The sequence below is a fragment of the Phragmites australis genome, chromosome 24 (assembly GCF_958298935.1).
Source record: "Phragmites australis chromosome 24, lpPhrAust1.1, whole genome shotgun sequence".
Lineage (NCBI taxonomy): Eukaryota > Viridiplantae > Streptophyta > Magnoliopsida > Poales > Poaceae > Phragmites > Phragmites australis.
Genome location: NC_084944.1, coordinates 13,457,568 through 13,529,656, shown reverse-complemented (window position 1 = coordinate 13,529,656; position 72,089 = coordinate 13,457,568). Strand labels below are relative to the sequence as shown.

The 72,089-nt window shown below is 44.1% G+C and overlaps 2 long non-coding RNA genes across 2 annotated transcripts; one reads left to right on the top strand and one right to left on the bottom strand.

The window, feature by feature from the left end:
* The first annotated feature begins 49,280 nt into the window (after nt 1-49,280).
* LOC133906955 (uncharacterized) lies at nt 49,281-50,359 on the top strand. The gene is made up of 3 exons (XR_009907882.1): nt 49,281-49,907; nt 49,996-50,088; nt 50,179-50,359. It is a non-coding gene; the product is annotated as an uncharacterized LOC133906955 (long non-coding RNA).
* Nucleotides 50,360-62,287: 11,928 nt separating this feature from the next.
* Nucleotides 62,288-65,246, bottom strand: LOC133906921 (uncharacterized). The gene is made up of 6 exons (XR_009907873.1): nt 65,082-65,246; nt 64,778-64,945; nt 64,599-64,685; nt 63,847-63,954; nt 63,066-63,232; nt 62,288-62,954 (listed from the first exon to the last, which is right to left on the bottom strand). It is a non-coding gene; the product is annotated as an uncharacterized LOC133906921 (long non-coding RNA).
* Nucleotides 65,247-72,089: the final 6,843 nt, after the last annotated feature.

Below are 72,089 nucleotides of genomic sequence, written 5' to 3'. Positions count from 1 at the left end.
ATAACTTGGTAAATATTTAAGAATTTGTAATGTAATTTAATTACTTGCTTTTTCATAACTGTGTTGTGATGCTATATGTTGTAAAGGCATGTGTTCTGATCCTTAAAGTAAACACGTGCCGGGACTATCGGAATGGTATTCTAGTTAATCATCGAGGTTGTGATTGTAAATAATAATCCTCCTGGAGATTAACTAGAATACTGTTTGGACAATTCCCCCACATTTCAGATGATGACTACTAGGCCCACATCACTCGGCCCTTTGGGCCTCTGAGTGTTGGGATCTAGCCCAACACCTCCATATGAAACTTCCACTATTTTTGAATTTTTAACGGTACCCATTGAAGGCCATTGCGAGCATTCATCATAGACCCTATCGCCGGAGTTAGAAACTTTGGTCATCGATGAACATCATAGATCCTTAGACACAACAATGCCCCAAGGGATCTCAACAGCGACCCTACCATTTTCCACACTTTGGCTGCTTGTTCAGATGATCTTCGACTGCGTCAATGATTCGGCGAGGAAGTGACAATTGGTGAGAACTACCTGCATCATGAACAACTGAGCATACCTTAGCATCTAGAGTCTCCAACGAGTCCTTTGTAGTTCGTAGATCATGTAGAGAAAACCCTGTTGCCAGAGCCGCATTGATGAAAACCGGTGTTGATATCTCCGACGTGGCCTCTTCAGCTTCATCCTTTGAAGTAGCTCCCCAAAACTTACTATCACTTCTTCGATCAGATAGTGGATCTGATCCACCCTCATTTACCAATGAAGTGAATAACACCACTGGAGTTGAACTCTCTAGATCTGAATCCCCCCTCTAATTCCTTTATCATTCCCGTGATGCGAGCCTGCACACCCTGGAAAATCTCCTGCTCCCCATCCTCTACTTCCTTTGACTCTCTCTCTGAAGAGGACGTAGGCCTCATTTCCCACCGAAGGGAAGGTGCAAGGGTCACCTCATGCATCCTTGCCACGATCTTATTCCACCTCCTCACTATGCTTGGCTATCTTGTCCCACTGACCCTCGACGATCATATTCATGGTTGTTGGGCTGGAAGGAAACGGGATATAATGTGATGTCGGGCTGGCAATTGGACCGTGGGTTCAGGTACCCATGGGTTCTAGACCTGACGGGTTCAGGTTTCGGTCACAATTTTCACCCATGGGTCTGACGGGTCGGGTACCCGAATCGAGTCGGGTTCAGGTTTTGATAGATACAACCAAGCCTAATAGCTCACAGGTCACCCGATAGATACAACCAAGCCTAACACTACAGCCCAACTAAAAATCAAACCCTATCACTCATTCAGCCCAACAGCCCAACCGCTGGTTGGCCGCAGCACTCAAGCCCCTAGTCCTGACCCCTACCCAACGCTACCCCACCCCGACCTGCCCTCTCTTTGGCATCACCCAGCCACGCTGGACTGCCACTGCTGCTCTGCCGCTGCCCTAGCCCGACATCGGCAACGGTGCCGCCCCCTCCCTGACGCTACCCCGCCCTGACCTGCCCCCTCCCCGACACAGCCTCGCTACAGCCTGCCTGCTCCTTGGTGCCGCCTGGCATTGCCCCACCTGGGCCTACTCCCTCCCCAGCGCTGCTCGGCTATATCGGCTCACTGTCACTGCTCCACCCCTCCCCGATGCCAAAATGCCCTAGCCTGCCCCTGCCCCGGCACCACCCCGCCTCGCCCAATCACAATGGATTCTCGCCGCCCGACCATGCCGCCCTATGGATTCGAATTTGGGTTTCCATTTAGCCCATTTGGGCATTTGGGTTCAAGTTCAGGTCAAGTTATGGCTGGCGGGTTTCGGGTTGGGTATGGTTTTGCTCAACCTAGACACACCCGACCCATTGTCAGCCCTAATCTGATGCTGAGATATGATTCTAGTTATGTACAGCCTACTATCCACGTGGAATCTTACGTACGAAATATCTGATTCCTAGACGGCTTCTGGAGATGTGTGTAATGAATGTTTTTTGGCCTTGGTGGGGGTGGGGTGAAGTTTGATTTTGTAGATGTCCAAAATTAGGAGCTTCTAGCTTGGTTTTAATTCAAGGAAATTAGATACGGTAGTGTTGTCCAGCACGACCATAGCACTGGCCTTCGCAGGGCTGGTCGTGGGGCATGTACTCGTTTAAGACAGTCAAACCTCATTTAATGTCGCTACTCACATCATTTTCCTTCCCCAGGCAGTTCACCCCGACTGAGGCGACATGGCCAGCACAGGGCTACCGTGTCACATCCCGTAATATTAATTGTTGTGGGATGAGCTCGCACAGGGGGCGTGGTAGACGCGCATGGGAAATCGGCGATGGGACTGTGCATGCCAGATGACCCAGGCGCGACAAGTGAAGATGTGTCCGATGGATGGGACAGGCTTTGCAGTGCTCTAGGGCAGGCACGATGCATACGTATTCTGTAATGATAACCTACATTGGCCGTCTAGGTAGGCATGGGTCTATTTGATGGGCCCATGTGTAAGACTCATTTCACCTGGGCTATAAGGGGAAGGGAGCCCGCCTTGGGAGAGTGGGCCTAGAAAACACAAAGAATAAACCATACTCAATAAGAAGAATACACAGGATGTAGGACTATTACCTTAAGGGGGGCCTGAACCTGGATAAACTCTGGTGTTCTTATATTAGCACATGCACATCCCCCAGAACACAGATCATGCACCTGTCATCCGATACACCCCAGAATCACTATCAGGGATCCACCCCTGACATTTAGCATGCCAGGTAGGGGGCGCATTTTCGAGTTCTAGTTTAACCCGAGGACGAACAGAAGGGTCCACACTTTGCACTTCTGACATGGGTAACAACAACATCTCGTTGGATACCAAGATCTCAGAAAGGTAACCCTCTCCTCCCCCGGTACTGACCACCCATCGATAGGAAGAGGGAATCCTTGCCCTACCTTGTAGGATTTCAAGGCACCATGGGCGCGGTATTGGTCACTAAGTGAGGCACGTTTCCTCCAACCAAGAACGAATGAGCATAGGACCCCGCATCATCAGGTACACGGTTCAATTATGTTTTTCCAATTAATAATAGCATTGCAGAGTATGAGGGCCTCTTATCTGGAGTTCAAGCAGCACCCGTGTGAAGGGAGAAACGCCTACTAGCGATGAGGGTCTCTCTACTGGGTGTGACTCTAGTGCCAAAAGGATTTACCAGTGCTTGGACCAGATGATGGCGACATAACACTTCGAAGTCAGAAAGCTAGAGCAACGTGCAATCGACCAGGAAGTTAGGCACGTCCCTCACAAGGACTACCTCCTTGGCCAATGGGCTGGTCCATCTGGCCTCTTCTTGCATACCTGCCTCGGTCAGAGTCTTTGAAAAAAATTTCACACGACCACCCACTGCGGTCTCGGGCCACCATGAAAGGGATGATTCGTTTGGAAACGGAACACCAGAGACAACACTTTGGAGGCAACGCCTCCCTTGGTGCCATCAACCTCGAGTGGCCATCATGTTGTCGCCCTGTTCGATTCGAGTACGACCTGGATGGATCAGATCTCAGACTACCTTTAGAATGAAGCAACCCCTAGCGATGATGTGCTAGTAGAAAGGGTCATGCGAGCAAACCAAGAGAATCATCCTTGGTAGAGGGACGCCTCTACCATCAAGGGAGCAACGACTCGTTACTGAAATACATCGCTCAGTATGGGGGGAGCCCAGCATTCCCTAACATCCTCGAAGGCATGCGTGGAGGCCGAACCTAACACCACCCTCTAGGATGCTTGCAAGTAGGTGAAATTGTGTGAGTCGTGCCAGTACCACGGCCAAAATACCAACCTACCAGCCCAGGCACTGCAACCCATACTACTCTCCCGGCCTTTCACTGTCTGAGTTTTGACATCGTGAGACCATTCCCTAAAGCCACATGTGGTTTTAAATTCCTACACATGGCAATAGACAAATTCACGAAGTGATCAAAACCGAGCCCGTTAGGGAGATCACTGTCAGAACAGTGATTAAAGTCCATACGAGCGTTGGTAGTGCGGCTTGGTAGTCCAAGTCGCATAAATATGGACAACGAAACCCGATTCACCAGTCGGTGATCGCACGCTGGTCGTTTCGGACGGCCAACCAGTCGGGCCAGACTAGATGGCCTGGCGAAGACAACGATGAAAACTCGAGCGAAAAGTTTTGCAAGCGTGCTCTATGGCTTGAGCAGCCAGGTCTTAACAGGGCCTCAGGAGCAGCTGCAACCACCAAGCGCGAGACTGAGCGTGGGTTGTTGGCAACCTTTAGTTTCCCAGCCTCATGGGGTCAGATTTTGCTAGGGTGGTCGGCCGCAAATTACACAACTCATGAAGCTCCAGTTCTGTGTATAAGGTTTGAGGTCTGTTTAGCCCACTCGCTCATATTGATGGGACGTGATCCAAAATTGACGGTCGCACACTGCTAAGGGAAAGACGCTCGAGGGTTAACGATCACGATGCCATAGGCCCTAGCTCGGGTCGAACGTTGGTCGCCACCAAAAGGCTTGTCATGCTAAAGGTCATCCTTGCTAAGCGAACGAGTTGATGCGATCCTCCCTGGGCACTACGAGCACTCCGAGGCTACTCGCCGCCCGATCACAGAAAAAATTCACATAAAGACAAGCATCTTTCATTACAAAGTGACCACTCAGATAAAGATCGGGGGCTGTTTCCAAACGACCTCAAGACATTCCTCCTAGCAACAAAGACACCCCTAAGTGGGTCAAACTAGATGGCCCAAAGGCAAGAATGAACGGCATACAAAAATGAGTCAGCACAGGCTCCGAGCTCCTCCGTGGTCATCCGAGTGCCTTCAAAACTGACACCGACTACCGGCAAGAGGTCCAAGTCAGGAAAGTGGTCACGGACGCAGGCAACGGCAAGGCAGGCGCTAGAAACTCTGACCTCAAAAAGGTGGTCATCGACGGTCTCGTGAATCCTCTGCTCGAGGCCACGTGCCTCCTCTAAGGCCGCCAGAAACCACTCAATGTGACTGGTCATGATGTTCCCAGGTGTCATGCAAACCTAAACAATGACAGACCGAAGCAATGAGTCAAAGGGGGTAAAGGACCAGCTGAGTTGGTTATAGAATGTCACTCATCACTAGTCACTCTCCTTTGTCATCTGCTCTAGGTCTTTCAGGGGTGCGAACAGATCCTCTCAACAATGGCGAAGGCGGTCGTAGAATTCCTCTCTCTGCAGGACGCTTTCCCTGGTCACCCGCTCTAGATCCCTCTGCGCCGCGAGTAGCTCCTCCCAGTAGGCTGGTCAAGAAACAGGTCGTAAGCCACACAGGAGTTAGCTGGTCAAGTCTTGCATGGGTAACTTGGGACCAGCATGTGGCTGAGGTGGTCATAATAACACAACTTGAAGATCGCTCGGTGTACATGCTCACTCGATCGCAAACCCCAGCTCACATTTTGCCACAGCCTCTAAAATACGCTAGTCGACGAGATCATCGGTGGGGATGGTTAGGGGTCACCCAAGAGCTTGGGAGCTGGTCAGCATAAATGGAGTCTTAGTGCGGGCTGATGGTTCAAACACTCTAGGAACTCTATGACCGCAAACGACACAAACACATCAAAGAGCGAAAAGCAGGACGGGGGGCTTCATTCAAATATATTACAGAACAAAAGTCACAATAAGAGTTTTTACTCCTCGGTTCCTTCCACCCAGAAGACAAACGTCACGTAGTACATCTCTCCTTGACACTCCCGCTACAGTCTCTCCTCAGCTTCGGGTCCAGTGACCACGGCTCCCTCCCAGACAAGGTCCAGGTTGAAGTTTGGGTCACGGCTACGGAAGCACCAGAAAATGTACTTTGCAGTCGACCCCACTGCCTGCGCCATGTCCTCTGCATCCCTCAGCGCCAGGGTAGCGGGGAGCTCAAAAAAGTTTTTCGCCAAGATCTTGATAGTGTAGGCCCAGGCCCAGGCAGTTCGGTTGTCCTTCGGCTTGGTGGCTCCCAGCCCGAGGCTCCCCAGGGGATCTACCAGTGCCTTGAAGGCATCCTGGAGAATGCTGAGGGTTGTGCGTTCATCCTCCCTGAGCTGGGAGTGCACGACAGAAAGCGCAGAGTGATCAATGGAAAGCGTAGCCTTCTCCTGCTAGAGCTCGCCACACCTTTGCTACATCAAGCGCCCGGCCTCCCTTTCTTGGGCCAGCTGTTTTTCCAACTCGGCATACCTGCTGGCCACTGCTTCCTTCTCCTCGACCAGTCTACAAACATAAGAGGGGATACGACTGACCAGACCAAGCAAGTCAGGGGCTGGCATGGGCTCCTCGACCAGCGTCATGGGGACTGGAGCTGCCGCAGATGCTCCAAAGGACAAAACCAGAGTTGGCAGAGGGACTAGAACGTCCTGCGGTGGCACAATCTGAGGAATCATGACAGGAGCCGTATGAGCTACCACGGGCCTGTGGTAAATAACAGAGTTACTAAATCAGGAAGGAAAGGAAATTCAAGGTATCTATACCTGCCCAGAGAAATTTACCGCGGCAGCGGGGAGCTTTGTACAAGTCTATTCCTCAAGAAGTCGCTGGACCGACTGGTTGGGGAAGACAACCCCGCTATGGGGCCACTAGTGCTCAGGGTCCCACAAGCATGTTTGGACGCCTCCGCGTGGACGAGTCCTCCGTCGACCTCTTCCCACACTGCGCAGACGCTTGGTCCACAACGATCTGGTCGTAGCACATCTGGTCGACACGGGCATGGTCGTGAGGCCTCTGGTCAGACCTAACCTGGTTGGGGCACGCCTGGCCTGGTCGGGTTTGGATGCGGGGTGCCAGGTCGTGGTATATCTGGTTGGGGCATTGTAGTCGGCCTCCTGCTGGCTGGCACCGCTTGCAGAGCCGTTGCCCATGATTATCGCATGACCTTGAGTAGACTGGTAGCCTCCCTGACCTAACAGGTTGGTGTCACGACTAGGTAGGTGAGTGTTGGGGGCAGCAATAGGCGATGGTGATGGCTGGCGGCCCTCACGTTCAATCTCCCGGAAGACCTCCTCGACCTCATCAACTATCGGTCACAAGACATCCACTTCGGGAAGATGCTCAAAATCACTCGAACCATAAAACCCTGACCAAGGAAAAGGCTTGAGTAGGAAACTCTGGAAAAATGCTAAACATACTAGTCTAACCCGAGCTCTCTCTGACAGGGGGAACTTACACAAGGGGACACATGGAGGGCCACCCTTCCTGGTGGCCACCACCATTAGCGACCTGACCCGCAAGTTGATGATCTCATCGGGAAGATCTAATCAAAGGGAATAAGACACTGCTCGGCCAACACCTAGTGACAGGAGGGCGACTGTGATGTTACCTGCAGAGCTTTCCTGAGTGTCATCATCACTCCCGATGTACAAGCAGGCCGGGTGTGCCCTCTGCCGTAAGAGGTATAGCCGGCGCTTGATGAAGTCATAGACAACATCCGACCCTGATAGGCTGGCTTCCGTGAGCATCTTAACCAGGCCGGCAAGGGACAACAGTTCGGCGGTTAGCGTGGAAGAGCTTCCCCAACTCTCTGCAAGGCGTAGTGCATCTGGCACACGGAGGTTGTCCAAGGAGTCACCGATCGTGAGGTAGAACCACTCGTCCTTCCAGCCCGACCACAATGATTTGAGATTCATCTCCAGATAGGAGCTCATGAAACTATCATGGAGACAAAAGCCGTAGCTCCCAGTGGGCGGCCTGGGCTAAACCCTGGCCGTATAGAAAAATCGAAAGAGATCAAGGCACAGCTCGATCCAATGAAGTTTTCACACATATGAGCGAAGATGCACAACACGATGATGGAGTTGGGGTTGAGATGGAGGTGGCAGATATCGTAGAATAAGATGACAGTGGTGAAAAACTCAGAAAAGGAGGGGACGAGACCCGCTAGGACGAACGAGGCAAAGATTACGATCTCTCCCTGGCGAGGAGCAGGGACCTCCACCCAAGGCGATATCCCGAAGATAGGCAGCACAGCAGCAGGTGATTCTCATACATCTACTTCAGCTTGCGATGCACTTGGACTTGGCGAAGTTAGGCTCCTTTTTGGTGCGCGGCACCATGGGAGCACAACGGTGGTATTGACAAGAGAGATTGGAGGAGATTTGGGGCAATGGGCTTTGGCGCAAGGGCTTAGAATGCGAAGGGATTTTCAGGGAGTTTTGCCTTTTGATTTATAAGATCGACTCAGTCCTGCCACCTTGAATTCCGAGGGATGTTTGGGGAACCGAAATTCCCTTGAAGTTCAGTGGCCGTCAAGGTTTCTCTCTCCCGCGATCCTCTCAACCAGCTGATTCCACAAACCTGTACCATTCAACCCTTTGAATAACCATTTCCCTAGCAGACATAGATTCATTTTTTTCCAAATGTTTGACTCCAAGACCCCCTTGCCTTTTTGGCATATTGGAATACATACCAGAGTCCTTTGTGACTCTTAAAATTTATACCATTTTCATTATTCAGTCTTATACGCCCTTGCCCATTTCTGACTACTTTGTTGATCCAGCTGAGACAAGAGTATTATAGCATGACAACTCTCACCGCCGCTTGCATCTTCATGTACTATTTGATCAAGCAAGGTAACTACGATTTGGCATAGCCATTACATCTAACTTGTATTTTATAAAGCATTGTACTCTTGCAGGCAGTTCAGCAAAATATAAACCACTACCATATACACTTGAACATTGTACTCTTTTGTTCTTGAAAAGAGCTTTTTGAAACGTATCATTTCTGAATAAAAGAAAGAGAGAAAATAGGAGTAAGGAAAAGAATATTTAAACTTTAGTAATTATTCTGTAATATTATAGACTTATGTAGTATTATGAGTAATTGTACAAAAACTTATTCATTTTGTTCTATGTCTATTGGATTACCTTCAATTTGTAATTGCACTGAAGCATGTGGATAATCCTGGACTGTTTAATAATTAATTTACATCTATGCAGTTAGTAACAGCATAAAAAATCGACGGTAATTATAAGAATATGTTATCTTTGGTTAAAACTAATTTGGGATTTGAATGCTATTAGCTCCTCAGGAAGGGAAGTACTTGTGCATTGCAAAGTAGGTGATTGTCATGGTTCAACTTGATAGTGACGAAGTGACCAAACGACGGTGTTAGAAGAATTCCAGTGGAGGTGGTGTTCATTGCAGTGGTTGAGGTACTTGAATTTGAGCTACCAGTCGATATGATTTTGTGTGGAAAGGATTAGCTCTGGTACCAATTACAGTTGTAGAGAATTGAGAGAAAATCCCACACCCTAACCGTGGTGAGGAGTACTGTTTATATAGGCGTATTGCCAGATGCACTATAGTACAGATCATGGAGTTAAATTCAGGGAGAAGAAGAGAACATACAATATTGTAGCAGCTGAATAGGAAACAAACTAACAGCCTAAGCCAAACCGGCTAACATCCTAGACTTATTCCTTTGACAGGGAGAACAACTCTGGGAAGGATGAGAAAATGGTTATCTTGGTGGACAATTTATCGTTTCACTGTAAATACTGCTAATAACCAGTAGATCAGTAAATTCTGATTCTTCTTAGTTCAGCTACTCTGAAGAAAAATAGACTATCATACTTACCAAGGATAAAATTTACCTAGAAATTTCAGCACATTATGTAGGAACAATATTGGCGACTAGAGGGGGGTGAATATGCGCCTCAACAAATTTCTTGCAAAATCGATAGTCTTCTTCTATTTGGATCACCCAACACACCTCAAAACTTAAGCGGAAGCAAAAATAGAGAGAAATTTTAACAAGAGAAAATCGAGTCAACACGACTTCATGGATAGTATATGAACCATAGGATCTATTTAAGATCAATCTATGTGTTTTGGCACTCGAAAGATCACAACTTGCAAATAAACAAGAAAAGATGAATACCAAGCAACGAAACTCTCCAACTTGATTGTCTAGAAACAAGGGAATTCAAGACCTCATCACATAAGCGTGTGTATGTGAATTTTATACCTCTAGAAACAAGAAGAATGACCTCACAAGGTGCTAAAATTTCAGCCCAAAAACCAAAACGAAAATCAAAACCAAAAACTAAAAAACTTGCAAACTTGCAAGAGAATCAATAAAGGGAAATTAGAAGGAGGGGAATTCAAGCATATGTAAAAATATAAACTTCATTATTCAAAGAGGTCAGCCCTATTTTAGTTGGATTACAAAGATTTATCTCTCGAAACTCTCACCTATTATACAGGCTAAGCACTCATCATTATCTCCTCTAAAACCTTAGCTCTAAGCTCTCAAATGTGTGGCACAAAGGGGATCAAATGACTGGTTCAAACTCTCTCATAGCTCTACCCCTCTATTTATAGGCCTAGGAAACTCGACCCCTAAGTTTTCTAGCTTTTTTTCCAAAATACCCCTCTTTTGTAGTACACTCCTACCTACCATCGAGAGCATTTTGGTCTATTTTCTTCTCCATTCATCGGACGGCTGCGGCGCCTTCACGATTTAGCTTCGCCTCGACGCAAGCTTCGCAATGGTGCCACGTACTCCTCCAATCCTCTCACGGGTTTGAGGCCAAACCGCGAAACTGCATATACACTTCTCAAAGTGTGACTCGCCGCCTTGCTTACACCTTAAGCAAGCGCTCGATGTTGACTCATGTACTCCGTCATGCGATCCTGACCGCTAGCAAGTTTCTCGCGCTCCTGATCCCTCGGGCCGCCTTGTCAACTTGCACTGACATCCTCTTCGTTTGACTTTGTCAACACGTCGTCTCTATCCGCCTCCCATGCTTTGCTTGACCTCCACGTGTTCAGCTAGAATCACCCTTGACTCCTCCCAGCCTCCTTGATCGTCCGGCACCAAGTACTCTGCTTGGCCCTGATCATCCTGCCGTCGATCGCCAAGTTACATCCATCACCTGCACACCATGAGACAAGCAAACATATATCTCCAACTCTAATTCCAGTTAGTCCATAATCAATATGCTCAGATGAAATCCCAAATCAATTCAAATCACATCAAGGCTCATGCAAAACCGAAGATCATCAAGCCAAATAAATACCAATATCAGTCACTCATCACAAGTAAACCAAGGTACATTTCAACTTAGTTTCTCAATCTCCCCCTTGATGAGTGCATTGATAACCCTCAAAGCACAAAGATTCTGGTTTGAAGAAATTAAGATAAGCTCATCCAAGTGACCATAAACTCGAGAAAGAGTAAAATATGTCACGTGGTATAAGAAAAGTTGCAAAAGCCCTAAGAGAGGAAAAGACTAGCCAAAAACCTCAAAAGTGCAAGAAATCCTTAAAAACCCATGAACACATGCTCCTCCTTGATGATTGCACATATTCCATTTATTTCCTTTCATTTCTAGATAAATTCAATTTCTCCCCCTTCATTGAATATTTGTGCATAATATCTTCGGACATAGTTTTTTCTCCCTTTGGCAATGCAAACATTAAGGATACAAGACTATGCAAAAGATGTGCAAATAAAATGCAAGCCTACAAAGCTTCTATAGATTACAAAGCACTTGCAAGGACTAAAGATGTCAAAGCACTAGGAGGAGTAAACAATATAACTCAAAGGTGCACAGAGTCTCGAAGTGAGTTCATGTCACAAGCACCGGGAGTGAAGCAAGTTTTGATCATATTGTTCAATTATCCAAAAGATGTTACCACAAAAGCATCCATAATTTCATGATCAGTGCAAAGATTAGAGAAACTAGTGCTATATCAAGTTTAAACTAGGCAACCAAGTTCAACCCGACGGGCTATGAAAACACCCACATATCAATCCAAGCCTTAGTTTAACAACATGAAAAACAACATTCTTAGCACATTAAAAAGCACAAGTTAACTTTCTCATATGATCATTTAACTATCCTCAAGTGAGTTTTAAGCAACCATGGGTTTACTTCTTTGGCAAACCACATGAAGCCTTAAGCCACTATATTGGATTCAAATTTAGCTCAAAACTTGATCATTCATTTTATTGACTCAACATAGGATTCAAGATATGTAATTTTTCACAAAGCAAAAACAAGTTGTGCCTTTGCGATACAAAAGAGCACATGCTCTCCCAAGGGTTAATTATGGGCTAAATATTTACATAGACAAAGGTCAAAAACCCCCAATCTGCTGAATTGAACAAAGCGGTCTAACATAAGCTTTTCACAGAACTAACCTTAATTTAAGCACTAATCAAGCTAAATCAAACCCTCAAGGGTGACAAAAGATTATGTTCACATTTCAAGTTCATTCTTAGAAAAGACAAGCTTGCTCAACAGATTGTATGCCATGTTTCAATAAAAGCTTAAGTTTGCATAAATTGTTATACATTCACTATACTTAGCATAAATTCACAACTAGTACAAGAAAGTGCAACCAACATATAAGTGAAGCTTGCTAACATGATTATCTTACAAAAATGCTATGCAATGCAAATGCAACAAAAGTAAGATAGAGTATGTACAAAGGCAACTCCCTCTCACACAATGCCATAGGGATGATACACACCAAGCTCTCCCCTCATAAAGGCAAACCTTGTTGCATCTAGAGGCTTGGTAAAAATGTCAGCTACCTGGTGTTGGGTATCTATGTAGCTCAACTTAATATCTCCCTTCTCATTATGGTCTCTTAGGAAGTGGAATCTACATCTATGTGTTTGGTTCTGGAGTGTTGAACTGGGTTATTGGCTAAGTTTATGGCATTAGTGTTGTCACACAAAAGTGACACACTCTTGAAATATAACCCAAAATCCCTCAAGGTAGCAACCATCCACAAAATCTGTGAGCAACAGCTAGCAGCAGCTACATATTCAGTTTCAGCAGTAGACTATACAACGCTAGACTGCTTATGAGAAGACCAACACACAAGAGAAGTACCCAAGAAATGACAAGTACTAGAAGTACTCTTCCTGTCAATTCTACACCCAGCAAAATCCGCATCTGAAAAGCCACGAAGAGAAAGCGAAGAGGATGTAGAAAACCAAAAGTCATACTCGAGAGTGTGCTTGAGATACCTCAGAATGTGTTTCACCGCTTGGCGGTGAGACATCCTCGGTGAAGCCTGGAAGTGAGCACACAAGCAGACGGCCAAGTGGATATCGGGTCTTGTCACTGTCAGATACAGGAGGGAGCCAATCATGCTCATGTACTCTTGCTGGTCCACCTCCTTGTCATCTTCATTCGGATCAAGCACAGTCGAGGTAGCCATCAGTGTCACCAATGGATTTGTATCGCTTATGTCAAACTTCTGCAGCAAATCCTTGGTGTACTTTGTTTGGTGGACGAATATACCTTGCTTGCATTGTTTGATTTGCAGCCCAAGGAAGAAGTTGAGCTCACCCATCATCAACATCTCGAACTCCTTGCTCATAGTTTCTGCAAACTTGGCCACAAGTGCATGAGAAGAGCTACCAAAAATGATACCATCCACATAAATCTGAACAAGTAAGAAATCATTGCCATATTTGAGAGTGAACAAAGTTTTATCAGCTGACCCTATCACATACCCATGCCCCAGCAAGAATGACCTAAGCCTATCATATCAAGCCCTAGGTACCTTCTTAAGCCCATACAAAACTTTCTAAAGCTTATATACTCTATGAGGGTATATGGGATGCACAAAGCCTGGGGGTTGCTTGACATAGACCTCTTCCTCTATGAAAATATTTAGAAAAGTACTCTTGACATCCATTTCATACAACTTGAAATCTTAGGATGCTGCAAATGTAAGTAGGATCCTAATAGCTTCTAACTTAGCTACTGGTGCAAAGATCTCTCCAAAGTCTATCCCTCTACTTGAGTGAAACCATGAGCTACTAGTATAGCATTTTTTCTTACTAGAGACTCATCCTCCCCCAGTTTGTTTTTCAAAACCTATTTGGTGCCTATGGTGTGAACATTTGGGGGTGGCTCTACTAGGACCCAAACTTCATTTCTCTCAAAGTTTTCAAGCTCTTCATGCATGGCATTAACCCAACTCGAATCAGATAAAGCATGTCCAACATCATGGGGCTCAAAAGAAGCAACAAATGCAGAATTAGTGAAATGAGCATGAAAAACAGATTTGGACATTATTACCCTCTCACCAAGGTCGCCGATCATCAACTGTGGGGGATGTCGCCGCTGAATGTGTTGAGGGGCTTCGCGCTGCGAGATGAACTCCCCCTCAAACAGTGCTAGTGCAGGCTCAAAAGCAGCTAAAGTAGAAGTAGAGGCTACAGGACCCTCTGCCAGTGTCAAGGAGGCAGGAACCAGCTCGGGAACGAGTGTAGTAGTAGGAAGTAGTGGATCATCCTCATCATCCCTAAAAGCTGGAAGGACGTTGTCTACAAAAATGCTATCACTCATCTCCTGATCACTTGCATACTCAAAAACAGGGCTAGCACAAGGGGTTGATTCATGAACGGTCATATCACAGGACTCCATGATGGTGTTAGTGTCAAGATTAAAGACCCTGTAAGAATGACCATGAAGAGAATACCCTAAGAAAATACCATCGGAAGAACCCGTCTTGAACTTGTCAAGATTGCCACGCTTTAGGATGAAGCACCGACACCCAAAAACTCTCAAATGTGAAACCTTCGGTTTCCTCCCAAGATGCAACTCATAAGAAGTCAAATTCAAGATCAAACGCAAGAAAATTCTATTAGAGATGTAGCATGCCGTGCTAATGGCCTCAGCCAAAAATTTCGTAGGAGGCTCATCGAGCATCATTCTAGCCATCTATACCAAAGTACGATTCTTCCTCTCAACCACACTATTCTGCCCCAAACCACGAATCCGCCTGCACGCTTCTCAAAGCATGACTCACCGCCTTACTTACACCTTAAGAAAGTGCTTCAATGTTGACGCGTATACTCCGTCATGCGATCCTGACCGCCGGCAAGTATCTCCCGCTCCTGATCCCTCAAGCAGTCTTGTCACTTGCACCGGCATCACCTTCGCTTGATGTTGTCAACACGCCATCTCCGTCCGCCTTTCATGCTTTGCCTTACCTCCATGTGTTCAGCTAGAATCACCCTTGATTCCGTCCGGCCTCCTTGATCGTCTGACACCAAGCACTCCACTTGGCCTCGATCATCCCACCGTCAACCGCCAAATTAGATCCATCACCTCCACACCATGAGATAAGCAAACACATATCTCTAATTCTAATTCCAGTTAGTCCATAATCAATATTCTCAAATGAAATCCCAAATCAGTTCAAATCTCATCAAAGCTCATGCAAAACTGAAGATCATCAAGCTAAATAAATACCAATGTCAATCACTCATCACAAGTAAAACAAGGTACATTTCAACTTGATTTCTCACATCATAACAAAACAAGTGTTGATATTTCTGTAACAGCATTAAAGCATCCTAATCTATGCATAGTTTCCTAATTCTTGTTTCAATTGATGGCATGATCTTCTAATGGACTAGGCCAACCTTTCTTATATCACAACTACACTGATGTTAATCTATGGCAAATTGAGGAGCATTGGAACTATAATCTAGTATTAAAAAAATAACTCTGTTGCTTCTGGCAATAAGCACATGCTCCTTTGGACTCCCAATCTGATCTCGCGATATTTCTTATAGATGCATTGGAACATGGATTAGTTTGATTTGTGACTCACCGGCAACATTGATTTGTGACTACAACTGCTACTTGCACCACTCCACACTCTTGAGGGCTTACCTCTTTCTGATCATGGCCAAATTTGTGAGGCCTCACGGGTGCTCTAGCTGCTGCCCCATCTCATTAAATATAGGCACCAAACAACAATTTTAGATACTTATAGATATGTTTCAGTAGCAGTCAAATATCAAAGGTGTCCAAAAACATGAAAGGGGGTTTAATAGTTAAATATAGGCAACTATACTTAGGCGGAAGGTTTGCTATTGTTGGGGTCGTTGTTAAGGACTCCCGATGGCCTCTTGGCTCAACTAGCCCATGCCCATGGGTCCATGCCTCCCATAGGCCGCTTTCTGACTTCTAAGCTTCAAAGTATCCATCTCCCAGAGTCATGACTCCCTAAGCCTCCATCTCCCGGAGGCATGCCTCCCGAAGCCTCCATCTCTAGGAGCCATGCCTCCCGAAGCGTCCATCTCCCGGAGCCCCCATCTCCAGGGTTCGAGCAGGCTTTTCAAAGGCTACAGGGTAATCCATCGAGCCTCAAGAAAGATCTACCAGGAGATGAATGCCTTTGTAGTTGCTTCCGTTGCATGCCTAGAGTGTCTATATGATTAAGGAGTTAGTGTGGGGAAACGGGTAGGCTACGCTAGCCTAAAACAAAAATTTTCTACCGTATTCATCCAGAAAATCATGCTTGTAGGAGATCATAGATCATTACCACTCAAAGCGCAGTGTAGTGAAAGAAGAGTTGGAGTAGACCGATCCAACATCTTGCGTGTCAAACTCCTCGAGCAGCTTCTTGATCAGATCTGCGACCAGCCCCGCGCAGGTGGTCATGCTCCTCGACCAACTCTGAGTAGGTGGTCATGCTCCTCGACCAACTCTGAGCGGGTGGTCGTGCTCCTCGACCAACTCTGAGCACGTCGTGTTCAACTCGCCAAGAAGAACAGCACCACAATAGGAGCAGTGCATCTATGGTATTCACACATACTGGGTAGAAACGCACGGTTAGGGTTTTGGGAGATCATGTGGAAGGCTGCGGCTAGGATTTTGGAGTGGCTCAACCTCTGCACGCTCTACCCATGTCTCTCCTTATATAGAGCTCGCCAATGGGCTCCCACGTTAGAAGCCCTTTAAAACTCTAACTTCTCATGGATCATAATCCAATTAAAACCCATATATGAATCCAATTCACATGTTTTGTTCTAACCCATTAAGTGTGTGACCCGTTAGGTTCATGTACAAACGGCTACAACTCGGAAACCCTTTCCAAACCAAAATCAATAGCAGTCCCTAGCAGGACATGTTGACTCCCGAGTATACATAAAATATCATATAGGTTGAACCTTGATATACACATGCACTGATCCCTTCGCCTCACGAAACCAGTCAAGCTCAAGGCGAGATACGTGCCACCCTTATGATAGCTTAACCATTCACTTGATCAAGTAGTGAATTTATCATGATTAACTCTTTAATCATATTGGCATAGCCATGCACTTTCTCAATCCAACTACCTCGAGGGGCCTAGAGATATCTCTTCCGTTATCAAGGAGGGGCAAATTCCATCTTGATCGCTCATACCTCACGACATGTTTCATGACAAACCCGAAAATTACCTTTATGACTATCCAGTTACGAAATAGAGTTTGGTAGCCTCAAAGTATGCCACTACACATTCTAGGAATCAATGACGATCTCAGGTCTAAGGATTCTACAGGTACACCATTTGAGATAACAACTGATAGCACATCATAAATAACAATCCTAACAGTATCTCAAGGTGGGTCTATCCAACATCATATTCTCTAACATAAATGTCTACATTATTGACCTGGTATCTCTATACCTATGATCAATGAAACGTGATCATCAATCAATACATGTGCTGATCTTATGTATCATCACAATGATATACAACTAGGGATCGACTAAGAATAACATCATGATATAAATAAAGAGTTTATTAACAAGTCACATACTTTCCGATCAATGTAAACGATAGTCATTCTTGGAATAACACATTATTCATTAGTACATGAATATAGATGTATGATACAATCATCTCTATGATTGCCTCTACGGTATATCACCTTCAATTAAACCCTTGATTTCATGATCCAATCGCACGGACTGGACTACTAACTTTCACTCTCATGATAGCCGAAGCTCCCATGGCAGACGGTGGCAAGACACTCTCCCACTGATTGAGGTGGCATTGCTCACAGGTCTCGTCGACCGATGGCGTCCTAAAATGCACACGTTCCACTTTCCTTTTGGCGAGGTGGCCATAACATTGAGGGACGTGGCCATGCTGATAGGGCTGCCAATCAGGGGTGCCGTTAGTAGTTCCACAACCAGCAAATGAGCAGTGGAAGGGTTGAGGACTGGTAATTATTTGTTATGTAATGCACTTCAAATGTTCTAGTGCTATTCAAGTTTCATTTACCCTCTGCATCTTGTAGGTTTGGTGTGCAATATGATATGAAGGATGTTAGACTCTCCATGTTCTAAATTCATGGACTGCCACAGCTCGGTCCTTGCCCACTGGATGCGGACGATGCTATAGTTATGTAGCACTATAAGGTGTACATGTACATCCAACTGAGAGGCATCATATTCAGCAACACACTAGGCAATTATGTTCTCCTCCATAATGTATGGTTAGCGGGTCAGCTCGCGTCACGTCGTTATGAGCTGACATCTTACAGTTGGGGATCTGCTGTACTTGCTGCAACGTACAGAGGATTGTGTGCTGCAACCCAGCGGTCAAAGAAGAAGGAATCTATTATAGGCTTCCTACAACTCTTATAGCTATGGACTTGGAAGTACCTCCTAGTATATCGGCCTTGGGTGAGAAAGAGCTACTATCTAGTACCCATCTCTGATGGCGTTGCAGATGACATGAGGCCTATGATGGGGTATCGGTGGATTCATGCTAGGTTGAGATGGAATCAGCAGCAAGACCATGGTAGCTACTCCGGGGTGATTAGTGATCTGGACGTCCTCGGCATCGATCTCGTGGAGTGGGATCCATGGCGTATGGAATGAGTGGACAAAACTACGATTGGAGGGCTCATCGCATCCTCTTGTTTGCGTGACTCAGACATATGGATGATCAGATGCTTCTTGTTGTACATGAACAATGTCGAAGTATATGAACAATACTTCTGAGCATGTATAGAGGCAGTTCGGGTGCTGACAGGTGGTGTCAGTACCTCCTTCACGAGACGTCGGACGAGCGCACAAGTAAGTGTGTTATTGTACATAGCATTAGTACTTTAGGTGGTCCATGTTAAGAAATTATAACAATTTATATCACATATAGGAGGAGCGCACAGGGGAGCGGAGACATGCATGACTAGGCATCCGTGAATGTCAAGCACATATAGAGGTGGATGGAGTCAGCCGCGGTAGATGTCATTGTTCCTACTGGACAATACAACGACACCACATACTAGGGGTACCTTTCATGGTACCGTCCGCGCACACATGCCACCTTACTCAGCGGACTTGTAGGGCTGGCACCCAGACCCTTTCCTGGGGATCGTGCCCACCTTCTTTATGTTTTGGTAAGTGATACGGTACTTCTAACAATTTTCATTGGTTAAACCTCCATATTATTGACATAGCCCTCATCTTATATAGACCGAAGAGGCATACGAGATTCATACGCAAGCGGAGCAAACTTGTGAGGAAGCAAGCAGGTCAACAACGTGGAGAGATCAGAACCCTCACAGAGACTACATGAGGATGAGAGGGTCCCACTTGTTGTCCACTATACGTGGTCTAGATGGTTGTGCCATGCGTTCGAGGGCATACGACCAACCAGCCAGGGACTCGTCCCATGCCTCCCACAGCAGACGCTTGTCCAGTACCCGTGGAGAACACATTCGAGCACAGTCACGAGAGGCACCTTTAGCTGTGGAGCTTCGTGTGTCATATTTCGGTGCTGAGGCAGAGGAGTGCATGCAGGCTCCTGAGCCCGAGCAGTGTACACTAGGTTCACAGCCCCTGTAGTGGACACAGCCTCCTCAGACTATGATGACACCTCCGCCTGCAGCATCGACTCATCAAGAGGACGACATTGACTACACTCAGCAAATGCCTGAATGGAGCGGCACGCAAGATTTTGATTAGGCTACTGCAATGTAGGCCACCAGCTTCATCGAGCTCCTCAGCGGACAGTATCCCCACTATCCTGATGAACCTAGGGGTTCACAGTGGTACCGAACTCCATACTAGAGGCGTCCAGACTTCCGCATGAGGATCCTTCATCATGGTTCATGGAGGGCCGAGTTAGCGAGTCTGGATACATGTTCGGTGGAGGTCCCACATGGCAAGACGATGAAGATGACGAGAAAAGGCACATATGGCAGGGGCCAGCGCAGGCCGCTGGAATGAGGGCCACACACCCACCAGATGCTTACACTCCTAGGGATTGCGTGCGGTGTGGTCATCGTTGAGTAGCTAGTGTAGTTGTTCAAAGCACTTGTACATGTTCATGACACATATATTATTCTCTTTATTGTCGTAGTCATCTATATTATGTCTTATTCATTGTATTGTTAATGTAATTACTTTTAATTTATTTATTGTTTGTCAAATAATTATGGCACATAAATTTATTTATTAGTTATTTTTTAAGCATTGTTACATATTAATTATGATATTTAATACTTATTAATGTTTCTTAAATAATCAGGGAGTCGTGCTTTGGTGTAGAGCTACAATATTGCAGTCAAGGATCAATAAATATATAGCAGGATCTTCTAGTATAGTCTTTCCATGGACACCTATAATGATAGATTTAGCACTTAACGCCTTCATACAAGTTGTGCATGAAGGGAAGGATGATCCCTTCAAGGAAAATAACCTAATCAAGTCGTGTCCAAATTGCATGCAAGACCCTTCTATTCTGTGTTAACCGCTCCGCTTTAAAATGTAACCGCCGATGACCTTATGGCCCTCTTGTATGAGCAGCGTCAAAGGTATCTCAAGGTGTGAAACTAGCCAACCATTCTTCTATGCTAGGTTTCTCTAGGAAGAAAAAAGGGATAGTGATGTTACCCAACCAATATATATCCCATATTCAGGTTCATCATTTCTATTTGATCACCCTGCTTATCTTTTTTCCATTGATTTGAATCCTCCTCTTTTGTGTTAGGCATTCCCAGAAGATGCAGAGTTCAAGAAAAACATCCCAAACTTCTTTGTGATGTACATTCTCTTCAGCGGGATTGTAATGCCTTGTTCACGTAGAAGATGACGAAGATCAGCAAACCTAAGGGGTACAGGGTTGCCCTCTACTATTCAACCAGAAAATAACGAGGACAGTGAGGATGATGATTTCATGCTACCAATGCCTTGACGTTCCAGCAACACTACAGGAGAAGGTTCAATGAACACTACAAGAGGACGTGCTTGTACCGTGATAGCTCAAGATGGCGACAACGACGACAATGATTTCATGCCACAATGACCCCTCCCACTGAGGCCTCCATCTCCAGCGAACACTAATGACCCATCCTTACAACTTCTTATCATCACCTCAGAGACGACAACCATCTTACCTTGATAGCGTTGATTGGCACAACTAGCATTCTTCCGCTAATTTGCATCGTCACTTTCCACCACCATCTTGAGATGATCTAAGTATATAACAGGTATGCACTATGCATCTTGTGATCAATGATACAAGGGGGAATATTGTCACACTGTTCTATGCTTCAGCAACAGGGATAAGGTCACGGGCCTCAGCAACAATAATTGATTTGTACCTGTTCATCTGCCAATTTTGTTGCCTGCAGACGAAAAGTGTTAGTAAATGGTTGTCGAACGCGTCCCTACTTGAATCATTTGGTGGATGACCGTCAAATAGTTGCATGTCCCTTCTCCATCTACCACACACATGATTTTTAGGAAGACTACTACACTTCATGAGATATGTTCATACCTATGTCCTGACTCTAGCTTTAGGCACTAAGTGATCACAAACATAACTTTAAGCATAAAATAACAACACCTCTATCCTGAAATGACAACATGGCTCTTTCTCTCTCTATCAACGGATGAAACAGGATTCCATGAGACCCACCCTGACATCGCAATAACTCTCCCTCGAACGTGCATTGTCTTTTGAGCAACACAAACTCAACTCACATGCAACTCGCTAACTACACATGAATGTTGTCTATTATTGGATTTTTGCCACGAAAACAAAAGGCAGTAGCACACAGATGTAGTAGCACCGAACGAAAAAGGCACACGGACATCGGCTATTTTCAGCACACAAGGTGTCGAATATAGCACTGTGCATCATATTCGGCACCTCGTGTGCCAAAAACAGTGAGGCCGGCTCTTTTTCTATGTATGATGTACCGAAAATGGGATTTCAGTAAATGAGGATCCAAATAAACTTGCTATAATTGTAAATACAATAACATATTGTCTATTTTTACAAATACGGTGACGTATGTTCTCTACTTTTGGATTTTTGCCGACAATCAGATGGCACTTATTTGCAATTGTTGCTTGGATTGTCTGCTGATATATATTGATGGCACTATTATAGAAAGGTAGGTCACTGTCAGTTCCAAAACCCTATCACTACCGGTTTTGGAACCGGCATTCTTTACTTGACAGTGATAATCATAACTATCAGTATCGGGTCTATAACCGGTAGTGAGAGTTGTTCTCGAGAGCAAAAGAAAGAAATGAGCCCGAGCTGTGGCACAACAACGGCGGCCAACAACACAAGCAGTGGCGGTAGCCGACCCAGCTCGATTTCAAGCTAGCTCGGCTGCCGCCACCGCTAGCGCACTCCGACACCGCTAGCATGCCACAACTCGCCTTGCTCCTCCTTGCATAAGAAAACGCGATGGCATGAAGGTCGCTGCCACAACACACAACACATAGCAAGAAGACTGCCAGTACTACCGCCCGCGCTGCCACCGCTCATCACGCCTGATGGAGTGCCTCTGAGCTCCCTCTCCAGACGTTGTCCCTTCACTCAGAATCCTGCCACTGCCACCGCCGCTACCACCGTCGCCCGCGCCACCTCCACTCATCCGCCGCCGCTCATCACGCCTGATGAAGTGCCTCAAAGCTCCCTCCCCGGTCGTCGTCCCTTCACTCGGGATCCCACCACTGTCGTAGCCCGTGCTCCTGCGGATTCCGCCATGGCCCGCGCCCATGTGGATCCCTGCTAACGAAGGCGTGTAGAAGCTGATGGAGCGACGACGGCCTCCTCGGCTATGGGTGACGAAGTGTCCCGATGCGGTGAGGCGGGCCTGCTTCCTGGGGGGTCCTCGTCGAGGCGCCACCATGGATGGTAGCTGGGGAGGGAGCCCGGGGAAGGGATGGTGGCCAGGATTGGAGGGAGCTCGGGGATGAAGGGAAGTGCGACCGGGGTTGGGAGCCCAGGGAGGAGGGACAACGGCCGAGGAGGAAGCTCGAGAGGGGAGGGAGCTATGTGCCTGATGGAGTGAGGGGCGACAGAAGCAGAAGAGATAAAGGGAGAGAGGGGCTTGTGGTGAGGAAAGAGATAAGGGAGAGATAAGCTGGAGGCGGACGTGAGGACTGACGACGTGAGCCAAAATTGTGTTGGAGGAAAATTTCAGGTCCGGACACATCAATGCCGGTTGGTGGCTCGAACGGCACTGAAACAGGCTATCAGTGTCGGTTCGTGGCTGGAACCGGTACTCAGTACCGGTTCTAGCCACGAACCGAAGTACCGGTTCCAGCCACGAACCGACACTGATAGCCTGTTTCAGTGCTGGTTCTGGTGGCTCAATCATTATTCGCATGTGGGAGATTAAAAACCAGTACTGCTACATTTTTCACTTCCAAATTTTAGATAACTGGCACTAATGAGTCGCTATTTTTGACCTGTTCTGTAACATTGTGACTCAATCGTTGGGAACACAGCACCTATAGCGAGGAGGCGATAAAAAGCCCTCAAACAAGTCATTACTGATAGTAGAAATGTAGAATTTTATCAACCAGCCTTACTCACAATGGAAAAAAAAAGAAAATAAAAAGAAAGAGGAGTAGCGGAGCATGATATACTCGATAATTAATGCAAACCCACAAAACCTTGGATTATTAGTTACTCGCCCCCTTGTAACATGAGGCTAGTACATATTATACTCAGAGATTAATCACCATTCTTTGCAAAGCAGACAGTTACAAATGCCTTTCCATGAACCCTGGCACCAGCTATCTTTGTACTTGGTATGATCAAGTTTTGCGTCGATCAAGCAATCCAACTTGCATGCCCATTTCACACACCAAGTTTTCTCCCGATAAAAGGTGAAATAGCAGTACTCTTCTGCAAAAAGAAAATAAACGAAATTGTTAATCCCACTGTCAGTGCTGAGGTTAACATATATAGGGCCTGTGAGTGCCTTTGGCAAATCAACTGGCCTGCTCAACCGATGGATCGTCGTGAGAGAGAGAGGAAACCTGCAGAAGAAAGATTCCCTAGCAACAGAAGTACTAGGAAGAAGCAGATACTTGCGGCTCTTCTATCCATCGTTGGGTGAACTGGAATACTGGATACGATTTCTCCTACCTTGCTTGATCGAATTTTTTATACATGGAGGATGGAGATGAGGGTTATAAATACTGTTTGTTTGAGTCTTTCGAAAAAATAAATAAATACTGTTTGCATTATAATTTTTTGGCTAAAAAATGAAAGCATTAATTTCTGTCCACACCTCAGGAAAAAAGAAATTAAATTCTTTCCTGCAATAAATACAGTGCCAACTAGAAAAATAATACCAATGCCAGCTGTTAAGCTTTATTGAGAAATAAATTGGACGCCCAAAATGCATTTGCATTCATTATCCAAAATTTCAAACACTGAAATAAAATAATTCTGCTTGCACATGAGATAAAAGAACCTAAGTAGTTTCCCGTTTAATAATTAGACAATTAGGAAAATCCGAGGAATGCCAACGGTATAACCTAATTGTGAAAAAGATTGAATGACCAGAATACATGTACAGTATGCCATGGGAAAACAGCCATAAACACCTCAAAATATAATGGATCACTCAAGGGAGATATAATCTGATGCCGAGATATGATGCTAGTTTTGCACAGCCAACTGTAAGCTGTCCACGTGGAATCTAACGTACGGATTATCTTATTCCTAGACCGCTTCCGGAGACGTGTGGAATTAATTATTTTTGGTCTTGGTGGTGGTGGGGTGAAGTTTGATTGTATAGATGTCAAAAATTAAGAGTTTCCAGGTTGGTTTTAATTAATTAAGTTTTCCTACTTCTACAGAAAGGAAGCCACATTGAAGGAGAAGATAAAAGCCATGCCACGTTGTTTGTCATTTACTACTTTAATTAAGTATATCCTTTTTGTTTTATATAAACATACAAACATATGTTGATTTGAAACAAACGACCATTCGAGTCATACATTGTTGGTAAAGCAGTAATTGTTTTTGCATGCATCCACTATATGGATAGCTATCTGTTGGGGGTCGTCATCAGAGATTCTCAACGCTCCTTGGCTCTGCCAGTCTAAGCATGAAGGTCATCCTACTCAGAACCCCTTTGCAACCTCCAAACACCCGAGTGATCTTAGAGGCCCAAGCATTCAGGGCCCTTTGGACCCCCAGATGCTGCGGAGCCGAGGGTCTTGGGGAGGTGGACCCATCGGCCACGTGGTTTTGTCATGATGCAACCAACATTTAATACCGATCAAGTGATGACTGCTCAGACACGCTGATGCAAGTGATGATCACGTGACACGTTAGACAGTGTGGCACCGTGATGGACGACTAGTCGCTAGAGCCACTTGCCAGGATAACCGTTGCCACTAGCACTTTACGAGACTAGCCTTATGCTCTGGATGTTAAGTACCCACTTGTATCTCTACTAATCTCATATGGGTCTATTTGATTATTTACACTCTGAATATCAGTATAAATACTGACATTTGCCCCCAAGCCAAGGGGATAGCAGAATTTTCTGAGAACTCTAGGCACTCTTGTCCTCTCTACTCTCACTCCAAGCTTGAGCCGATCAGCTAATTCTCACATCATCTTGTTCGTAGAAGATATTTTCTTTCACCAACACTATCCACTCAAACACCATGCATTTAAGTGAAACTTAAGCTGTTGATTGCAGTAACACGAGGGATTATATCTTGAGTACATATCACATGTATATTCAGGCACTGGATTTCCAAGTCATGCAGTGGCAGGTTCCACCAGCACCCCCAGTACACCAGCCATCACAGACTTCGCCTGTATAGTGGTTTCCCCGCTTCACCTCTGCAAATGGTGATCCAGAGGCTCCTAAATAGACACACCTCTGCAAGTAACATAACCACCAAATAGTAATTTCGAGAACATGGCAAACACAGAAAATTGAAGTAATAAAACATTTGGATGTCAATTCAGTGACATCCAAATGTTTGAGACAAATTATCACAGATATGCGGTCATAAGTTAAGTCCAACCAAATTCTACATATCCATCTAAGCTTGTTGAGCGGCCACTTCAAACGCAGGAAATGGATATGAATCCTAAGGAACTAAATAGAAACATAGGAATTCCTAATGAAATTGCCTCTTATACCACACCGAGGGACCAGCACTGAACATTTTCCAATACTTTGCGTCTACCGTATAGGTATCTGAAAGCTTCGAGAAATCCCAAGGAACTGTATCATTAAAAAAAAATCAAAGATATCCTCTTTCCCCTGTCCTGTAGTTCCAATGACCTAGTTTATGAAAAAATTCAATATAGATAACACTAGAAATATGGCGTGACGTTGCCGTGCCATTTATCCTCCGTCATTGATAAAGGTTAAGCATTCATTGAACGAAGTAGAAAATAGCGCTGACTTGTGATCTAGAGCCCATTTCAATAAATCCAACAGTGGACGTGGTTTAGATGTGCATCCAAAACATCGATACAGAATACTCCATATGCATGGTGCAGCTGGATATTGGAAGAAACGGTGATTAATTGATTCTGGTTGATCCCATATTGAACATTTGTTGATCCCTTCTTGCTATATTATCCCTGGTCAAGATAAAATTCCATATCATGAGCCAAAAAAGGAACTTGGTCTTCATAGGAATCTTATTCTGCCACATTCTACATACTCTTGGAATTTTCAGTCTGGTGTGTATACCTTCTTATACATTGATTTAACAGTATACTTCTTCTTGGAATCCCCCTGCCAGAACATCACATCTGCTACAATGTCTTTGAAATGATAGAGGAACTGATCCTTCTATCACAGACTTAAACTTCAGTACACAATGTTGTATAATTCTTGATAAATCAAAGCTCTCATTGAGTCCTCCCAAAATCTCAACCTAGTTCCCTGACCCAACAGCCATCTACATCCTTCATGTAGTCAAGCTCTCAATGACAAGTCTGACCAGCATCCGGAATCAGTACTCTTATGTTTAATCTGAAAACAAGATTTACCTCTCAAGTATTTGGCTTCAATCAGCTGATTCCATAAATCTGTACCATTCACCCCTTTGAATAACCATTTCCCTAGCAGACATAGATTCATTTTTTCCAAATGTTTGACTCCAAGACCCCCTTGTCTTTTTGGCATATTGGCATACATACCAGAGTCCTTTGTGACTCTTAAAATTTATACCATTTTCATTATTCAGTCTTATATACCGTTGTCCATTTCTGACTACTTTGTTGATCCAGCTGAGACAAGAGTGTTATAGCACGACAACTCTCACCGCCGCTTACATCTCCATGTACTATTTGATCAAGCAAGGTAACTACGATTAGCATAACCATTACATCTAAACTTGTATTTTATCAAGCATTGTACTCTTGCAGGCAATTGAGAAAAATATAAACCACTACCATATAGACTTGAACATTGTACTCTTTTGTTCTTGAACAGAGTTTGAAGAAAGGTATCGTTTCTGATTAAAAAAAATGAGAAAACAGGAGTAAGGGAAAAAAATATTTAAACTTTAGTAATTATTCTGTAATATTATGGACTTATGTAGTATTATGAGTAATTGTACAAAAACTTATTCATTTTGTTCTATGTCCATTGGATCACCTTCAATTTGTAATTGCGCTAAAGCATGTGGATAATCCTGAATTGTTTAAAAATTAATTTACATCTATGCAGTTCGTAACAGCATAAAAAATCGACGGTAATTATAAGAATATGTTATCGTTGGTTAAAACTAACCTTATTTGGGATTTGAATGCTGTTGGCTCCTCAGGAAGGGAAGAATCCTTATTTCTGTAATAGCATTAAAACATCCTAATCTAGGCACAGTTTCCTAATTCTTGTTTCAATTGACGGCATGATCTTCTAATTACTGGACTCGGTCAACCTTTCTCATATCACAACTACACTGATGTTAAGTTTCTATGGCAAATTAAGGAGCATGGGAACTATAATCTAGTATTAAAAAAATAACTCTGTTGCTTCTTGCAATAAGCACATGCTCCTTTGGACTCCCAATCTGATCTCGTGGCATTTTTTATAGACGCATTGGAACATGGATTAGTTTGATAACTGCACTCACCAGCAACATTGATTTGTGCCTGCAACTGCTACTTGCACCACTCCACACTCTTGAGGGCTTACCCCTTTCTGATCATGGCCACATTTGTGGGGCCTCACGGGTGCTCCAGCCTCTGCCCCATCTCATTAAATATAGGCAGCAAACAACAACTTTAGATATTTATAGATATGTTTCAGTAGCAGTCAAATATCAAAGGTGTCCAAAATCATGAAAGGGGGTTTGATAGTTAAATATAGGCAACTATACTTAGAAGGAAGGTTTGTATAATTTTTTTTAAAAGTAGCGGGCTACAGAGAGACCCCACTGGTGCCACCGTGATAGCATGGGACGCGCCACAAAGGGGCCACACCTAGCGTGTGCACGCACGGGTTCGCTCCTCACCTGGACAGACGTAACCAACCGAGCTACGCTACTGCTATAATGGCAAGCAAATCAAGATATAGTTTGGTAGCAACTGTGCTACTAAAGTTACTTTTTCCATTTTGGAAAAGTATCGTGCAACTTCTCATGCTCTTTAACACGATTTTAAATTGTGAAAATGAAGGACAGCAAAAAAAACATCAGTCTTGTGATAACCATGAAAAGGTAACGTGTGTTGACTACTGTAGCTGCATGTACTATCAAGAAAATTAACTTACAGAAGACTTGGTAAAGCCATTTGATAATATACAAAGCACAGTCCATAACCTACAGTAAATTTGATATAGTATTCGTAGGGACGTACACCTGTACCGCTGAGACCATTCCATTTTGGAAAGCATATTTTGGAGTTTTCATTTCTGTTGCTATTACAAACATAATATTCACTACACCACTAACTGAAATTCTGTAATTTTAGGACTCTCTCTGATTTATATTTGATGGGTATCTGCACAGTTTCATTCATGTAGGCTTCAATTTCAATGTAGCTGTTCACAGTGCTTAACATATATGTAGTAATTTGGAATTGGTACAATATATCTACTATTAAGAACAAACAAACAAAAGATAAATGAAGAAACTAAAATATTTTCCAACTTTGTGTCAAAGAACGTTGACAGTACAAAGGCACACTGATTGCAGCAGGGATAGCAGCGCTGATTACTGTGGACCGAGGAAAAGACGCCTTTTTCACTTAACCTTTTCTCGGCGCCGTTGCCATCATTGCCGCCGCCATGCTCAAGACGCCCAGATCTACGTCTGTCTCCCCCCACCATCCTTCTCCTCTTCCTCCAACAGAGTCGTCTTCCCATGCCATTCTCCTCCTCCTAGAACCGGCAGGTCAGCCGTGGTCGCTGCCGCCAACACCCCGAGTGATGCTCCCATTGTGGAGCCCAGGATGGCCTCCCTCATACCTGGTTGGGGGCAAAGTCAGAGGAGGAGACTTGAGTTTCGTTGCGTTTTGCTCGCAGCCACGCCACTGCTCCAGCTGCGCGGATTGAGGCGTGCTGCCCTGCCGCTGGCCACGGTCTCACCAGTGATATGGCCAGCGCACGCTTGTCTCCTCCCTCACGCCCGTGGACCTGCCACCGCGTCGCTAGTCTGGCTGCACGCGTGCGGCGACGCGTCATGCACCGGTCATGCCCGATTCGGCCAGTGTAGCTGCCTCCCGGCTGCTCACCCGCTTTTGTCCGGCCTCCAGCGGCGCCCTCTTTCGACAACCCGACCGAGCGCCCTCCCGTACCACCATGCTGCCACCGCCTATTTCACGGACGTCCCGCGCCCTCCGCCGCCGTCAGCAATGCCGCCCTTCTGGTGGATCCAGCTTGGATCAATGCGACCCGGATGGGGAGAAACCAAGGGCGGGGGCACGCTCGAGGAGCGGAGGCAGGCGGCCCCGGTGGAATGGGAGAGCGGGGAGGCGGCGGCGCGAGGCAGACGCGCTCGGGGAGGAGGCAGAGGTGACGAGGGAGTCGGGGCAGCACTCCTGCAGACGAGATGTTTTTTAGGTAAATTAGATTGGTGCTATTATAAAAAATGAAGTTTTGAAAAATATTATCGGTAAGAATGATATCGGGCTAGTGTTGTTATAATCTTTGCGAATTTGAGTGACGTCATTTTAGACGGGTAAAACATATTCTTAGTATACCCTATTTAAGTATGGATGTTTTTTTCTCGTCCGTGGCTCATCTCTTTTCCTGGCGCCAAATGATTGAACTCAACCATTTGTGGCCGTTGAAGGTATACATTTATATCCCCAATAAAATAGTGCTCTCCCTCGCCTTCGTCATCGGTCTGCTCCTTATCCACCCTAGTGCTTCTCCTTGCCCACCCCAGTGCTCCTCTTGTCCTTGCCCTCATCCTCCGTCAAGGTATGCATATGTGGAAGAGGTATAATATCACAGTTCGTTAGGGTTTTGAGGAAGTCTAGTTCTGGTTCCAGCGGAAGCGTCATGAAGAGGAAGGAGGTACCGCTTGTTGATTGCCCAGCGTGTGGGATTCCAGTTGTTAAACTACGGTGCAAGCAACTAGGAAGTTATGATGATTTTTTTTAAGTGCGAGACAATATACCAGTAAGTTGTGTAAATCTGGTGTGTTTTATGTTGCTAACATTTTGATTCCATGCATTAGTGTGCGCTATCATCTTTGATTGTACCTTCTTCATTTTTTTTTACTGACATTCTGTTGCTGGCATTTTGGTTCCATGTATTAGTGTGTGACTATTGTGTTTGATTGAGGCATGTTTTAGATGCAGAATGATAGCACTTGTGGATTTTACAAGTAGGAGAAAGATTATGTGAAGTATTTAAGGGGTCTTGATGAAAGGGAAGTTCATAGGTGGAACTTCTCTATATGTAGAACATATGCATTTGTTGAATTTGGTGATATGAAGTTTCAGATTTCAGAGTTGAAGAAGCATGTACTGGATATGAAGTTCAGCATGAACTTGTAAAGCAAAATAGGGTGGTTTAAGTAGAAAGTGTGTGTATTGGCTGTATGTGTAGGTGTTATGTTTGGAACTCTTCTAGTATATGTATCCAAGTGATTTGTAGCATATGTGTGTACTGGCTGTATCTATATCCAAGTGATTTCAAGACTAAAATTGTATCTAGGTTGTATGAATGAAACAACTTGTAAGAAATTGTCAGCTTGCATGAATGAGCCAGTTTGTATCCAAGTGATGTCAGCTTGTATTTTTTTCTCTTAGTTTGATCCAAGTGATTTCAGATTGTATTTGAAATAAATTATCCCTGAGTGAACCAGTTCATCATGCTATTGCTCTAGCCTCTAGGTTTGCATACAAAATAGAAGCAGAACTGGTTCATACAACCAGATCTTGACACAAGTTTATCTTCACTGCATACAACCAAAATATGCCACAAGTTTGTCATAAAAAATACAAGCACAACTTGACACAAGTTTGTCATCACAAAATATATTCTAGAACTCTGAAGGGATCGGTGATATTCTAAGAGGTGAGTGAATTAAGATATTTAAAATCTATTCAGCCCCAGAAACTACACAAGATAAACATATAATCAATTTCCATCTAAATGTGCTCTAGATTTATCTATTATGTCTACTCTACTGATCAAAATGCTTGCAACCTATCTAAGAATGTAAATTGCAAGAATTAAATGAGGAAACATGAATAAGGCAGAGAGAGCAAACTCGGCATAAGGGATTTTTATTTCGTGGTATCGATGGCATGAATACCACCCCTAGTCTATGTTAGAACTCTATAAAAGATATGCTCCCGGTCGGCACCCGGTCATAGCTACCAAGGTAAGGTCTCACCACTAGCCTTTCTTCCGGTTCTTTGCCGTCGTGATCACTTCAGAGCTTAAACCACCAAGGCAAGAGTCTCCACGTCCCCGTACATGCTTCTTATCGCCACTTCACACCAAGTTAGAGGGTCAACAGTTTGCTGGCGAGTCACTAAGACTCTACGGTACCAACGTACCAAGAGGTACAAGCTTGGATCACTCCTTCCACTTTCTAGGCAGCAATCACCTAGCAACACACCCTCTAGGTCTATAAGCATTAATCACTCTCTAATGGTGTGCTTAATCGCCTTGGATGATCACTTTAAGTAGTTTGGTGGCTTGGATGTCTTCTCAGGTGTACATGAACTTCTCAGGACTCCAGCTGCATGTCACGCCTTCAGATGACTGAGTGGAGAGGTATTTATAGCTTTAAACCCATGCACTAGCTGTTAACCCAACGACTCAGAAAAGTTGTTAACACTGGATAATCCGGTGAGAACAATAGTACTAACATCGAATCATCCGGTGAGTGCACTCTCACAAACTAGCCGTTGGAACCTCACTCAAGCCTCTGTGAACAATAATATGCAGAGATATTTGGATGTGCTGTGAGCTGCCCCTGCACTATCTAGGTATCCCAATTCACTATCGTGAACTAAGGAATTCAGACTAGAAAGGACTCGAAAAAACCATTGAAAAGAGGTTGAGTAGTTGGAAGGCTAAGTATCTTACCACGGATGGTAGGCTAGTCCTTCTAAACTTAGTCCTTAGCTGCTTACCCGCATATATGATGTCCTTCCTCCATATTCCCATGGGGTATAAAAAACTCGACTACTTTTGCTCCAGATTCTACTGGCAAAGCGATAGCCAGAAAAAGAAGTACCACCTAGCAAAATAGACAGTCCTTTGCAAACCCAGAGACCAGGGAGGACTAGGGATCCATAACTTCGAGATCCACAACTTCACTCTCCTTTCCAAGTGGTTATATAAATTACTAATCGAAGACGAGCTTTGGCAAAATATGCTATGGAACAAATATATAGGGTCCAATCCCTTTCACAGATTGAAGGCAAACCAGGTGACTCCCACTTCTGGGCTGTTCTAATATAAGTAAAACACCTTGTGTTCTGCTATGGCACCTTCAATGTAAAGGACAACTCCGAAATCAGGTTATGAGAGGACATTTGGTTGGGGGAATTCGCGCCTAAGAGACTAATATTCCCTGCTTTACAATATAGCATGATACAGACATGAGACAGGGTCTTCAACCCTTCAAACTAATTCCCCAAATATAGCTTTCTAGTGAGATCTTGATGGTCCAAAATTGATAGTGTCTCGCCTTTCCAATATCGTTTTCATGCAGGATCACGATGAATTCCGATGGAATATTTTCTGTTAGCTCCCTTTATAAGGTTCTTGTGCAGGGTAACGAACCAATCATAAACAACCCAATTTGGAAGCTTAAAATACCTATAAAAATAAAAATATACCTTTGGTACCTTTATAAAGAAATTCTTTTAACAAAATATAATGTGGTTAAAAGACAATGGTAGGGAATCAACATTGCTCCCTTTATAAGACAATTAAGCACCTCTTTTATGATTGTCACTTTGTCCGCTCTACATGGTTCATAGTCCAGGTGGCCTCAAATCTTTACCCATTGCGAAGTGTACCGAGTATATTTGGAAATTAGCTTCGGGGTATTAGTAAAAATTTGAAAGCCAATATATTGGAAGCAGCAACAACCACCTTTTGTTGGTCCATATGGCTATGTAGAAACGATATTGTCTTTAATAAAAAGAAATTTATCTCTCATTTACAGGTTATTTTTACGTGTACTGGCTCTGCTCGCGGTTTGTGCTACACTAACATTACTACAAAAGCTATTTTTCAAGACAGTTAGGTTTTATTTCTACATGCGGTTCATAGGACCAACCGCCTGAGAAAGTGGCTGCGACCCCGTGTGGATGTGGACTGTCTGTGAAAACTAATTTCCACAGGCGGTTCCTTATGTGAACCGCCTGTGGAAGTATCTCCATTTTCCCAAGCGGTTCCTTTTAACGAAAATGGAGATACTTCCACAAGCGGTTCCGTATATGAATCGCCTGTGGAAATATCTCCATAAATAGTGTCGTCCCCATCATGGAGTTCAGTAAGACAGAGAGCTCTACTATTCGAACAGTAGAGCTCTAGGTGGCGGCGGATTTGGAAAATAGGGGGGAAGGTTTTTTTTTTAATTCCTTGGAGGAGCATCTAAGGTAAGGGTATCTCATTGCTAGCTACCATTTTTTTGATGTTTAGATTTAGATTTAAGGCTTAATTAAGGTTTAAATGTGATCTAGAGATGCTCATGGTTCTTGCCATTTAGATCTTCGAATTAGCTAAAATTTGTTGCCAATATTGATTCAATTGTATAGATTCACATGGTTCTAACATTATATAAAAAAAATCTAGCTAGAATTTGATGTTTTTTAGCATCTAGGAGGTTTTATCATGAATGAGGATTTTTTTTCTCTAGATCTAGATCTAGATCTCTAGGGAGTGGGAGAGAGAGTAATGAATTCATATTATTTTGAGCCATAAATTTGCTCCAATGTAGATTCAATTGCGTAGACATATTATAATCATAAAAAACCCATTTTTTCATTTTTTTACAACAATCTTTTTAATTTTGATTTTTAAATTAATTAATTGATGTATCTAATTTTGTGATTCCATTTTTTCATTTTTTTACAACAATCTTGTTAATTTTGATTTTTAAATTAATTAATTGATGTATCTAATTTTGTGATTGAAGTTAAAGATGGACAGAGCATGGATGTACGATGCGCTAAGACATGGAGAAATATACATCAAAGGTCTCTCTGCTTTTATTGAAGCCGTCGAGAAGGACGCTTTGACTAAGGAGACAAAGGAAATATATTGTCCATGTTCTGACTGCAAGAACCAGAAATTGTGGAACAAATCAAGCATAACCAAATCACACTTGATCTTGAGAGGTTTTGTTGAGGATTACAAAAGTTGGTCCAATCACGGTGAACAAAGTACAAGTGAACCAAACGAGGACATCACTGCTGATCAAGTGGATGGTGATGATGAGAGAGCAGTCGAATGCGACACTGATGTTATGATAGATGATGATACTGATTTTGATCTAGAGGAAATGCTACGCCACGCAGAACCACATGTTTTAAGGGACACGAGAGGATTAGATAATTTTGAGGCATTACAGAAGGCATCGAAGGAACTTTTGTACGAGAAATCGAAGGGCTGTGATAAGGATTTCACGGTGTTGCATTCGGTGCTTGAACTTCTAAGGTTGAAGGCTAGCAATAGATGGTCCAAAAAGATTTTCTCGGATCTGTTGAGTCTCTTGGCAAACATACTTCCGAAGACTAACTCTTTGCCTACCACCACTTATCAGGCGAAGAAGCTTATCTGCCCGTTGTCATTGGATGTGCAAAAAATACACGCGTGTCCGAACCATTGTATCCTCTACCGTAAAGAGTACGAAGCCTTGGATAGATGTCCAGTGTGCAATGCGAGTCAGTACAAGAGAAATGATGATTGTGAGGACGAAGATGCTTCCGCCGACACGAAGAAGAAGAAGAAGAAGAAGAAGAAGAAGAAGAAGAAGAGTAATGCTGGTCGTGACGAAGAAGACACTTCTTCCAACGCGGAGAAGAAGAGAAAAAGTCCTGCGATGGTAATGTGGTACCTACCAATGATCCCCCGCTTGCAGCGTTTGTACTCGAACCCTAGGGACTCTGAACTGATGTGTTGGCATTTCAATAAGCACAAGAAGGATGGAAGTAAGCTTCGACACCCCGCTGATGCTAGCCAATGGAGAAAGTTCGATGCCATGTATCTAGAGTTCGCTGAAGAACTAAGGAATGTAATATTCGCATTGAGTACCGACAGAATGAATCCTTTCGGTGACATGAGCACCTCACATAGCACTTGACCAGTGGTCCTGGCCATCTACAACCTTCCTCCATGCTATTCATGAAGCAGAAGTACCTTATGCTGTCCATTCTTATTCATGGACCGAAGCAACCTGGCAACGATATAGATGTGTTTTTGGAACCATTGATGGAAGATATGGTGAAACTGTGACACAAGGGGGTCCGAGTGTGGGATGAATTTCGACGACAGTATTTCACGCTGAAAGCCATGATTTTCATTATCATCAATGATTATCCCGCCCTTTTTTCCCTATCGGGATAGGTAAAAGGGAAGCAAGGATGTGCAGTGTGTTTGGATGAAATCGCGTCTATGTACCTTCGTACTCACAGAAGGTAGTGTACACGTGACACCGACAGTTCTTACTCAGAACTCACAGATACCGCAAGATGAAGAAATATTTTGATAACACGGTTGAGGAAGATACTGGCCCGAAACCTCGCAGCGGGGCACTAGTGTTTCAAATGGTCAGTAGCATCAAGGTTGTTTTTGGGAAGCCGCCGAAGGGTAAAAAGAGGAAGAAAAGTGAGACGCCGACCAGCATGCTGTGGAAGAAGATGCCAATTTTCTTTAAGTATTTGCCCTACTGGAAGGACTTGGACGTTCGTCACAGCATCGATGTCATGCACATCGAGAAGAATGTGTGTGATAGCATCCTTGGCATCTTACTGGACATACCGGGCAAGACAAAGGATGGAATCAAGTCACGTAAGGACTTGGTGCATTTTCCAATCAGGCCAGAGTTACATCCTGAAGACAGACCAAATGAGAAACATTATCTTCCCCCGGCTAGCTACTCTCTGGCACCTGAGGAGAAAAAGGCACTGTGCAAGTGCTTACGTGGGGTGAGAGTCCTGACTGGCTACTCATCCAACATTAAGAACCTAGTCAATGAAAGATTTGAAGCTAACCGGCATGAAGTCTCACGATTGTCATGTGATGATGACGTAGATGCTCCCTATTGCAATCAGGGGTATCAAGCCAATATACAAAAAGGTGGTCACGGTTGTGTCACTTCTTCAACGCAATTGCTCAGAAGGTGATCGATGCTGAAAAACTAGGTGCTCTACATAGTTACTTGGTAGAGACTCTATGCCAACTTGAGATGTGCTTCCCTCCATCTTTTTTTGATATGATGGTACACCTCTTGGTTCACATCGTGAATGAGATAATTGTGCTCGGCCCTGTATTCTTGCATCAGATGTATGCATTGAGCGGTACATGGGCATTCTCAAGGGCTATGTACGGGATCGTGCTCACCCAGAGGGTTTCATGATCGAGGGCTACAGTACTAAGGAAGTCGTTGAGTGTTGCATCGATTACATAAAAGATTCCAATCCAATTGGTGTACCTATCTCGATATGAGGGGAGGTTGTCTGGGAGAGGGACCAAAGGAAAGAAAAGATTCATCGATCATGAGGGACCAAAGGAAAGAAAAGATTCATCGATCATGATTACAAAGCAGTGGAAGAAGCACATTTCACCATCTTGCAGCAGCTCCAGTTAGTGGCGCCGTAAGTCGAGCAACACCTGGATGAGCTCCACACAAAAATCAAGGGTGCTCGTATGATTGGATCTTGAAAGAGCACAAGCGTCGCTTCACCACATGGTTCAAGAACCAAAACCTTCCGGATGGTGAATCTGTAGATATATTTTTTTTGAAAATGTTGGCTTGTGGCCCATCGAGTTTAATTACGTCATGGCAAGCGTATGACATTAATGGGTACACGTATTACACCAAAGCAAAGGACAAGAAGAGCACGACCCAAAACAGCGGCATTCGGACAGAAGCCTATGACACAACAGGGGAAAAGGTCACCTACTGTGGGGTCATAGATGAAATCTGGGAACTCGACTATGGAGTGAGTCTGCAGATCCTTGTCTTTCGGTGCAAATGGGTCAAACACCCACATGGCGTGGCGGTGGACAACTACGGTTTCACAACTGTCGACCTCAGCCTTATAGGGCAAAAAGATGACCCATGGGTACTCACTGATCACGTCGCACAGGTTTTCTATATAATCGACCCTGCGAATGAAAAGAAGCATATAGTTGTTGCCAGAAAACAAAGAATGTCGGAGTCAAGAATGTGGAGGATGAGGAAGAATACAATCAGTTCGATGATGTGCCACCTTTCGGAGATCCAGAAAAGATCAAACTTGTAGAAGCAACCCTAGATAGATCTGTGATGCCCTACATGCGCCTTGATGGTGTAGGGAACATAGTTCAAGGCAAATAATGCGATGTTATGTAACTTATGAAAACTTTACTGTTTCTGAAAATGTCATTGTGGGCCTCTTTTGACCAAACAAGTTGATGTTTTGCGTTATTCTAATCGAAATGTATCCACAGTCAAGGACTTTGTATGCAATATGTAAGATTATGCTTTAATTTATTTCAAGGGCATGTATGGATTAAATAATATGCTTTAAGGCATGTATGGAGTAAGTAATATGTTTTAGGGCATGTATGGAGTAAATAATATGCTTTAGAGCATATATTAACATGTTGTTGATTTGCCAAAAAAAAAATCAGTTTCACAGGTGGTTGAGGTAAGCAACTCCCTGAAACCCTATCTCTTTGACGAAGTTTGGCCGCGTGCCGTCATGCTACCCTCTTCCCTCGCCGCGCTCCTCCCCGACTCTGGCCACGTGCTCTCCTCATCTCCGACCGCCTTCGCCGTCTCCCCAACACTGTCGTCCCCCCGCCGCCGCTCTCCTCATCTGCGATGAAGAGGCGCCTCCCCGTGACGCCGCCGCCCCGGACGAGGAGGTTCCACCCGCGATGCTTCGCCACGCTCCTCCTGACTCCAGCCGCATCCCCCCCCCCCCCCGGGATGATGACCGCAATTGAAGTAGTAAGTGGTGAGTCCATCCCCCTCCTGGCCGCGCTGTCGTAGCCGATACTCCAGCCGGCCGTGTGATGCCTTCCTCTCCATCCCCCTCCCGGCCTCGCTGTCGTAGCCGGTGCTCCGGCCAGCCGTGTTGTGCCTTCCTCTCTTTGTGATGCTGGCCATCGTGCCGTTGAGATGCAGGTTGAATGGATTTCATTGAAATTATTGGCCATCGTGCCGTTGAGCTGCATGTTCTGTGGTAGTCGAAGAAACTTACAATATGCATGCAATTTGAATGGTGACAGAGCAGCTGACCTCTTTTTTCAACAAATTAAATGGAACAAGTACACAATGCATATTACAAACTTGGGATTACATAGAAGCCAGCCCCAATTTGGTATAAATAAACCAACATACGAGAGTGGCCAACTCTAGACATGTAAAAGAAGTTGTACAGCATTGGTACCTCATGTATAAAGCAAAAAATGGAAAGGAAAATAAATGAGTGCACAAGGATTCTTATTTCAGTCCTATTTCTTCTATGCATAACTCTGTAGGAATCAATAAAAAAAATACAACATTTACTCTTTGCTACATATACATTGATTATAAAAGGAGGCATATTGCATTTTGGGAAGAGATATTTAAGCAGTTGTATTCTAGTAGCCATATCTATAAGTGAGATTGTTCTCAAGTTCATGGGCAAATTAGAATAATGAAGCATTTCAATTCATGGGCAATAGCTAGCTAGCTATGTCAAAAATCCCTAGTAATGACTTGGTTAACCTATTTGCCATCGAACCAATAACCAACAGTACATTTTATTATACCAAACTTGTTGTGCGTACTACCTTGCTCAAACCATTTCATTTTGTAAGCATATTTTGAGTTTATCATCTTGCTTGTTTTCACAAATATAACAGTAGGAGACTTACCATTGAAATTCAGAAAAGAATAAATTGAAAGTTATTTGAGATATCAGATACATGCGATGAATTACCATTGTTGGAGGCAAATCATGTCAAGATATTGATCAAGACAAAGAACCAAGTGTTGTTGCATGGTCAACTTTCTTTGAATATGAAAGCAAAACATGTTCCCTACATGGCCTAGTGCCAATGAACATTGCACAGAGGCCGCTTCCAATGTTAGGTTAGGGTTAGATTGAAGGAAGAAATTTATGAAGTTGGAGAGGTGATTTAAGATCAACATTTTGATGATTTTTCAAAAAATGTAGATTAAGAAAAGCGAAATAGTTAGTTCAATTAAGTATGGCTCAATAATAATGCCACTTGATTCCTTTTGTTTCCTATACAAAAAGTTTAAAACACATACATTGATTCCTTTTCCTTCCTCTAAAGTAATATTATTACATCTTTCTATGTAACAATAATCCAGTTGTCGATTAAGTACCATGGAGCCTAAGAGGCTATCTATTCTCAAAATTATATAAAGAGTTGCTTAGGAACGAGCTCACCTCTAAATTTAATTGTCGTGCGCGAGCTCTTGTGATTGGACCTTGAAAGTTCAATGGAGGATCATTGTATGTATCCGAGGGAGTGATGTCCTCATCATCCTCCCCCTCTTGAATTGTAGTCGTCCTCGACTCAAGCTCATCATCGGCTCCCAAGTAAGGTTTCAAATCTGCAATGTTAAAAGAAGGACTAACCCCGAACTCGGGTGGCAACTCAAGTTTATATGCATTATCATTTATTTTCTCAATTATCTTATAAGGACCAGCAGCTCTTGGCATTAATTTAGACTTACGCAGCTCTGGAAACCTATCTTTTCTTAAATGTAACCACACTAAATCACCCGGTTCAAGTTTGACTTCTTTCCTACCTTCACTACCAGCAATTCTATACTTTTCATTCATCTTTTCGATATTTATTTTAGTTGTTTCATGCAACTTACAAATAAAATCAGCACGTGCACTAGCATCACTATGTGTTCTTTCAGTGGTAGGTAAAGGCAAAAGATCAATAGGAGCGCGAGGGGTAAAACCATACACTACCTGAAAAGGACTTACCTTGGTGGTAGAATGTGTTGCCCGATTATAAGCAAACTCCACGTGGGGCAAACATTCTTCCCACATCTTCAAATTTTTCTTCAAAATAGCTCTCAACATGGTACCCAAAGTGCGGTTCACTACCTCCGTTTGGCCATCAGTTTGTGGGTGGCAAGTAGTAGAAAACAATAGTTTTGTACCCAACTTATTCCATAGAGTGCGCCAAAAGTGACTCAAAAATTTAGCATCACGATCTGAAATAATAGTAGAAGGCATACCATGCAAGCGAACAATCTCTTTGAAAAAGAGGTCAGCAATATAAACGGCATCATCACTTTTATGACAAGGTATAAAATGTGCCATCTTTGAAAAATGATCCACAACAACAAAAATGCTATCCCTCCCCCTCTTAGTCCTAGGCAATCCCAAAACAAAGTCCATCGAAATATCTGCCCAAGGAATAGAAGGAACAGGAAGAGGCATATACAAACCATGTGGATTCAAGCGAGACTTAGCCTTTTGACATGTGGTACAGCGTGCCACGAACCGCTCAACATCTCTCCTCATCTTTGGCCAAAAGAAATGTGTGGCCAACATATCCTCCGTCTTCTTAGCACCAAAATGTCCCATCAATCCTCCTCCATGTGCTTCCTGCAACAACAAAAGACGAACGGAACCAACTGGAATGCATAGACGGTTAGCTCTAAACACAAATCCATCATTGATCACAAACTTGTTCCATGTACGTCCCTCTTTACAGTTCAGCAATACATCTTTAAAATCAGGATCAAGCACATATTGTTCTTTTATTGAGTCAAGTCCAAAAATTCTATAATCAAGTTGGGACAACAAAGCATATCGTCTAGACAAAGCATCAGCAATTATATTATCCTTCCCTTTCTTGTGTTTGATAACATAAGGAAAAGATTCAATAAATTCAACCCACTTAGCATGTCTACGATTCAGATTATTTTGAGAACTAAGATACTTAAGCGATTCATGATCTGAATGTATAACAAATTCTTTAGGCCACAAATAATGACACCACGTCTCTAAAGAACGTACAAGTGCATACAATTCCTTATCATACATAGAGTAATTAAGAACAGGGCCATGCAATTTTTCGCTAAAGTATGCAACGGGCTTACCTTCTTGCATCAAAACACCTCCAATGCCAACTCCACTAGCATCACATTCTAGCTCAAAGGTCTTACCAAAATTTGGAAGTTGCAGCAATGGCGCGTGCGTAAGCTTGTCCTTCAAAGTGTCAAAGGACTCCTCTTGTGCCTTACCCCAATGGAACACCACACCTTTCTTTGTCAACTCGTGTAAGGGGGCAGCAATGGCGCTGAAATCCTTCACGAAACGACGATAAAAACCTGCAAGTCCAAGAAAACTTCTCACTTGTTTGATGGTTTGGGGCACCGGCCAACTCTTTATGGCTTCAATTTTCATCTCATCCACCTCAATTCCCTGTGGAGTAATAACATAGCCAAGAAAAGAGACTCGATCCGTGCAAAAGATGCACTTCTCAAGGTTACCAAATAAACATGCATCACGTAAAGCATTAAAAACAGCACGTAAGTGATCCATATGTTCATCCAAAGACTTGCTATAAATCAATATGTCATCAAAGTAAACCACCACAAATCGTCCAATAAAAGCTCTTAAAACCTCATTCATCAAACGCATGAAAGTGCTAGGTGCATTAGTTAAACCAAAAGGCATTACTAACCACTCATATAATCCGAATTTAGTTTTGAAAGCTGTTTTCCATTCATCTCCAAGTTTCATTCTAATTTGGTGGTAACCACTACGCAAGTCGATCTTTGTAAAAATTACAGAGCCACACAACTCATCAAGCATATCATCAAGTCTAGGAATAGGATGGCGATATCGAATAGTAATGTTATTGATGGCTCTACAATCAACACACATACGCCAAGTACCATCTTTCTTAGGAACCAAAATCACAGGAACAGCACAAGGACTAAGGCTCTCACGTACATACCCGCGGTCCAAAAGCTCTTGGACTTGCCGCTGAATTTCCTTAGTCTCCTCGGGATTGGTTCGATACGCAGCACGATTTGGCAATGTTGCTCCCGGGATCAAATCGATTTGATGCTCTATCCCTCTCATAGGTGGCAGTCCCGGGGGTATCTCAGCTGGGAAAACATCCTCATACTCCTGCAAAAGGTTAGTGACAGCAGGAGGTATCGAACTAATAACATCATCAAGCGAATACAAAACTCGTTTGCAAACCAAGGTGTAGCAAATATCATTATTAGAAATTTCAGCAAGGTCACTTTTTAGTGCAAGCATAACACCACCCTTCAATTTTATGCCCTCTACCTTAGAACTAGGTGGAGACTTATCCTTTTTAGGTGGGTAAAGAGAATTAGCAACTTGCTGATTTTCAGATTTAGTATCACGCAAATTAGCAGCTCGTTCTTTATCAGCTTGTACAATTTCAGCAGGGGTCATAGGAACCAAAGTAATTTTCTTTCCTTTATGCATAAAAGTATATGTATTACTTCTACCATGGTGTATAGCATCATTATCAAATTCCCAAGGTCGACCCAATAAAAGTGAGCAAGCTTCCATAGGTACCACATCACAGTCAACATAATCAGCATAGGAACTAATGGAAAAAGAAACTCTGCAAGTTTGTGTTACCTTAGCTTTTCCAGCATCATTAAACCACTGAAGGTTATATGGATGGGGGTGTTGGCGTGTGGTCAAGCCAAGCTTCTTGACCAAATCTGAACTCACCAAATTATTACAACTACCTCCATCGATGATGACACGTGCTCGCCGATTTTGGCTGACGAAGAAAATCTGGAACAAGTTATGGCGTTGCAGCTTCTCTGGTTGTTGTACCTTTGTGCTGAGCGCCCACTGCACAATGATGCTCCTATAGGTCGCTGTGTCATCACTGCCCAAGATTTCGTTGCTCTCCTCAACAACTGGTTCTTCTTCTTCTTCCTCCTCAATGTCAGAGGCGCTGATGTACCCATCTTTCGTTGCAATGTATGCCCGCTGACTTGGGCAATCCTTCTGCACATGACCGAATCCATGGCAGTGACGGCACTGAATGCCAGAGGTGCGTCCTGTTGATGCAACAGAGGAAGCACTCTTGGAAGGTCCCTGCAAAACAGAATTTTTACCTGAGCCTGAAGGTCGTGTAGTGACCGGATTTGGTGCCGTAGCTGCTTGTTACTTGCTCGCTGGTGAGGGAGCCCTGTAAGTGGATGGTTTGGACAGCCCAAAGGATGGTCCTGTGTGCGGCGTGTATGTGGTGCTGGCCTTGTACTTGCCCTGCTGCTCACGCCCCTGCAACTCCTTCTCTGCAAGCATAGCAAACTGAAACAACTGGTTGACATTGTTAAATTCTTTATAATCAATAATATCCTGGATTTCACGTCTCAAACCCGAATAAAATCGACAAATAGAATCTTCGTTTCCCTCTACTATGCCATAACGCATCAAGCCCTTTTGAAGCTCACCATAATAATCCTGCACAGATTTATCTCCCTGTTCTAAGCGCATCAATTTCTTACGCAGGTCTCTATGATAAGATGGGGGAACAAATCTATCACGCATAGCAACCTTAAGCTCTTCCCATGTACGAGGTGTAGCACCATCTGCAGCTAAACCAGTCCACCAAATAATAGCAAAATCTTTAAACTCACTAGTGGCTTGTCTAACTCTATGTTGTTCAGGTACTTGGTGGGCACTAAATTTTTGCTCTACTGTCATCTCCCAATCAAGATATCCCTCAGCATCATAATGTCCCGAAAAAGAAGGTATAGTAAATTTAACCTTAGCATAAGGATCTTCAGGAGCTCGATTATACATACCTCGATGGTGGTGGTGATGTGGAACGCCACCCATACCTGTGGTGTTAGTGCGAAGACGACGCCGTAATCTGTTTTGCAATGTCGCCGCTGGATCAACATTAACATCGTCATCATACAACTCATCACCGGTGTTGCTTCCATTCACATCTTCGTTGTGCACAGGACGGTTTTCCAAAGCATTTACCCTGTCGGTGAGCTCGGATAACCGTTTGTCCACCCGCTCAACCGCGTTTGCGAGTTTCATCTCAATTATCGCTTCAGTGACAGCCTTGATGACTGTCTCCTTCATCTCCTTCTGAGCATTGTCTACAACAGCTTGTAGCTGCTCTTGGCTGACACACTCCTTGAAGTCCTTTGGCGTTTTATCTCCTTCAACTGACATTGTGGAAACAAACACAACAACAAACAGTGAAGGTTATCCCTAATAATCGTACTACAAAGGTGGAGTGGTGCCTCTCAATCAAGATCAGCAAAGGTAGACACCTTACCAAGCTCTTACCAGGGTTCTTACCAGCAAAGCAAAGGATACCTGGAAGGCGTGCGAGCGATTGCAGGGATGCAAACCAGTGCTGTCCAGAAGAATCTGTGGAGCTTGGAAGGCACACAAAGAGAACAAATATGTATATGTGGAACACAAATCAGAAACAGATAGTAATGCTGACTTATAGTCCCAAGTACTTGTTCTCGTTGCTGGCCTAAAGTGTTGCAAGTACCAAGTATGTGTGATAAACAAGGTGGAGAAACAAGTATGATGGATAGCAAGAGCAACAGAAACAAAGAACTAAACAGCACACGCTAACACAGCTCACTTTGCCCTTCTCTATGTGCTCCCTAGATATTGTTCCTCTTTTGCCCCTCTCTTTTTTCTATTTTTTGGGCTGTCGTTGTTTTTTTGGGAAAATTCGACTTTTTCTTTTTATTTTTTTGATATTTGTTTTTCACTTAGGAGCACACAAGAGGGAACCACAGAAAATTTGAGCTTAAACAAGTGAAAGACGTGGCCTGTAGAATTTTCTGAAGTTCAGCCGGAAAATGAGAAAAATATTTGGAAATTGAAAACTCAAACTTCGGAGACGAACGGATCCGAAATGCCGTTTCGATGCGAAAAACTCTGTGACTTTTCTGAAAACGGAGTTCGTACGCGAAAGTTATGCCCGATTTGAGAAACGACTCCGAATTAGAGGACAAAACGGGAAGAAAGTGGGGAAAATATGCGACGGAGGCTAGGGTTTGATGGAAACGGTGGGGGAAAACACACGAACTGGACTCTAACACGACCTAACCAGCAACAAGACCTTGACCAGGACACAAACTCAACACGACGAACTCTGAAACTGAAATATGCAAAAGCTAAAGGCGCGGAAGGGTTGTAGGACAGGAAAAAAAAAACGATATGGCAGTGGACTATGGAACGAAGGCGAAAACACTCGAAACTAAGGGTAGATATGAACCTGACAGTATACCTGAAGCTCTGAATACCACTTAATATGAACAGGGGTTCCCGATCTTCCGAAAGGTTCTGGTAACTCTCGATTTGGTGGAAACGAGACACAAGTCGATCCGGCTTCCGAACAACACGATCCGAAACCCCGCAATCGCAGCACCACGTCTCCTCTGGTTATCAACAGGCGTTGCACGGTTGACCTCACCAAGAAGGCTAAAATCCTTGCCTGCGAATCGAAGAACACAAGCAAGAACAAGGAAGAATGAAACCAAATTGCAGATGAATGATTAATCTCACGAGTTGGGGTCTCACAAACCGACGAAACGGCGAAACTGTTCTTGACAGAATAATCTAAGCAAAACCCGCCCTAACGAGAGCGGCGGCGGCTGATAATAAGGGTCTAGGGTCGTCACACCCCCTGGTCACGCCCCCCTAATGGGCTCAACGACGATACACGGCCCAACGGACCAAAAACGGTGACGCAGCACCGGGACAGATTCTGGACGCTAAGTTGTTTCGACGTTTCCCGTTGACTCAGAAGGAATTTGGACCTCAAACCAACGCCATTGGTTTCCTTATGAAATTATCTTTCCAACCATATGTGAATCGTCGAAAACGGAGTCCGGATGCGTCCTGGGCGTCCGTTTTACTGCTCGCTGGTCCTGGAGGTCGAGGCTGATTCGGACTCGAGTTGGACTGGACCTCCTGCTGTTGTTGGACGTCCTAGCTGCTCCTCCACGCCTCCAAGCCTTCCTCTATGTGTCTCCTTGTCCTCTCCATGATTCCTAAGCAATACATAATCATTAGGTAGTAATCTATTCTCAAAATTATATAAAGAGTTGCTTAGGAACGAGCTCACCTCTAAATTTAATTGTCGTGCGCGAGCTCTTGTGATTGGACCTTGAAAGTTCAATGGAGGATCATTGTATGTATCCGAGGGAGTGATGTCCTCATCAGAGGCCACTCCCAATAGAGGGCGCCCCGGTACAGAGGCCGCTCCCAATAGAGGACGCCTCGAAACAAGATGGAGCGGAAGAAAGCGGGAGGTGAGATAGGAGCCCAAGCCCGCATCAGCCGTCCTCCTCCAACAACAGTGAAAGCTCGGGCTCGTATCATAGCCCGAGCCCTGTTCCGTGTGATCGGGAGATCCGACGTCGGGAAAGTGACAACGACTACCATCCCGCCAAAGAGGTATTTAGTTAAGTCAATGCATTTTATACTTCTTAAATAGAGGAATATCTTCTGTTCATGTCAACTCTCCTTTTTTTTCTCTAGAGGGTGAGGGTGCAAAGATCTTCATGTCGATCATCTGCACCACAACATTCTGCGCCACAACCCATCGCTACCTCTGTGCCCAAAACTTCAGGTTGCTCTGGGCCTACACTGAAACAAAGAAGGGGCAAGCGTAGCAGAAACAAGTTGCCGTCCAGCATTTATACAATAACACAGGTCGGTGTTGAACGGGAGCCTGTTGCACCTCGTGAGGCCTGCACCAAATTCCGTAACAGTTGCAGATTTCTTGTTAAGGAGTACGTCCCAATCACTATAACTGATTGGCGGTTGCTACCGAATGAGATGAAGGAGTTCCTGTGGGCAACATTACAAAGAACCATCCGATTCCCCTTGGGAATAGAGGAAGCTGCCAAACAGAATGCATTGGAAACTATTGGAAAGAGCTTCCGGGGCTGGAAGAGTGTGCTGAATAAGGACTTCGTGAAGAAGAACCTGGTACCCTTTAATAAATACGGAAAGATTATGCCAGACCAATGGGCAGAGTTTGTTAGGCAGAAGACCACCTGAGGCCATCAAACTGGGTGAATCGTTCAAGCACCTTGCGAAGAAGAACAAGAACCACCATCAGCTGGGCTCATCTGGGTACACCCCTAAAATACCTGAGTGGAGGAGGCAAGAAAAAGAGGCTGCCAGGGCTGGGAAACCAAACCCTTTGGAAAATTGTGACGAGCGAAGCAGGAACTGGGTCTACGCTCGGTCACAACGAACCGAGTCTGGGGAATTAGCCTTCAATAGCCCCAAGACCATGGAGGTGACCCAGACCATTCAACGTATTGCTAAGGAAGGGTCTCTAGAGTCCGACAGGGAGAATGACCTACTTACCAAGGCCTGGAAGCATGGGTTCCCAGAAGCCGTGGGCCAGTACAAGACTCGTAATAGATATAAGAAGACCCTAGAGGAACAGATACAAGAATAGGTCAAGGTCCAATTCATGAAGATGTGGAATGAAAAAGAGAAGGAAAGGACGGCATTAATGCTGATAGAGCAACCAACGAGCCCAGGCTTTCGAAGCAGCGCCGGGTCCACTTAGGCCGATAATTAGAGATATCTTGTGGATGATATCACAGAGGCTACCCCCTGCATGCTACATGTTCCGGTCGGCAAGGGAGACTTCACTGTCGAGGCTGCCATAGGCCAGGCCATTCGAGGCCGTATGTTTCACAATCAAGACATTCCGGCCGGTTATGCCAGGGTACAAGTGGACTCAGTGCAGCCGCTTTTCATGAAGTACAAGCTAGACATTAGCACACCTGAGGGTATCGAGCTTCTCGATGAGGTTGTTGGCAACTTCATTCTGTGGTCCAGACGGGATATCATCTTCAGCCGTCAGAAGTCACAATCACCAGCGTCACGGCCGCCTCCGCGCCCAGCATCTCTGCCTCAGGCACCTTCGGCCCAGAGCTGAGCCTCTCCACCTTAGGCACCTCTGCCCCAGGGCCAAGCCTCTCCGTCTCAGGCACCTTCACCCTCGTGCCCAATATCTCCGCCTCAGGCATCTTCACATCATGCTTCACCTTCTGCGACTTAGGCACCTCCACCTCCACCACATTCACCTGAGCATCGGAGAGTTCCTGTCATGGTTACCCCCTACGAAAAGACTCTACCTGATCCAGTGAAGAGGTGGCTTCTGACCTCATCAAAAGGAAAGGCATCATCCGCTCAGGAATCAGTGAAGGGCGATCTCGCGAAAGAGATGTGCAAAACATTAAGTACCTCTCAGATGGATTTCTTGCCTACACTGGATGTTCCTGAGAAATATGAGCATGGCAAGCCATTTCTGCCATCATTTCAACTCAAAGAATGTTCATGGGAGATGAGGAAATTCCACGAATGGTACATGAGGGCATGTCGCGTGGGGTTCTCCATAATAACTGCTTCTGTCCCTGCTAACGTTTATCTAAGCAGAGACTTCTATCTCATGGTGGATTTTAATGCACGCTTTGTTCCGCCGCAACAAACTCGACGTCAATCTCATAAGCGCGTGGTGCCTGTAAGTGCCTACAATCTACCCTTACGTTCATATATCTACCAATGTATGCTACAGAAGCTAATGACTAGTGACTTGTTCTATAGGATGCAATTTAACGATGCGGAAAAGTTGAAGGCACCCGTTGGATTCATTAATCCACAACGAATTTTCCAGCCTAACATGGTTGTGAACTTGAGGACTGATGACCCCAAGATTAAGGGGAAGAGTAACAAGGAGAAATCAAGGGTCATAAGAGAAATGACCAAAACACGTAGGCTTGAAATGTCAACCTATATAAGAAGAGCTATTCTAGAAATGCAGGAGAAGGACTACATCTTGGCTCCCTACAACTTTAAGTAAGTGTGATACATCATGAACCTAACATAAGTATTCAACTTAATTGATCGATCAAGAATCTAACATAAGTATTCATGTAGCGACCACTATATCTGTATAATGCTGATGCCGAAGTCGAGCAAAATTGTGGTCCTTAACTCAGCCAATCTTCAACAAAAATCCTACCAAGATTTCATTAACGTTATACAGAGGTAAAGGAAATCTCCATACATAAAATTCATATAAATCATTTATGAATTGATAATTACTTATTGGCATTCGAATAGGGCATTCAAGTGGTACGTAATGAAAGGTGGAATACAGATACAGACAAGTTGGATGCGATGACGGTTCGTACACACTTTTCGGTAATAACACACTTTTAATGCTTGTATCTCACTATTTATGATGAAGAGTCTTATTGAACTAACGAATACGTTGCGTTTCTATTTGTAGTGCCACAAGCAAGGTTTCAATAGCGTTTTTTGTGGATACTATGTTTGCCAATTTCTTAGGGTAAACGGGAGGTACACAACGAACCCTAAGGACGTAAGTCATCATTGCACCTGCACATTCTTATTTGGTTATGTTTCCGTTGTCAGTAGTGTTTCAACTCTTTTACTTGTGTTTCCATTCCAGGCACGGATGATCAAATGTACCAACCAATCTCTCACATATGAAGATATCCAAAACATCCAATGTGACATGTGCCGATTTATTATGCATGAAGTCATCCACAAGAGTGGCAAATTCTTTGATCACGGAGGTGAATTAGCTAGCCATCCGAGGCTTTGTGAGTGGGAGAGAAAGACTCTTAACAATATAGGCTTGTGATGTCGTGAATATTATTGTACTTGTGTTAAATATTGAATTTGTGAAATCTTTGATGATGTTGAAATCTGTATTGAAACTGTATGAAATCTGGAGGGAATAAAATATATGCTTATTTTTTTAAAAGAAATACATACCACAGGTGGTTCTCTTACGGAACCGCCTGTGGAAATCTTTATATCTATAGGCGGTAGCTAAAGAGGGCCGCTTGTGGAAATCCATTTTCACAGGAGGTTCCTTAAGCCAACCGCCTGTGAAAATGGATTTCCACAGGCGGTCTGTTTTGCGCCTGTGGAAATCGTTCGTTTCCACAAGCATTCGGTCCCAGGCGGGTGCACTAAACGCCTGTGAAAAGGTGTTACCACCCGCCTGTGATGACGTTTTGTGTAGTAGTGTAATAGGAGCATTGCATGTTAGTTACTACTGCAACGGCATGTTTGCAGCGAGTGTGGAGCTCTTCAGCTTGCTTGGATGGCAATCTAGGATACACATTGAAACTGATCTTAATAATCGTGCCTAAGTGTTTTCTTTCTAGCTTGTTGGTTCCTTTCAAGGCTTTGCAATTTTGTTCTTTTATTTTGGCCATGTGCATCTTAGCTATGCAGATGCTAGGAGAAAACTCTTGAGTTGTATCACTTGGATGTAACATTAAGAGTTAATAAAGCTTTCCCTTTTCAATTTTTTTTACTTGATGTAATCATTTCACTGTTGTTTGTTAGCTAACAAAGCAAGCCACATACTAAAAACAAATACACGCGCCAGAGAGAGAGTTGGATGACAACCTTCATAAACTGAACATCTGGATAGCATGAGAAACATGAGGACATAAAGAGTAGATGTCCTTCTATCCATCTCTGTGGTATTTGATGTGAGGACACTAGGCCTGGATAGCATGAGAAAAATGAGGATATAAAGAGTAGATGTCCTTCTATCCATCTATGTGGTATTTGATGTGAGGACACTAGGCCTGGGCATTCAATTTTTTCGGTTATATCAGTTCCGTTTTTTTGGTGTTTGAATAATTCGATTTTTAAATCAGCAAACCAAAGATGCTAAAAAATAATGGAAAATCGTCTAGTTCGGTTTCGATTTTTACAGTTCGATTTTCACCAAAATTCATGTTGTACCTTCATGACTTCATGTTAGACCTGCTAGCGTTGCCGCTCCGATCCACAATATCACTGCCGTCAGTGCTCGAACCAAGGTGCCATCGTGCCACTTCCACCCGTGGAAGCCAAAACAGACCCAGGGAGAGCCACTGCCGCATGGATCCACGTGTCGCTGTTGCCAGATCCGCACTGACCCAAGACACCATCCCCGTCACCTCCTCACTGGTGCCACCGTGACCATCTTTGGGTGTGCTGTTGCTAACCAAGGTGAGCTTGATCCTGTTCTTCTTTTTCTTCCAACTAGCCACTCCATCGTTGCCTCCTTTTTCCCCTTTCCCACCTCAGCTGCCACCACCGCCTCTAACCCTAGCCGCCATTGTCTCAGTGTGGAGGGGGGGGGGTAGAGATATATATATATATATATTTATATATATAGAGAGAGAGAGATTGGCAAGAGAGTGTGAGAGAGGCCGGGTGAGAGAGAGATGAGACTGTCACATCCCCAAAACTCTAAGATAGTTATTAAACAAGAGCACATTATGACATCATACTTCATGTTGTTGGTTTTGATTTAAGTATTTTAAACATGTTTAAAAAATATTACGTTATTGATCAATACATTATTCCACTATATATATATTATGAGTGGAAATCATTTAGAGGTAGTTAGGAAGACCCCAAAATCATTTAGGAAGGAGAATATATAGAAAAGGAAGAAACATAATTTATGATCACTTACATCGCTTTCTATACATTTGGCCATAAGATACTTGTGTGATGATGACTTACATGATGATGATCTTGAGGAAGAGCTTCTCTTGGAGGAGTGGATGGTGAAGCTCTCATCACTTGAGGTTGAATCTTCATCTTCACTACCCATCTTTCTATGCTTACAAATACTTTGCCTCTTTCCCTTATCTCTCTCTTGTTCTTGGTCTACCTTTACTTCTTGATATGATCAATTATGTTGACAAGTTTTTCATGGAGATTGGATGATTAATCTTAGCGTTGATCCTCTTGAGGTCCTTCTCCAATCTTGAGATGACCTTGGTGATCTTGGAATCCATTTCTTCATCACTTGAGGTTCTTTTCTCATCTTCTTCATCACTCTCTTCCTCTTCATCACTCTCTTCATCTTCATCACCATCATCTTTGTTTGAGTTCGACTCTTGCTCTTGCATTCTCATCTTCTCTTTCATATGTGAGTGAAAAGCTTGCTTGTGAGTGCAAGATTCTTCGCACCAGATGAGGAGAAAGTTTCAACCTCTGTGTTCATGGTCATCTCATGGTTAGTGATCTTACCGAGAACTTGGCTTGGAGTCATCTTGCAAATATTGTTGTTGTCGTAGATAATGGAGACAATCAACTTGTACTTTAGAAGTAGAGCTTGAAGTATTCTTTTCACTACTTGATCATCTTCAGTTGGTGTCAAACTTAGCCTATTAATATCATTGATAAGAATATTCAAATGTGGGTACATGTTATTAGCACTTTCATGAGCAAGTTGTTCAATGCTATTGAGCTTAGTGACTAGCACATGATATTTTTTATTGTGCATGTCCTTTGTGCCTTCATGTATTTCAATGAGATTAGTCCAAATATCATATGCATTAGTGAGAGAATATACTCAATTGAATGTATCAATGCTTAGAGATGATAAAATAATACTCTTTGCTAAAACATCAAACTGCCTCTCCTTGTTTGTAGGACGTTCCTTCATCCCCTCTTTGGTGACTCTAAACCTTTGGCTTGCAAATGACAAGCCATTAGAATTTTTCAGCAGAGGAAGTGAGTGATGTCAAAACATGGAGCGCTACCAGTATCCATCCCTACCCTAAACGTCACAACTCACTAGGCGGTGAAGCCTAACCGATCCAAAATGGGACTACGGCTTAAATGCCACTTGGATTGGCGTATCTTTGTGAAAGGTGTGAGCCCCGGCTACGATACTAACTGAAAAAGATCGATGACATCCTAAGAGGGCGGAGGGGTGAATTAGGACACCTAAAACTTATTGGCTTCAAAAACTTCACAAGATAAACCTATATCAATGTTTATCTTAATGTGTAGGTTTATCTAATATGTCTACTCTACCACTCAAAAAGATTTACAACCTATATCCAACCGTAGCAAACTACTCTAAGAAGGTAAACATGCAAAGGTAAGTTGCAAATATGTAAATACAGAAATGTAAAGATGGTAGAGAGAGCAAGCTCGACACCAGGGATTGTTATCCCATGGTGTCGATGGCATAAACGTCACCCCTAGTCCAAGTTATAGCAGCACCTAGGCTATTGCTCTCGGACGGCATCCGGCCACCTAGGCCTCAAGTATGTTGAGCCACCAAGTGACCAAGATAAGGCATCACCATAACCCTCTCTTTTGGTCTCTTGCCACCGTCTTCACTTCGGAGTTTGAGCTACTAAGGTAAGGGTCTTCGCGCCCTTGTACAAGAGTCTTACCGCCATTACACACCAAGTCGAAGGGTCAACAAGCATGAGCTACCAAGGCTCACGGTGCTGGTGAGTAAACAAGACTCCAAGGTGTCAACGTACCACTTGGTACAATGTAAGATCACTCCTCGATCCTCTCTCTAGGTAGCAACACCTAGCAACTCTAGGCTTAATAGGCACTAATCACTCTCATAATCTTGAGCCAATTGGCCTTGAATGATCAGAATTAGCGCTTTGGTAGCTTGGATGTCTTCTCAAGTGTATATGAGCTTCTCTGAACTTCAGCACAATTAAATACCCGAGTGGGAGGTATTTATAGACTCAACCCTACAAACTAGCCATTGCTCCAATGACTCAAACAAATCTTGAAAACCGGATGATCTGGCGTCAACAGCAGTACAAAAACTGAACCATCTTTCATGTACAAAAATAGCAACTAGCCATTGGAACCCCACTAAAACTTATAGTGAACACCGGGTGTTCTGTTGTAACCTTGAACTCCATCACGAGGCCATCCAGTGTGTATACTTGAACCAACCGAGCCACTTCTCACTGTGCATTTTTTCTGGCATATATAATCCTTTGATCTCCAGACCATTCGGTGTGTACAATCACACCAGCCAAGCTGTTGCACCATCTCCAAGAAAATGCTTTGGTAAAGCTCCAACCTACACTTCTTTTGAGTACCAGACCATCCGATGAGGTAAAAACCTTTCCTTTGAAGTTCTGTAAAATGCTTTGGTGTGCACATCACTCTAGCACCGGACCATACGGTATGTTGACTTGATGCACCTCTTCTGAGTCAAATACTCCAATGTGAATTCTTGTTGAGCAGCGGAGCATATGATATATTATCCTTTTTGAGCACCAGACCATCAATTGTTAACAATTTTTCCTGAACTCGTACAATCCATACTTTTTTGAGTTCGGCTTCGGTGGCTTCTTCATGTATTGTATTCATGAGACCTACTAAAGTGTATAGTTAACAAACATATTAGTCTCATTGACTATGTTATCATTAATCACTGAAATCATATACATACCTTAAAAAAACCATGTTCACTATAACCTCCAATATGATGTAAACTTGATGTTTTCCATAAAGGTGGATGCTTTAGAATCTTTTGTCAAATCTGACATTAATAACCTTATTAATTACAAGATTTTCCTTCCAAAAAATATGGAAACTAATATTTGAATATGTCAGCTGAGCTCCCTACAAACTCACATGAAACACAATGGAAACATCACAGGAGTGAGTTGAACACGAGACAGTGTTTTGTGCTGCTCAACTACCGCAATGTTTTTAGGTTTTAATCTTAATTACTTAGACAAAAGAACACTACTGCAAATACCCTCATCAGTGTTAGTTCAAAATCGCCATCAGTGGCAGGTCTTGAACCGACACTAATTACTCGGCACTGATAGTCTGACTATCAGTGCCGGGTATGAAACCGGTACTGGAAATCACTATCAGTGTCGGTTTGTTTTTACCAACCGGCACTGAGATATTTCCCGCCCTTTCAAAATGTGGTGATTGCCGCCAATACCGTGGCATTTTCAAATTTTGGCGGTTGCCAACAATAGTGTACGGTATATTTATAGACACGCACATATAAATTTAATTTATGAGACATCAAGTTTTATCGCAGTATATATACAGAAGCATATATAAATTTCATTTCTAAAACATCAAGTCCCGTCACAGTATATATACACCGTATACATGCGAGGTTTCATTACAATAATGAAAAAGAGTTTAAGGTTTCTTGCTATTCAAAGGTTTTGAACTTTGTTTTTTCTTGTTGGATTAAGGTAACGAGAGAGAGGAGCCAAATTCATGGAACTCGCCGGTTGGACTGGTGACTTGGTCATTGATGAACCCAACAAGTTGTTCTGAAAGTGCGTTGATTTCAATGGCCATGAGTCGATCTTTGGACAGTGCGAGGAGCTGCAATTTCAACAATTGAAGAAATCAATCCTTATGAACACGTGTCGGACCTAAAAATTAGTCATCAAGATGTATGTCGCATACCTCAGCATCGACCACCTGGTACGACACGTCTCTGTTGAATCTGGACATGAAATCCATTACATAAAAACCATATAAATATTGCCCGGGCCCTGCTTCCTACAAGCAAAGTCATGCCGGATAATCCATTCTTTCGCGAATGGCCGATGTCTGACACTCTTCTTGATGTATCATAGGTACACTCTACATGTGTGTCATTATTACCGTAAGTAGACTTAGATTCAATCAAATCAAATATTACAAGAGCAATAACGAAATGGTCGGGTTTTACCTTTGTAGCATATCAATGACGGGTTGGTAGGTTTATTTTTGATTATTTTGTGAGTCAAAAACAACGATCTTACTGATGTTTAGCTGGATGATAAGGAGGATCCAATGATAACTGCACATAGGTCACCATAGGTTAGTTAGTCCTAATTTCTAACTATGTATTGCTCAAAAAGAGTAGAACATTCATGGAGGGAAATACATACCTAAGTGGTAGGGCAAAAGTATGTATTACTTCAATTGTAGCTCCAGAATACACTTCAATGCATAGTCCTCGGTTCCTTTTGGATCGGATTGCATCATTGTCAGGTTTACATGATGTGGGTCAATGAATCCCACATGGTCGATGCCCTCCGTCCAGCATCTTTGTACCTCCATTCTACATAAGGAATAAGTTAAGACATTCAATCCAATGGTACATGAATGTATACTGTGAAGTATATGTATACGACACTTACAGAGTCCAACAACTCAAGATAGACACATTGAGGGCATCTTGTTGGTACAGTTGATACATTACCTCAAATAATATATAAATAGAGCCATCTCCGTGGAGAAAATCTCGATCCTTGTATCTGGCCTCGAACATTTCTCTACCATCCCGTGACTCCTTCATGTACCACGAAAGGAATTTCCGAAGTTGATATGTCAGTTTGTCCCACACGTTTGGCGCGACCAAGAGTTTGCCCAACTTAAATTACCATCTCTCAGCTGCTTTTGGTGCCAAGGAGTCGTCTAGAAATTGCTCTTTTGTCATTTTAGCATCTTCAAGAAATCTTTCTAAATTCTGTTCTTGTCGTATCTGTTCGATGGAAGACTCTTTCAAGTATTTCTTGCTTTTGATGCGCGCATAGTCTGATTTACTCTTACGCTCAACAGGTTTGGCCATCTTTAAGAAAAACTTCTCTATTTCTGCATTAATTGGTTTTTCCTTCTCAGGCTCTGGCTTTTGAAAGAATTTCTTGACACTGGCATCCACTGCAGCTCTGGTTTCCTCTGGTGTTTGTTCTAAGTCATCTTCTCAGGTGCTACCACGTTCTTAGGTGCCCTTTGCTTCTTGGATGAAGCCGACTTTTGAGATGAACTCAAATTCTTAGACTGTGCAACTGTTGTCAACTTCGGAGGGGGAGGAGTTGTCTCTCTTGGTGGCACTGGTGCTAACTTCTGAGGGGGAGGAGTTGGCTCCCTTGGTGGCGACTTCGGAGTGGGAGGAGTTGCCTCTATTCTGGGTGATGATGGCGGTGGAGGCGACCGTGGAGGAGTCGGAGAAATTCTGTGTGGTGGGTTCGACTCCGCATCAGATGACTCGTCGGTCTCATCTTCAAACACTATGTAGCGCCACGTTTGATCCGAGCCTCTTGGAACCCATCTCTCCAGGGTAATCCATGTCAATCTTACAGTACGGCCTTCGCACGGAGTCCACATAGACCTTGGCGTATCACCATGGTATCGGAAGATCGTTGAAGAGAGCTCCTTCCATGCATTGGTCAACCTGCCCCATAGCCACCGTGGTGGTAATGTTCAAGGTGGGCACGGTAAGCTTGCACACTTTGCTTTATGTGATGTCATCCATAGGGTAACAGGCCGATTCTTCTTCTGCCTACCCCATGGATGCGCAGCTGCTCTGACGACCACCAGGGCTCACAACATTTTCTTCAACTTGCTGCTGCCTGTTTACTTGCTAAAGTGCTTCTTTGATTTTGGCATCTGTCATTTGATGCTCCTGTACAAGTTCTTATCGTACTATAGCCAACAGCTCTTCCAGTTCTTCTCTCCTTCTCTTCCGACTCCTGTAACTTTCGGTGACTTCTGGGAATCCCTCTTTCCAAGGCATTGATAATTTTTTTTTACCCTGGACATATTCTTCTATTGTTAAATTTGGCCGAAAACTTGAAAATTTCATAGAAAAATGATTAGAGTTGAGAAAAATGTGGAACCAAATTTGTTGAGTTTGTATTACTTTCTCCTACATGATAAAAATAATTGCATCATGAAATGTGCACTGAATTATCTTTATTTCACTAATAAGTTTGTAATTTGTTAATTCTATAATGAAATTATGAAATATCTATATATAAAAAACATGTGAAACCAATTATGTTAATCTTAATAATGACATTGTGGAATGAAAATATTGGTGACATGCAGTGGCAATGTACTGCTTTATCTACCAGTAGGCATACATTCCACTCCACAAAACATCGTTAGGCCACTTTTCTAGTCCCATTGCGCTGCCCCTTCTTTCTCTTGACTATTGCTAATGGAAGATTTCATATTTTTTTACGAGGAATCGGACTACCTCGAGGGATTCAAGTTCTACCAAGAGGAGAGCTACTACTTTCACGATTTCAGGTAAGTATTTGTGTGTAAGTATATGGTTGTACATACATTAGCTTTTTGTTTAGTACATTAGAAAGAAGATTTTATTGATCGAATCTGCCGCACTTAGTGCTGATTACCTCTTGGGAGAGGAAGCGTTCTTCTCAACTAAGCATTTCTATGCTAGTACTAGTTCATAGAGCAGCTTCTCTCAAGGTACTATAAATCTTTTGTAACAAGGATGCGTGCAAGCAAGCAAGCACTGTAATTTTTTAGAGTTCATGTTCTTTCTTCTTTGAATGCAGATGAGATTGATGGCCTATTTGAGGGTGACTTCTCGAGTTTCTAGGCTCAAATGGAGGAAGCTTATCGCAATAGCAAGGAAGGAGACTGTGAGAAGGCACTGATCAAGCTAGAGTCTGACAGTGTGGAGAAGGGCACTCATATCAGAACTTTCAAAAAGTTACTCATCACCATACATGTCCTCGATACAAATTAAAGCTTATCCCAAATTTATACAATTTTCACCAAATACATGAAAGCTACTTTCACTAAACAATTAATGCTTCGTTATGATCGCGGCGTATGTAGGTAACTTCCTTAGTGTCATCAATGAGAGGCAGTTCGACATTCTATCCAAAAGGAGGCAGGTCATCGAATTTTTCGCAGTCTTCTTCATCGACAACATTCGCAACACCGAGAATCTTTCTTTTCCCTTGAAGAACCACGTGACGCTCCTCTTTGTTAGCTGGGTCCGAGTAATTTAGATAGAAGACTTGTGCAACATCCTTGTCAAAATCGAACGGTTGTTCTCTGTATCTGATGAGTTTGAGGTCCACGGTAGTCATACCATAATTGTCGACCTTGACTCCCCCTGGGAGTCTGAACCATTGGCACCAAAATAGAGGGACCATCAACTCACCATATTCAAGCTCCCAAATCTCGTCTATGAACCCATAGTAAGTCTCCCTGTTGGTAGCGCGGTCATAGGCATCAATACGGACACCACTATTTTGGTTAGTGCTCTTGTTGTCTTGTTCTCTCGTATAAAATGTATAGCCATTAATCTCGTATGCTTGGAATGTGCGAATTGTAGTTGATGGGCCATTAGCCAGCAGTTCCAATAGAGCATCATCGATATCCTTACCCATCATGTGTTGACGTAACCAATTACCAAAATTATCTCTGTGCTCTCTTGCGATCCAATCATCTGACTTCATTGGATTTGTGGAGCATAGTATGCTCACGTGCATATTAACATACGGGCTTACTACAAGTGACTGTTGCAGAACCACAAAGTATGCTTGAGTGAATGAAACACAATCTTTGATATGGATTGAAGTATGACCACCTATCGTCCCTTTCCCCTTTAGCCTTCCCTCATAGCAAGATATAGCCATACCAATCACGTTCAATTTCATGTAGTCAATGCAAAACTCAATGTCCTCCTCTATACTCCACCCTTGGGAAATGCAACTTTCTGGGCGACCTCGGTTATGAACATATTTCTTCAGAACCCCCATGAACCTTTCGAAAGGATACATCTGATGCAGAATCACAAGGTTAAGGCTCTTAATCTCACCCAAAATGTGAACAATTAGATAGGGCATTATATCAAAAAATGTCAGATGGAAAATAGTCTCAAACTGACATATAGTATGGACCACGTCTTCCTGCAACTTTGCCAGTTTGTTCGGATCAATGACCTTCTGTGAAATTGCGTCGAAGAACGAACACAACTTTATGATTGGGTCTCGGACCTTATCCAGCAGAATACCTCTAATTGCAACTGGAAGCATCTGCGTCATCATTACGTGACAATCATGAGACTTCATGCCAACTAACTTCTTATCTTTCATGTTTTCTAAGCTCCTGATTTTGGAGGAGTAACCAGTCGAAACTTTGACGTCACGCAAGCAACCACACAGGTGGATCTTCTCTGCCTTGCTCATAGTGTAGCAAGCTGTGGGAAGTTTCTTTTTGTCGTTGTCTAATTGTATGTAATGTAGGTCCTTCCTGAGGTTCATTTCTTCTAGGTCCAGCCGTGCATTTAGTGTATCTTTTGTTTTACCGGATATGTCTAATAAGGTACCAATTAAGCTATCAAACACATTCTTCTCCACGTGCATGATGTCGATTGCGTCTCGAACCATAAGATACTTCCAATAAGGCAGCAACCAAAATGTTGATAACTTTTTCTAGATAGGAGCATGTTGCCCAGCCGGGATTTTTGTATTGTCTGGCCCTTTTCCAAGTATAACTCTAAGTGTCTTTATCGTCTTAAATACCTATTATCCAGTGAATCTTTGGAGCTTGACAATGTGCTCCACTGTCCCATTAAAAGCTCTTTTATTCTTGCAGTATGGGTGATTTGGATAAAGGAACCTACGGTGACCCATGAAGATCATTTTCTGACTGTTCATTAGCCACCGCCTCCTGTTTCCTCCAAGCACAGAACACATCCATTGTACCCTTTTACAGTCTGCCCTGATAGGTTACCAATGGCGAGCCAATCGTAGGTCGTTACGAACAGCATTGCATGCAGGGTGAAATTCTCACGTCTGTACTCATCCCATACTTGTACACCATCTTTCCACAATACAAGAAGATCTTCAACCAATATTTTGAGGTACACATCAATATCGTTGCCTGGCTGATTCGGCCCACTAATCATCAAAGGCATCATAAGGTACTTCCGCTTCATGCACATCCAAGGTGGAAGGTTGTAGATACAGAGAGTCACGGGCCAAGTGCTATGAGTACTTCTTGTGTTGCTGAAAGGATTCATCCCATTCGTACTCAACCCGAACCTTATATTCCTCACTTCATCTCTAAATTCCTTGTATTTTGAATCAAAACTCTTCTATTGCATGCCATCAGCAGGGTGTCTAAGCATTCTATCTTTCTTGCGCTATTCGGTGTGCCATCGCATCAACTCGGCATTCACTCTGTTAGCAATCAATCGCTTCAAACGAGGGATTATAGGAAAATACCAAACCACCTTAACAGGGGTCTTTTCTTCTTTCTCTTCACCCCCACGCATCGCTCTCGATGTTATCAACATTGCGCTTGTACCGTAGTGCATTGCAAATGCGACATGCTTCCAAGTTTGCATCCTCACCGCGAAACAACATGCAGTCATTTCCACATGCATGTATTTTCTCTACTTCCAATCCCAACGGGTAGATAACCTGCTTGGCATGGTACGTATTTTCGGGCAACACGTTCCCCCTTGGAAGCAATTCCCTCAAGAATTCTAACAATTCATCGAAGCCCTTATCGGCCCAACCATTGCTAGCCTTCATTTGCATCAGTGTCAGCACCACACGCAACTTGCTGTGCTCATCTTTACAGTTCGAGTAAACTGGTGTTTTATAGTCCTCTACCATGCGCTGAACTTTTGATGTTGTCTTTCACTGGTGAAGTCCCCTCCCCATCGTGCAACATTTGCTCTAAGCCGTTTTCATTGTTGCCAACAGAAGTTTCCCCTCCATCATTCTCGACAAAAGTATCTTCAAATGCCGACATATCAAAGTTTTCGTTAGCCATCATATCATTGCTTATGTCTTCTTCGATTGTTGGTTGCCCTTCACGCCCAACATCCTCAAGTTCATCGTGTTCAGTCCAATGGGTATAGTCAGCCTTGAAACCCCTGTGAATCAAGTGTGCACGGATCTGCTCTATGTTTGAAAACTAGTTGAATACCCGTGCGTTGCAACGGAAATAAAAATTGCACAAGATGACATCAAACATATGCAAAAGCTATAGCATACATCAATGGATCTAAAAGTGACAAAAAAGAATCTAGAATCGTAACCCAGCTAAATGCAATTACTCAAATGCATCAGGAGTTTGCAGGCAATCTGTTTGTGCTAGCCTGCAGTCCTCTTGTATCAGATGTCAAAGTTGTAACATGTAAGGAGGTAAACTTGTTAGGTTTGGAATCAAAATAAAATACTCGTAACGGATACTATTTCTTAGTATCAGTATTCACTACTAATTCAGGTCGTGGATAGCCCTTTCTAAGGTCCTAGATTGTCCCAGATTGTCAAATATACACCTATATCTGCATCCATCAAGTTGCTCATTTCGCTGTTGAAGTCCTTATCTTCTGCCAAGTCATATGAAGCATCAGCGGAGTTACAGTACACCATAAGATTTGCCAAAAGATGGCACACGCCATACAAAACATTTTCAGTGAGCACATTGGTGCCTTAAATAAGAAAATAAAGAGGGGCAAAAACGTGAACTACAAATGGTTGTGAATGCATTCTACTACTTGTAGCACCTCAAAGGTCATTGAATTGAAGGCAAGTATGCAGCAGCGAAGAAAAACTCCAAGTTGACTATTTGGAGCCAGAAATACGTCCTCCACACTTGCACCTTCTGGTGCAGTGAGCACACCTGGCAAAAATAATTTCAGAGCAAGCTGTGACTGTGAGCTGTCTATTTAAAAGCCTCTCTATGAAAGAAAATAAAGAACTCAAAAACATACACACGTGATGTGAACCTCACCTCGTAGCTCATCGAAAAAGTTGAACAAATCATCAGGTGAGTTCAGTGCTGACAGGGTACTTGTCAGCTGCTCACAGAGCCAACCATTAGCTAAATCGTCTACCGCCTTGTGCCTTCAGCTGCCTTAAAAGTTCTTCCAGTGGAGGCTCCAAAAAATCCTCACATGACTACAAGATTAATAAGTTAAGAAGACCTGTTTAACTTCTGAGAGAAATGGAGCGAAATGATGGATCCGATAAACAATGAAGCAGGTTATATTGACAAGGTTGCGGTTGCAAAGTTATAGTGATAATATGGTTGTTTTGATTGTTTTGCTCAACACTAAATGGTTCATTCACTCGCAGAAAGTATAAGCCGGATCTACATTTCAACAGCAGCTGGTAGATCATGCCTCTAATTCCCAATTCCTGATGTAAGCATTAACGGCTGATGATCTATCTACAGCTAGATACAAATCACTACTTTGTTTGTCATGTTGTGACACTAAATTCATTCCCCGCAGAAAGTAGTAGCTGGGTCTACATTTCAACACCATTGTTTTTTTTTTGGAAAAAATCCAACACCATTTTTTTGGGGAAAAAAATCAACACCATTTAGTAAGTGATACAGGGTTGAGAACAATTTGATGCTGCTAATTCCAAAATGGCTAACACCCAGGTGCCCCGGATCCGAAACACTAACTCCACATCACCAGATACAGGTGGTGAGCACACGACAGCGACAGGAACATGAGCGGCAGCATTCCAAGGGGAAGCAAGCAAGCAAGCGCGCGCGTGTGTACCCGGGTGAGCGTGAAGAGGAAGAGCCCAAGGCGGTTGTGGTGCCCAACGGACTCAAACGGGAAGGGCAGCCCCGCCCCGCCACCCACCTGCGCCGGCGGCGCGAAGACCTGCACCAGGTGCCATTTTCAGTGGAGCAGTAGCGAGACGAAGCGACAATGCACGAGTGGGAGTGTGTGTAGTGGTTGTGCTCCTAGTGTGATTGATACTTGTGTTCTTTTGGAAATAAATGAAGGTTTTAACTTATTGCCAAAAGGTACGATGGAGAATACTTGCAGTTTTTTATTTTTGGTAAGTCATTCAATACTATGTATAAAACATGTCCCGCAGATTGTTGATTGTAAGTGGAGTTATGTTATTACTAATTGTTAGTATTTCAAAGAATCAAACATGATAAAACGGGAAGAGCAACTTTTGCCTTTGAGGTTTAAGATCTTGTACCAGTAGACAGGTAGTTTTTTTAAAAAACAAATGTGGACAAAAACGCGCATGAACTGTCACCAATGATGACTCTATGGGGAAAAAAATCGCTGCTGATGATTCAAGGCAGCGAATCAGTAGGTGAGAGAGGAATATACACGAGCAGAAATTTATGCACAGAAGTAACTCTAACCTCTCAACCAGACGCATACACAACTGACACAAGCATTAAAACGGTGATGAAACAAGGCGTCTGAGGCAGGCATTTTATCGAACAGTTGAGGGTCAACAGGCGAGAGAAGCTAAAAAAATGCGACGCTTCACGAGATCGTACCTTGGCATCCCATCCCAGCCGATTCACATGCTCAAGTGATCCATTGCTGCTACGTCTGGTACCCAATCCGCCACTTATTTTAGGCAACTGAACAGAGTTCCCAACAGATTGATTGTGTCAGAGTTCGGCCAAAAAAGGGAAAGGGAAATAACGACGGTGAGTGGATGAGAAAAGCAGACCAGCGATCATCAGCGAAGGCCGGGTTGCAAGAACGGTCCACTGGCGGTGAACGGCGAGGACACCCCCGGAGGCCGTGGGACGGCGGCGCCGGGCTCGAAGGGGGTGACGGGCCGGCCGGGGTCTGCTGGCCTCTCGTTCTCCATCGGCTGCTGCATCGTGTCGAACACCTGCGGAATCGGGTGGTGGCGGAACCGAGGAAAGATCAGAACTTTTTACGCGCATGTGATCCGCGTGTTTTCCAATCGGATCCCGCTGGCACGGCCGGATCTGGCGGGAGCGGTGAGATTCGGGGGGAGGACGTACCGGGATCGGAGCGGCTAGGCGATGCTCTGGCATCGATCAGGGCGCCGAGGGGGCGCGGAGGCGAGGGGCGATCGGATGCGGAGGAGGCGATGCGAGCAAGCGAGTGGAATGGAGGGGCGTTTCTCACGGGGAGCGGATGACGCGAGACGCGGGCGGGCGGACGAGAAAGAGGGACCACACATGTCAGGAATGACAAGGTGGCTGCGGCACATCCATGGAAGGGCCGGCGGGTGGCTGTGGCCTGAGGGGCTCGTTGGAACATCCGCGGGTTGGGCCTGATGGCCCAGTTTCCAAAATTTTGGCCCGAGCGCGTGTGACTACGGGGGCGCGGGATGTAGGCCAGCGACGCACACGACGTATGACGAAAGTCGTGGTTTAAAGGAGTAGAGACTAATTCTCGTTCTTGCAGTCGACACACGGACAACATATATAGTGATCAGCATGCTTCCTTTTTGGCTTCTTGTACACTGCGACAGTCCTCAGAAAATCCTCAATGCCAACAAAGAAATCTGGCCCTCGATCCTTGTACATCCATGACCAGTCCATCTGCAAATCATTATAATTAAACACATTCAAATTATAATCATTAAACATTTGAAAATCTAGAACAAATTCATTGAATTACCTCGTATCTTGATTGGTCCCTATTTGAGGGCTCATCTCCTTCTGTTACTTGGGCCGGGTTAGGGGACCCGCCTTCCAAAGCTATCATTTCTTTACATCTAACAATGACAAAGTTGCAAACTTTTCCTAAATTAGATCTCAATTGCATCTCTAAATCCATAACCGTAGTACAAGCACCAAGCATCAACCCTAGAGCAATCTACCAAGTAAATCTATCTAAAAATGAAATGTAGATCATCTTATTAACCTTAGAGCACTTGAATCCTCCGACCGTAGAGATGGCAAAAACAGCAAATGACGCTATTCTGGTGGGCTTACGGTGGCTCTGGTCATGCTGGTCGCTCTTGGGGGAGAAGGCAGGCTTTATATTCTAGCGCCCCATTAGTGCCGGTTTGTATATGGAACCGGCACTGATAGACACTATCAGTGCCAATTCTTAACTCCTCAGTGGCTGTTCGCGCATGGGAGTTTAAGAACTGGCACTGATATGTCAACAGTACTAGTTATTGTTGAACTGGTACTAATGAACCAGCACATATGTGGTGTTCTGTAGTAGTGGAATGAGCTAACTGCCTAACAAACTAGATCGCTTCTCACACCACGGTCTAGAACATGCACCCCATCCCATGCTCTCCATGATCACGGACTGAGCAGAGAGCGCCCATGACTTAGACTCGACGTGAACGAGCACGCCTCAAGTCCCTACTGCTATGTGCACGGCACAAACACACAACGTGAGCACATGTGCTAGACTCAAACAGAAAAGAAAGAACATGGTGCACATGTTTTATCTAACATTTCACTCCCTAAAGCTTGTGCACTTATTTGACTTTAACCATGCCAATCCTAGAGTGGAGTTCTTGGGACTTGGCCTGGCCGAGTGCTTTCATCAGGATGTCAGCCAACTGGAGGTCGGTGCTGATGAACTCGGCCTTGATCCACCTGTTCTCCATGCACTCCTAAATTTAGTGATAGCGAGTATGGATATGTTTGCTCCGAACATGGAAATAGGGATTCTTACTGAGTGAGACGGTGGACGTTTTATCCACCCTTAGCTCAACTTCTTGCAGTTATGATTATGTGATTGCCAACTGACTGGACTTGTGCCAAGGAACAACAACACTCTCGTCATGCTCTTGCGGGTGTCCACATTGCTGGCCATGTTACTGTAGCTGATAAGTCATGGAATGTCCATCATTCTTGCAAATTGGCACCCAAAATCCAGAGTTCTGGCCAAGTACTTGAGCACCCTCTTCACAGCAGCAAGGTGTCTGATGGATGGTGACTCCATAAGCACAGTACATGGCAGCCATGAACTTGGCTAGATTTGGTCCTCCTAAGATGGCATTGCAGGCCATCTCGAATCGACCACATCGAACAAGATCTTTTTTGTTCAGAAATTTCTGGTTTCCCGAAGGTGATGGGAAGTGTGATCTGTCCAGTTGGTGTAGGGATCTGGGTACTATGCCGTGGAAAGCTTGAGTCATTAGGTTGATGGTAAATCGAGAGATCTGCATCGTATCGAGCGTGCTTGTAAAGAGAATGTTTAGGGAATTCCCTCTGTCCATGAGCACTCGGGTAACCTTGCAGTTGTTAATAGTTGGCTCGACCAATATTGGGAAGCAGTCGGGCCAGACGAAGTTCTCAGGACAATCATCTTGGTCGAAGGATATCTCAATGTTTGACAACTTGACTGTCTGATGATTCTTTGGCATGACAGCTAATACTTCACGTGCCACCGTCTCGTCATATCTCTTGGACTCATACGATGCCAATCCCCCAAACATGTGGTTGACAGTTGTTGTCTTGTTCAAAAAAGGTAGACGGTCTGAGTCATCACTGGAATTGGAGTCCCTACTCTAGCTCACGACCTATGAAGCTTTCCTTCACTCTTCTCAACCTCAGCCATGATCGCCCTCAAGAAGACGTGACATTGCTAGAGACTGCGGCCTTCACACTGGTGTACATCACACCAGGGCTTGCCATGACACTCACCAGTGGCCGATTGCTTGACATTGGTCCGGGATGACTCTGAATGCTTGTCGGGAAGGTTTGCCATGACTTCCTTAGTCTTAGGCTTCTTCCTATTACCTCCCTTGGAGGGTTTTTCTTGCACTTGTTCTTTGATGAATCACCATCAAGTTCGGGTTGAGGGCGTTGCATGCCTTGATTCCTTTCCTTGATGAACAGGACTTCCTGCTTGGCATTGGCTATCTTTTCAGCAATGTCCATCAGCTCTTTACCATCTAAGGGTCGGCCATGGTGATGTCTTCAATGCACCACTAGCTCATGACTCCTCAGGTAATTGACTGGATGACATCAGCATTAGTTACCTTGGGGATGGTGTTCCAGGTCTTGCTGAAGCATCGGATGAACTCGCGTAGGGTATCCTTTTCCATCTAGAAGAGTCGAAAAAGTTCATTCTTCTTGCCAGGATGAACATACGGTCCTTGGAAGTTTGCCTGGAACAGGTTGCAGAGCTTCTCCCATGAGTAGATCATCCCCAGCTATAGATTCATCATCCAAGTCATAGCCGGCCCCTCAAGGGAGGTGTACTTGTCTATGTACCTAGGTCTAAAATGAGCTAGCCACTTGACCCTCCTAAGCTCTGGCGAAAAATCCTGGCACCCGCTGATGGAACCCTAGGTAGCCATGGGTGCCCCGCTGGGATGTTCTCTGGTTAGATCATCAATGAGGTTGACTGGTCCTGAGTGGTCCTTAAGCATCTTTGCTCATCGATGATGTCGCGTAGGTCCGAGATGGAATGGTTTTAGATCAGCGAGGTCCTACGGTGATGCTGAGGTTCTAGGGACTACGTCTTTCTGGATTTGACTCATCACGAGAAGGGTTGGCGCGGATCTTTCCTCAAGTAGAGCTGTTGGCAGCTGCCGCTTGATAAGACGATTTGGCCTACGCTTGTGCTTGTCGGATGACATCCTCAACTTGACTGAGCCACTTCTTTCCCTCAAGGATAGTAAGATTCTTCATGGGAGGTTGTCAGAGCAGGTACTGGACACCCAAGACCAAGAGCCTCTGAGCGGCCCTAGATCTAAAGTGTCCAGCACCTTGCTAGTGGTATGGGGTAGTAGGATCTGGATAACCAATAGGGTTTTGGACTTGGTCGTGAGGCATTATCGCCGACAGGTTTTGGGTTTTATCTCCTCTAGACGGATCAACAGGAGTCTATTGGTCCATCACGTCATTACCCTGGTTGGACCAAGTACCACTTCTGTCCCCGCTGGTAAAGACTTCTTGGTGGTACGCTCCGCTATAAGAGGAGTCTATATCTATCATGGACCTATCATCGGAGGATATATCCAGAAAGTTTATTCAACAATTGAAGTTGTCAAAAGCCACGGGGGAGGATCCCTACTTGTGGCAACGTTGCTCGAGTGAATATCTTGGTTATTCGGCGAGTCAAGCTCAATACCATAAGCCCTGGCGCACTCGTCTATGAAATGACTTACATCATCACTGGACTCATCATCAGGTAGGGTATCGCCTAGATCCACATGATCGATCATCGGATATTCATCGGGTGAGATTGCAAAGTTGTCATAGAACCCTTCATTCAAGTAGTCAGATTTGACATGGTTTCAGGTGGAGTCGGCGACAAGGCAGATGCCAAAGATTCGGCATCGTTGGCAATGATCCCCACGGATGGTGCTGGCTGTCGACGATTAGTAAACTGCCGATCTTACAAATATAAGATGAAAGTAGGGGATACTCCCTCTTGCCAAATCAAACATCAAAGACATATATTTTATATAGGTCCAGGTCCCTCAAAAGATAATAATCCTACATCATGTATTATTGTATTGATCTTCGAGGCATAACACAAGAGGGTTATGGGACCTAAAACTAGTTGAAAGCTCCTTGTGCGTTGTCTAGCGAGTTGTGGATGTAGATCGTGATTGTGGTTGTGATTGCAGATGCCCCCTCCACAGGGTCCTCCAACTCCATAAATATGAGGGTTGCCGTGTAGCATCCGAACTCCTTTCTTAGTAGGATCCTGCCATCTTTAAACTTAGGGATAGACTTCCTTGTTTAAGGGATATCTCGGCACTTGCAGAAGGAATCCATACGTCCTGGTATCCCCTCCTAAATACGACCAAATGCTTCGGGTATCTAGGGTACTCATGGATTTGTATACGTATTGTACACAATAGTTTTATACTACTCATCGTCAATTTTATCTATTCAAATAATTTGCAGTGTCTGTGTAAGACAGGAAAACACTTGTAAATCCGAGGTACACTTTGTAAATTTCGAAAGAGTCTTATTCACAAGTGTCAATTGGTCAATGAGCACGTATAACCTTTGACACAAGATAATCATAAACGAGAATAGTAGTTGCTATATTCGCCTCCTATATGATGTAAACTTGATGTTTTCCATAAAGGTGGATGCTTTAGAATCTTTTGTCAAATCTTAAATTAATAACCCAATTAATTGCAAGAGTTTCCTTCCAAAAGAATATGGAAACTAATATTTGAATATGTGAGCCAAGCTCCAAGCAAACTCATTATTTAAAGAACGAGCTAACTGCCAAACAAACTACACGCTTCTCGCGCCACGATCCAGAACGTGCATTCCATCCCATGCTCACCATGACCATGGTTCGAGTTGAGAGAGCGCCCATAACCGGGACTCGACGTGAATGAGTAAGCAGGGCCGATCTTTAGATTTCTTTTGTAGATCTTGCGGACTCGGAATGCCCGCTTGTGAAGATCTCCATCATGGATCCGATCGTATTGGACACGGGGAGTCATCTCGGTCGGGCTGATGTCGGACGGTGCAAAGTAGTGGTGCGAGGAGGAAGACAACATCATGGGGCTGGCTTGGGTTTCTTCCTCGCGCGGGAGACGGGCTGGCCTCTGTATCTTGGCCCAGAAGAGCGAGGAGAGAGAGAGCGAGAGGCGAGCTGGGCCAGCTGGACTGGGCTATGTAGAGAGAAAAGAGAGAGAGTGGAGGTAGGCTGGCTGGCGTGGGGTCGGCTGAGGCAGGGATTTCAGCCCGATAGGTGAAGAGGTTTTCTCTTCTTTTTTCCCTTTTCTATTTCTTTCTTATATTTTCTTGATATTGTACACCACAAATCAAACAATTACATTCAAAATTATAAACCTTTTTAATATATATATAATATAGGTTTTATTCATTCTATTTATTTTATTTCTTTTGTATAAAAATAAATTTTGAATTAATACAAATTTTGGCTGTTACATATCTGTTGTTGAGATATGAGGATATTTTTTCCTGAAGTACCTAACCTTTGAACATCAACTTCTTTTGGTACCGAACTTGACAACAATTTGTGAAGATAAGGTAATTAAGGTTTAATATTACCACAAGACATGTTTTTTTAACCATTTAAGCCACCATCTTTACAATAGCAGTGCAATATCAAGTAGAAGCGTGCTGATAGCTTTACTTGCCTTTCTGACAATACCTAACCATCTTTACTTCATGTGAATCTATCATCCTACAATTGTCTATGTTATAACATAGACCTATATTGTCCCCAAAGGGCACTAACGCCACCATAAACGTTGGAACCCCTACCGGTGCAGTAGCTACTGATGCCCCCGCCGCCGCCGCCGTCATTCGCCATCCCACCCAAGATCCTCTAGTGGCCTCATCCACCACCATAAGAGCCCTACCAAGTCCCCACCCCTCCACCAGCAAGCCAGGGACTAGATCTGCATCTCCGGGAGTTCCAAATCCAAACCCCACGACCACCGCCACCGCCTTCGCGCAGTTCTCGCCCAGTGCGCACTGACGACCTCATCGTGCCTTCAATGCCGGATTTGGAGATCTGGGACTTCCCGTGCCACTCCTACGTGGACATTATCAAGTGCTATGCCGCCGCCCCCAGCCCGTCCACCAAGACTCACTAACAAAAATGAATTCAGGTAAAATCTGCCATTTCTATCCCTCACCATAGCAGCTACTACAAGTGCAGCAGGCCTCAGCGCCAATCCTCTGGCGACGTGATGCTCGCCGCTGTCTCTAAGAGCTAGCCGCGGTGCCATGCCTCCAATTTAGTTGTTGCCCTGTCGCTAGAGCCAGGCTAGATCCATGTCAAACATCCCTGGACGAGGAATGAGGAGCATTCAAGGAGGAAGGAGCAGCGGCACTCAAGTCGGGAAGCCAACCTTTCAAGACGAGAGCACTCACATGGGGGCTTGGCTGCTCTCAAGACCTTCCACAAAGCCACCGCGGAGAGGTGTTTTTGGTGCCTTGCATCATCGTGCCATGATCCCCTCAGGTGCTTCTGGTGCCACTGATGGGTCACCGGGAGTGTGACTTCCGGACGCGCGATGTCGCATCCTAGCCGAGGCTCATGCCCACGTGATCGTAGCTCCATCTGTGATAGTTCGGTAG